The 72089-nt window shown below is 32.9% G+C and overlaps 3 protein-coding genes across 3 annotated transcripts; 2 read left to right on the top strand and 1 right to left on the bottom strand.

The window, feature by feature from the left end:
• Positions 1-24281: 24281 nt before the first annotated feature.
• LOC143232209 (uncharacterized) lies at positions 24282-29070 on the top strand. Its single transcript, XM_076467362.1, has 4 exons — positions 24282-24515; positions 25343-25647; positions 27488-27582; positions 28967-29070. The coding sequence occupies exons 2-4, from the start codon at positions 25365-25367 to the stop codon at positions 29006-29008; spliced, it is 420 nt and encodes a 139-aa protein (XP_076323477.1). The 5' UTR covers positions 24282-24515; positions 25343-25364; the 3' UTR covers positions 29009-29070.
• Positions 29071-31706: 2636 nt separating this feature from the next.
• On the bottom strand, positions 31707-35841 carry LOC143232210 (uncharacterized). Its single transcript, XM_076467363.1, has 3 exons — positions 35589-35841; positions 34514-34623; positions 31707-31930 (listed from the first exon to the last, which is right to left on the bottom strand). The coding sequence occupies exons 1-3, from the start codon at positions 35785-35787 to the stop codon at positions 31910-31912; spliced, it is 330 nt and encodes a 109-aa protein (XP_076323478.1). The 5' UTR covers positions 35788-35841; the 3' UTR covers positions 31707-31909.
• Positions 35842-45856: 10015 nt separating this feature from the next.
• LOC143231499 (uncharacterized) lies at positions 45857-49628 on the top strand. The gene is made up of 4 exons (XM_076466033.1): positions 45857-46058; positions 46432-46749; positions 48707-48798; positions 49322-49628. The coding sequence occupies exons 2-4, from the start codon at positions 46455-46457 to the stop codon at positions 49340-49342; spliced, it is 408 nt and encodes a 135-aa protein (XP_076322148.1). The 5' UTR covers positions 45857-46058; positions 46432-46454; the 3' UTR covers positions 49343-49628.
• The last annotated feature ends 22461 nt before the right edge of the window (positions 49629-72089 follow it).

Raw genomic sequence — 72089 nt, 5'->3', positions numbered from 1 at the left:
TCATTATATTTTATTAATGCAGTCTAATAACCCGTTAAATGTTTATAGCATTATTCATTAATTACGTTACGTTGGTAAGTGAATATATTCACCTGTGACTCAGTGGTAAGTCTGCAGGCTTACGACGCTGAAAAAATCTGGTTTCAATAATGATGGTCGGCAGAGCGCAAACAGTCTGATGTGTAACATAGTAGTTAAACAGCATTTTGGACTCTGAATTGTGACGTCATACGTAATTAATATGCAAGTAATTTAATAATTAGTGGTTAATTAATTAAATGTTAATAATTTTATGAAATATATATATAAATTATATTTAAATAGTAATTAATTTTTAATAAACATCAATGACAGATTAAGTAATAAGATGATCAATGTGCAAATTCAATATTATATTATTAACATACAAACTAAAAGTAATTATTATCTAATTAACTTTTATTAATTTAGGTAAATTAAAAAGATTATTAATATTCACGTAATAATCAAATTTAATATCTATAATTAGTATCCTAGCCTTTGACGTCAGCGGAAAGTTTTCAATAAATAAGGCTGGTTTCTTTCTGCTGCCCCCCCCCAGTGGCTCAGCGTTATGTCTGCGGACTTACAACGCTAAAAACCGGGTTTCGATACCCGTGGTGGGCAAAGCACAGATAGCCCATTGTGTAACTTTGTGCTTAATTCAAAACAAGAACAAAAACGTCCTCCTGCTAATTACGATACCTGATACTGGTATATATCATAAACTACTTTCAGCATATAGCTCTATCTATGTGTACCTGTCAAAGATATTATATTGTTGTTGTTTTATTAGATGTCTCTATTACTATTACGATTTAATCGGTAATGTCTCAACAAACTGTTTTACTAACGGTATCTCAAGACAAAGCTAGAAATTAAGACTTACAAGGACTTACCAATATGAATCTTTGGGGTGCAGTTGAAAAAGATGCATTCATTCAAGGGTTATCAGGTTTTTCTTCTGTAAATCTTCTGCATATAGTATACCATGTGTATACTATATCATCATTCTGAATAAAAGAACTCATTAGAATATCTTGTATGTTATTATTCGTATTACTTCAGAACAATGATCTAGCTATCTGAACTACAATCGATGATAAAACATAACAGGAACATTCACATGAAAATGTTTATAACAACTTTATGAATGGTCATATCATTAATATCAGTGGCGGCGCCAGGATATTTTCGTTGGAGGGAGGGGCTGAGGGGGGGCTGAGGTAAACTGTGGAAGGGCTTCCCAAAATGCCATCAATATGAAGTATAGATGGTAAATTATAATAATGTAAATACCAAGGTACATTTCAGAAAGGTGTGCTATTTTAAACTGCATTTTCAATGTAGTTTTCATTGGAAACTCATACTCTGATTAATAATTCATTATTACAAATTAGAAATAATCTGTTTATGAAAATATGCATATATGTAAAAGAGGAAGTGTTTTCCATATTTTATGAATATATGTAGGTGACAATATTGGGGGGGCTGAGGGGGGCTTGGCTCATGGCTAATTTTATGGGGTACTCAAGTCCCCCCAAGCCCCCTGGCGCCGCCACTGATTAATATTCTTATTCAAACATATCTATAATGGTAATAACCACAAATTATACAACAATATCCACACACAGACGAATAAAGTCCTTGTTGTACTTTCTTAAAATAGGGGATAGTGTTGCTAACTCATTTAATATATAGTAACGTATGATTGAACTCATTTAATATATAGTAACGTATGATTGAACTCATTTAATACATAGTAATGTATGATTGAACTCATTTAATGTATAGTAGCGTATGATTGAACTCATTTAATATATAGTAACGTATGATTATAGTTTTCATTTCTAAATTTAATTTATATGACACACGTTTGCATCTTCTGACATTTCATATGTAAAACGCCTATCTTTATTTCAGTAGGTTTCATTTGTATAATCAATTTATTAATGTGTATCATGTATTCGCCCTGAAAGAAAAAAACTTACCTAATTGACATAGAATAATTTAATTTTTATTTGTTTATGTTTTATATTTCATCTATTTTGCATTTACTGGACTAGTTTACTTTTTTCATTCTGACGGAACCATTCCACAGATGAATCAATTTCCGTATATCTCTTTGTAATAGCAGGTTTATATAACAACACGTCATCCTCTAACTTAATTTCACTAGTTTTTTTTAACTCGTTTGTTTCCACCACTATTAGTTGCTTCAACTAAGTGTTCATTTAATATTTCGAATGTTATTTGCATTCATTGCAACCTTTCTGTCTTTAATCCTGATCTAGGGCTAGCATGGCCTGGGGGTTAAAACATTTGACTCGCAATCTGCAGATCGCAAGCTCATATCCTGTCAACGAACATGCTCTCTCTTTCAGTCAAGAGGAAAAGAAAAAGAGACGACGTTTTGGCTTTTATACTGAAGCCTTTTTCAGCTCAGTGTGGGTATTTGTGTAGTGTCTTATGAAGGTTAGCTCATGCTATGTAGATTAAGCGGGTATAGTAACTGGCAGGTGTTCCCACTGTCTACTGGAATGCTATAGTGAACTTCATTTGACGGTACTAAGCGGGTATAGTAACTGGCAGGTGTTCCCACTGGCTACTGGAATGCTATAGTGAACTTCATTTGACGGTACTAAGCGGGTATAGTAACTGGCAGGTGTTCCCACTGGCTACTGGAATGCTATAGTGAACTTCATTTGACGGTACTAAGCGGGTATAGTAACTGGCAGGTGTTCCCACTGGCTACTGGAATGCTATAGTGAACTTCATTTGACGGTACTAAGCGGGTATAGTAACTGGCAGGTGTTCCCACTGTCTACTGGAATGCTATAGTGAACTTCATTTGACGGTACTAAGCGGGTATAGTAACTGGCAGGTGTTCCCACTGTCTACTGGAATGCTATAGTGAACTTCATTTGACGGTACTAAGCGGGTATAGTAACTGGCAGGTGTTCCCACTGGCTACTGGAATGCTATAGTGAACTTCATTTGACGGTACTAAGCAGGTATAGTAACTGGCAGGTGTTCCCACTGTCTACTGGAATGCTATAGTGAACTTCATTTGACGGTACTAAGCGGGTATAGTAACTGGCAGGTGTTCCCACTGTCTACTGGAATGCTATAGTGAACTTCATTTGACGGTACTAAGCGGGTATAGTAACTGGCAGGTGTTCCCACTGTCTACTGGAATGCTATAGTGAACTTCATTTGACGGTACTAAGCGGGTATAGTAACTGGCAGGTGTTCCCACTGGCTACTGGAATGCTATAGTGAACTTCATTTGACGGTACTAAGCAGGTATAGTAACTGGCAGGTGTTCCCACTGTCTACTGGAATGCTATAGTGAACTTCATTTGACGGTACTAAGCGGGTATAGTAACTGGCAGGTGTTCCCACTGTCTACTGGAATGCTATAGTGAACTTCATTTGACGGTACTAAGCAGGTATAGTAACTGGCAGGTGTTCCCACTGTCTACTGGAATGCTATAGTGAACTTCATTTGACGGTACTAAGCGGGTATAGTAACTGGCAGGTGTTCCCACTGTCTACTGGAATGCTATAGTGAACTTCATTTGACGGTACTTTTTATTTAAGTCTGTTTTATTTCTGAATAGTGGAGCTATTTTCTTCATACCACTAATTGTACCCACCACTACCTTTGTTTTGGTAACACCACATTACATTAATTTATATTTAACACTTTTATAGGCACTGTGTTTGGTTCAGGCACTTTGCTTTACATTCCACAATGTATATATCTGACTCATCTACTTCCATTAATAAATTAATATTTCTTTATTTTTCCTGAGGCTCTTTACTTTAGTATCAATATTAATCTGTCTTATTAATTGTTTAAGTCCGGCATGGCCAAATAATTAGGGTACTTAGCTCGGAATCTGAGGTTCGCAAGTTCGAATCCCCCGTTACACCAAACATGCTCACCATTTCAGCTATTTGTTGGAAAAAACAAAGAGTAGCTCAAGAGTCGGCGATAGGTGGTGATGACTAGCTGCCTTCCCTCTAGTCTTACACTGCTAAATTAGGGACGACTAGCACAGATAGCCCTAGTGTAGCTTTGCAGGAAATTTAAAAACAAATTTATCAATCTCATATTCCATGTTTTAACACAATCTTCTGTTGCAATGCTCTGTAGGCTGTTTTAGGTGTAGAACCATTTATCGCGTAAGACAATCATGCACTTGTTTGTTATGGTTTATTTGTGAATTATCTTACACGTTTTATTAGTATTCACTGCTCTGTATCTAACTAGTTGTTCTGTATCTACTGGAACATATTTGGTATGTGAATTATTTATATTGTTGGAGAACTGAAATTCTACTTTGATTTAAGTCGCACGATGGATAAAATTTATTTAATTCTTACATTTAGCTTATTGTTGGAAGTACTTGTTTATCCTTCTATATCATTACCAGTTGCTGGTATTAGAATAAAAAATAGTACAATTAGGTCAAGTTTTTCTTCAAGTGTCAACATAATACGAGGATGTTGTTTGTACAAATGTTTTAAGAACAAACTCACTTCTTGTTAGTTATACAAACATAACACATGTAAACCTGTGATACCTCTCAGGTTATAACTCTCTGTATAGTTATTCAACCATTGTTTTTCATGATACGTATAATATTAAATAAAAAGTTGCGAGGCTAAGTGCTACATTTGAAGCCATATCAGCACCATCTATTTGGATGTAAATGCTGTTGTCAAAATTGAAATAAAAACAGATTTTTAATTGTTGTACAATTGTGTCATTTTTAACTTCTGTTTTTTTAATTTTTGTGAACATAGAATCAGTGTCAAAACTTGCAGAAAACCTTGTTTGTCAAATCATTAAATATTTTAATTATATGCCAATACTATTATAACCGTTAAAAAAAAAAAGAGTAAGAACTTGCAAGTTTATGGTTGTAAATTCCTATATTCTAAAGTACTGGCGTAACAGTACTTTGTCATTAACGGCGTTATCTTTCTTTAATTAAAGAAAATATATGTTGCTACAGTTAACCTTTTCTTTTCACCTGGAACCAAAACCTAGCTTCCTAAATTTAATATATTCCAATATTATTATAAGAAACTGCAGTCTTGGGTTCGTGAAAAAAAAAAAAAACCCATAACATCACATAATCACGAAAAATTGCTGAGACAATCTAACTAAATGATATACATTTCATCCAGTTTATTCATTCTGTGTAAATTTCTCACCGAACTCAGTTTTGCATAGTGATACAACATAAAATCACATTGACTTATTTGAAATATTTCGAGCTTGCTCAAAACATTTTTATCAGGATATGCTTACTAACATTATCCACTAAACTACACCTTGATGCTCGGAATTTCAGAATTTCAATGTCCTTTACCATTTATGTGGCTAACAGTTGAATAAAACTGGCAGTTTTCACAATATTTTATCTAAAAAAACTTAGATGTCCTAATTGTATATCTAATAAGTTTTATATGGTATACTATACAAAATTTCCACCATAACTCAACAAAATAGATCAAGTGATTACCGTAAGAAATGAGGCAAACATCTCACAAACAAATACTGCTCGATAGTTTAAAAAGTGGTTGGTTGATTTTATTGAAATAACCAACTGTCCTAACTGTGAAATGATCAACAGTTATCTTGTGAAGTCTTGATAATATCCAACTCTGAACCTCCATCCTATAACTAAAGAACTGAGAAACACCATATTGTTTCAGCCATTGACTTTTCTATCAAATGGCCATTCAAACTGTAAAATAATCGAGTGGTTATTACATAATATATTGCATATAAATCCTATCACAAAAACATCACCTAACTTATCGGAAAGTCAGAGTTGTATCTATTTTTCAATTATTTTATCAAGTACCTCCTAGTTGCTAGCCAAGCAGTAAATTCAGAACATAATGATTTGGAGATCATTACTGGCATTACTGATATTCCTTTTTATTTAACAACCAGATGTGCTCTACTAACACATTGATATTGTTACTAGAGCCAATATCATTATTCACACGAAACAAAACATTTGTAAGTGAAGTACAGTTTATGTATTTTAATGTGTTTGACATTTATATACGGGTCACCCGCCAACTGTAATTCATAATTATCTTCAATAAGCTGTTTACAAACAAGATACATATCATTGCAACTAGAAGTAGGCTGTTTTAACTCTTCAGTCGTGTACCACAGCTGTATGGTATCGGCATTTGCATATATGCAATTCTGTGTGACACTTTCTGTATCCTCCAGTCTTTGTATAAAGCCAACTGCATAAAAGATTGACTATCATGTCTCACAGGCCCACAAAAATGGTCCACTACACCACCTTATGATCATAAGTGACGATAAAAGTACCAGATATTGTGCGCATTAGTACTACGTTTAACATTCTTGGTGAGTGTGCACTACCTTGCTGCATGAAAAGTAGCGTCAAAGCTAGGTCTTTCAGTATATATTTCATTTCCAAGTCCTTAAACTGTTGTTCATCCACAAATAAATTTATCGCTGTTACTATAGTTTACTATCAGTGTGACTGCTAGACTTAGCCACTGTGCATGTCCATGATTTAGACATTTGATGAGCACTCTCTATCTCAGTTGTGTTTCTGTGCTGCTGATCTAGGCAGTGCTAGACAACAAAGTTTTAACATTGCGACATCAAAGAAAAAAAATACACATTTGAACAAGTAAATAAAATTGATATTCAGTTTCCAAGAATGTCAGTTGCTAAATTCGAATATTTGCATGAAAAATCTAAATTATCTGTGGAAGAGTGAAATTAACAATTAATTTAACACAAACAATTCAACAGTTCGATAAATAATCTGTATAAATATTCATGCAGAATTTTCAAACACACACTTGAGTGGGACTTTCACAATCTGGGTGTTTTCTACTGTTTATTTCAATAACTTTGCATTTTTTTAGGGGTAGAATTGTTCACATATTTTTCTCTCATACAATTTGAAACACACTATTCAGAAAATTAAATATACAAAATTATAACGGAATTTGGAAGAAATATAAAACCAAATTGAAATTTTGTTTTTACTGTTATTTATGCTTTACGAATGATACATAACATTTTGTGTAAAACTATTAATGAAAACACTGCCTAAGTTTTAAAATATACTAACTGCCAGGAGATGATTTTCGCTTCATAATATCTTTAATTGCGTGTGAGTCAAATGACAGATTTCAAACAGTGGTATGAAATGACCAACGCAAGTAAAGTATATATATATATAATGATTGGAGGCCGTACATTGGAGGCCTGGCATGGCCAAGTGATCAAGTCACTCTACTAGTAATCTGAGACTAGCGGGTTTGAATCTTCGTTACATTATAACGTCCCCACGGCTGAAAGGGCAAGGATGTTTGGTGTGACTAGTCGAGTAATCTTGGACTACTCTTTTACCCGCGAATAGTTGGCGGTACGTGGTAATGACTAGCTGGTTTCTCTCTAGTCTTACACTGCTAAATTAGGGACGCCTAGCGAAGATAGCCTTTGTTTAGCTTTGCGCGTAATTCAAAACAAACCAAACTGGTAAATTGGTATTTTCCATAAAAGCAACATTTCTTACGACATATGGCTACACGGCTAACCAGAGATCAATTAGATTCATGTATAGGTATATTTAGCTTGAGACTGTTGATTTCTTCCATCTTCATTAAAATTCTCACTTCATAGTAAAATTCCTTATGCTGTTTTGTTTACTGCCATTTCTATAAAGGCTATTATCATTGAACATGTTTTTTCTTGCTTTTTTTTTCTGAAAACATTTTTTTCAATATTGTCAATATATTAATCGTCATGAATAAACAACTACTGATAAGTTGAAATTGTAAAAGTAAAGTTTATTTTAATGTAACGTGGTTTGGGATTGTTTAGTAACTTTGATACAGACATTAAACGCTTAAACAAAATGAAACTACAATGAGCATTTACAAGTGTGGATGACCTTCGTCGTAGCTTTCATACGCAGAGTAACAAAGGGTAGTATAATAATATATTTTATTTTATAGTGAATTACGTAATTCTGCACAAGTTCCTTCGCCGTTAACTGCTCCCAAACCTTCAGGCATCGAGAACTTCCCCTGTATTTATTTACGTGTATCAAGTCGTTCTGTTGAATGTAAAGTAGGTCGCTGGTAATAATAGGAACGTTTCTACGAAATTTGTAGGACAAAGATAAAAACCTCCAAATACTTTAATGACTTGTTTAACAGCTTTTGTTGACTGGTTTAAATGAAAACAAATTTTAACAGGTTATGTATATACATATAAATATACTGAATATTCCTGCCTCTGCAGATTCAACTAGGCCTCACAAGTTTTACCACCTTTAGTTACTTAGATAATGTTGCTTTACACAATAAAAGTGTGTGTTTGTGTGTTTTTCTTATAGCAAAGCCACATAGGGATATCTGCTCAGCCCACTGATGGGAATCGAACCCCTGATTTTAGCGTCGTAAATGCGGAGACATACCGCTGTACTAGCGGGGGGCAATAAAAGTGATAATATCCCATCTCGTCATTCATGTGAAACAGCGAATTTTTTTATGTCATAATTTTCTAAGTGTTTGGAAACATTATTTTTAATATGTTTATATCCAAGTGTATGGCCCCGTTCTCTCACAAATCCTTCAGTTTTTACCCGCTTTAGCCTTGTCGTATCGCTAAACACATTTTAATATACTTGGTTTTAGTATAGTGAATCAAAAAAGAGACGCAACCTCTTGTTTTCTTGTTTCCTCGCTGTAATTCATGTCTTAGGGAGGATTGTTCGTTTGAAGTTAAGCACAAAAATCTACATACTGGGCTATTTGTACTCTGTCAACCATGTTATCGAAATTCTCTTTCTAGTGTTGTAAGTCTACAAACATACTGCGAGAGCCAATGAGGGCTTTGGCAATGAAAAGGAATCCATAAATAAATAACCTATATCAATTTCAATCTCAAACATATTTAGCTGCAACATTAGCTCACGAAAATATTAAAATAATTAAACTTAAATTATTTACAAAGCAAATTCTTGTTTTCATTTTGGCCAACTTCAAGGTAACTTCAATAAATAATTATTGTTTGTTCGGTGTTTACTATTAAGTACAAAGCTACACAGAGGGCTATCTGTGCTCTGCCTACCACGGTATCTAAAACAGTTTTCTAGCAGCGTAAGTCTACAGGCTTATCATTGTGCACTGGGGGACACATAATTATTGAAAAACCTGCTTTGGTGAATTGTGTCAAGAGATGGCAGCACGGTATTAGTACGATTATAAATATACTTTTTGAGTGTGCTCATGTGGGTAAAATATGATATAACCTACTTTCCTGTGGCTAATTTCTTTCTATTGCCTTGAAAATGATGTTTATTTTTCTTTAGAAAGGCACTATATGCAATAGTTGTTTAAAGGAAAAGAAAGATAGATTGCACACATTTTCATTTATTTTAAACATCAACGAAAAACAGTCGTTTCAAGGATAATGGTAATAATAATAATATCCTTTAACCATGAACGCTTCCAAGAAAATCCATTTAAACATGACTGATAACAAAAGACAGTGAGATATAAAACATGCACGTGTTGATAACATTGTCCATGATTCGAGTATGGAAAAATGTGAAAAGTCAAACTTTGACTTTTTATCGCTCGATTCTCTGTTTGTGAATGTGCAGTATATTTTTATATCATTGTTCTTTAGTTAACTAGTTATTTTCAATTATCCAGTAAACATAACTCAAAGTTCAGTCTACGTAAACTATAACGAAAGGATTTATTTCCTCCTTTAACGCTTTTACAAGTCTGAACCTTTGAACACTTCTGCAGCTTACTGTATGTCAACGTTACAAAGCAACCGGAAAAATACGGTTGTCAATACAGATTTAAATATGTAAATATTGAGTGGTTCACTCTTCAAGTTTACTTACTTACAGCCTTTTCAACAGAATCTTGAATTAACTTTCAACTTTTTAATTATTAACCTCTCGACAAGGAACGTCATAGTCATATACTACAGTTATTTTAAATATGTCTATGACTTGTTTAATCTTAATGTTATATGTCCTGTAGCTAGCATTTAAATGATACGAATCAAAGCAATATAAATATAACTTATATCAATAACTTGACTAGTCTAATAATACTCAGAAAAGTTAGTACATGATACAAATGGAATAGGAAATATTCAGAATCTTCTAATGTTGGGGATTTGTATGTAGATATTTAAATGATACAATATCTGTAGTTATTCTTACCTTAGGGTTGATTATGGCCCAGCATGGCCAGGTGTTTAAGGTACTTGACTCGTAATCTGAGGGTCAAGGGTTCGAATCCCCGTCACACCAAACATGCTCGCCCCTTCAGTTGTAGGGGTGTTATAATTTGAGTGTCAATCCCACTATTTGTTGGTAAAATAGTGGCCCCACAGTTGGCGGTGGGTGGTGATGACTAGCTGCCATCCATCTAGTCTTGCATTGCTAAATTAAGTACGGCTAGCGTAGATATCTCTCGTGTAGCTTTGGGCGAAATTTAAACAAACAAACCTTATAGATGGTCATTATTATTCATTTTTTTTCGATTATATCATACCAAGAAAAGTAAAATGAGTGGATTTCGTTTGTTATAAGAATAAGTTTCCGTTCATGTTGTTTAAATGAGAATAAACCCCATTTGTATATAAATAGATATCTACCTGAAGAGAATAAAAGAAAAACAAGACAAAATTCAACAAACTTTTATTTGTCATCATATACAATCAGATTTTAAGACAATTTTCATTTAGTTACACTTTAATTTGTATTATCTAGTGCGTGATATTTAAATTACCTTGTCCATTATCTGCGACTATCTCGTTACCACTATAAAAACTTCATCCTAACCTAATACGGTATCTAAATTGTTTAATTAGCTTTATTATTTTCAGTAATCTCCTTCATTTTTACTTCTTTTCTGTGAAACAAACATTAATTAGGTTCACGTTTAAAAATTGTTTCTTTCATTTTTTTAGAACTATCTGCATGAGAGCTACCAGCTAGAAGAACAACATGAACAATCAATAGTTGCAAGTTAGTTTAACGAGTTTATTCAAAATTACTAAGATAACAGATTTCTAAAAAAAAAGTTTACTCTTAATTTGCCAATGTAATTTTTCATGTAATTTAATGTGTACGAAAAGTAAATGATTAATAGAAAATGTGCTCCCTGAGCGGCACAGAGGCATATATGCGGACTTATTCCCCTAGATATCGGGTATAGATACCCATGATTGATAGAGTGCAGATTGTCATGTGTGTAACTTTCTGCGCAATAACAAAAAACAAAAATAATAGAAAATGCGTGATATATCATATGGATGTATAAAAGCGCTACCTGTACTAGAAATTTAGTCAAGTCACAATTCGTGCGCAAAGAAAATATATATTTAATAAACTAAATAAGCATAAGAAAACAGATAGAAGCAGACTTGAAGCTATTACTTCATAAACATTTTAATGGTATTTTAATCAAGAGAGGTCTTTAATTTCAGTTTTCACTTTGGGATGATTCATAAAATAAAAGTTAAAATAAAACTCAATTAGATACTGAGTAAAGAAAATTATACATGTACTGTTATACACGCTCCCAGTGGTGGACAGAGCACAGATAGTCTTTCGTGTACCATTGTTCTTAATTACAAACAAACCGTTATACACAGAGATAAATTGAAGATATATCATCAAGCTAATTTAGCTTAATAAGTGAGAATGCATTGAGTAGCAAATATTTTAGCAAGTAAATAATTAAATGTATTCAGATGTGGATTAGTAAAACAAATAAAAGTAAAATTCAAATAATTATATGAAATGATACTGAAACGAAGGTAAGATATCATAATATAAAGTTCTATGATGATACTATAAAACTAAGTAAAGAAATATTGTTATACAAAATTCGTATTTTGTCAAAGTTACAACATAGAAAGCTGGTGTAAAAAAGTTAAATTCTACGTAACCTAAAACAAAAACAACTTTGTGTACACACTCTATTTTACTCATTTTGAGTCACTTTTTAAATACAAAATATTCTTTATTGTTTATTGATTAGTATTTTAATCAATTAGAAATGTAATGACTTTTTAAACTAAAAGTGCTTCGTTGATTTTAATTAATTATAATTGTTTTCTCTATAAATAACCTTTAATATGAAAAATAGTTAATGATTTTGGGTTTTGAAAATCTACTTTTTATGTTATAGAACATATCTTATTTGTTTCACCAAAATAAGATCTTTCACGATATATTTTATCAATAATTTTACTTATTAGATGATCATTGGTGGGAAGGAGGTATTTGTAACGTTGTGTCCACTAAATGTTTTATCATTAAGAATGGTGCTTTAAATGCTGTATTTTATAGGGAAGAAATACTGATTTTATTTTGACAAACAATAAACGCTTGTCTTCATCATACCTTTGTCGCTGTCACTTTTTATGAACGGAATATTATTATTGAAAAGGCAGTCAACATTTTTTCAGGATCTCAGTTCTATGAAATAAACCTAGGATCAATTTTATGGACAAACGTGAAACCCTCAACATCCACTTATTATAACATTTGGGAAATAATTTGACGACAGAATGGAGACCTTCAACTAAAAAAACTCATAAAGGATTTACAACGTTATGAACCCCTATTAGGCACTTAAAATGAATATACTCGCTAATTAACGGGAACCAAATCTTAATATAGCTTAGCCGTGGTATTACTGAGACCAGTCAGTTGTGTTGTGCTGGAACAAGCCATAGTTTCCAATTGATGACCTAAGCATTGAGTAATGGTTGAGGCCACTGTATGTTATGTCTTACGCTAGGTGGCTGGAGTTTTACACCATCTGATAAAGGGAAAGACTGTTAACATTCCAGAAAATCACAATGGGTATGAAAAGTGGCTACTTTCCTCATTGGTTGTTTTTTTAAACATTCCCACAATGTTACAAGTATAAGCATAGAAATATTCTTCCAGTGTTTTCTGAGAGGGAGGTGGATAAAATGGCCAATATGACTGACCGTTTTGATGTTGACCCAAAACAAAAATGGACTTATGTTTGAGGATGTTAGTTAAATCAGAGCATGCCATAAAGATCCACTGTAGAACAAAGGGTGTTCTATAGAACAGGAACAATATAACAAATCTAGCATTTTATCAACAAAGAAAGGCAAAGTTACTCCATGTAATTTCTCCATTGATGGTGAAATAATTCCAACTGTAGCTGAACAATCTGTTAATAGGTAAAAAAATATAGTGGTTAGAATGTTAACAGTTACGTATCTGATGAGCACCATGAGGAAAATAGGGATAGGATAAGGTGGATTAAGATGGTGAGTCAAAGGAATAGGGTGATATTAATAAGTAAGCTAGTGGTATTCTTAAGACCAAATGTCGGGTTCAATCTAGAAAAGGATGAAACTCCTCCCTAGAGTCCTTTACATCATATACGCAGAGTTAGGTTTGGGGTGGAAGAAATAAAGACATACCCATATTATAAGCACTAAAATAGGTGAAAAGTTGTAAAGGGGAATTAAAAAAAACAGTATATGGATTTTAAGAAAAACATTTAAGTAATTGTACGGTTGATTAGAAAGAGAAAACCTTTGCTTTAATGAATGAGCTGATGGTTACAATCAAGAAAATTAGCAAAAGGTAATTAGTCCATAGGAAGCGGAGGGAAAAATGCAAGAAAACTGAGTTATTTTTAACGAATGCCTATAGTTTTCTTAAGGGGTTCTTTGAGCAATGTAATAGTGGGAAAATAAAGGTTAGTAAAAAAGAGTATAAAGAGAATTTGCAAAAATATATTGTGATGTGAATATGGTTGTTATAATTGAGTGTATGCAAGGATTAAGGTGGCCAACTAGGCCAGAATATGACTTTGGTATGAGTAACATCAGTTTTAAAAAAAGGTTAATCAGGAAAACGTGTCTCTGAGGTTAGTACAATAAGGTATAAAAATAATAATAAATACCCACATATCCTAGTAATGTTGGAAAAGTTACTTGGTAAGGTGTGGAATGAGGGCTGTGATCTGACGAGTCATATGTAGCGAGTGGAGTACGCATTATCAAAGAAAGAAAAGCCGAGGCTTAGGAACAGTTTAGACCAATTGCAGTACTGAATGTTGAAGGTAAGATTTATTTCAAGGATACTTGCTAACAGGCTGACTAGTTTTATGTTATAAAAGACATTTCAGGTTGTCTTAAGCATGTCAGCATGAAATGAGAAACAATCCAGAATACTGAAAAGAAAAAAGACAATTTAGATATGGTATTGTTTGATCCATGGGATGACTGGTTTGGCTTTGAAACGTTTGGGGATACCTGATAAACTTCAAAAACGTGGAGCTACATATTTGCCATTAGGCAATTCACAAATACTTAGCAACCGTTTTGAAGTACGATTTCACCCCTACTTTTTGTTTTGATTATAGAAATGATTATCAAATGTGCATACCAATGCATTTCAGAAATGCCAACATGAGTAAACCGAAAACTATGATAACTGAGGGAATTCATGGGTGATATTACTATAATATCTTCATGTTATACAACAATTGACGCAGTTTTGACTAGACCTTATGAACTGATAAAATTATATTTTTTGGAATTTAAGCTTACAAAAAGTCGAAGCTTGACCATTAGGAAAGGCAAAGTTACCCCATGCAATTTCTCCATTGATGGTGAAATAATTCCAACTGTGGCTGAACAATCTGTTAATAGCTGGTTAGGCAGTATTCTAGGTTTAAAGGGAAATATTTTAAGTTAGCTTTGTGAAGGATTAGAGAATATAAAAAATGTGGCATAGCCGTTGATAGCTATCTGTTCCTAAAGATTTTGTAGTTTCTATAGGTTTTTGGTATACCTAGATTTCCAGATGAGACTTAAAAAAAAAAAAAGATTAATTTGTAGCTTATGAAATGTTTTGGGGTACCGAGGAACTTGAACTAAAACATACAGGTCCCTTTAAGTTGTCACTTCTGATTTCATAGTTAATGTATTAATACAAAGTTGGTAATTGTAGACTTCTCATGATGTTGAGGGGATCAAAAGATAAAGCTTTAGAGAATATTACCCTCAACTCAACACATGCAGAAATTGGAATGAAAGCACAATGGTTTCAGATGTATATAATAGGTTAGCGAGTAAGAAAGTTATAGGAATAATGTGAATTGATAGAAAATTATTAGGCTGGAAAATTCCGATGTCATTTTTGAAAAGCGTTGTGAAACAATATAAAAAATGGTAATAAAGGGGAAAAGTAAGTGTGAAGATAAAGAAAGATGGCACAGACAGTATCTCACGCTCACATGTTGAGAAAATGTCACAGATTGGCAACTGCAATGAGGCACACGTAACACATGGAGTTATCTAGTTTTACTTTCTTATTCAGGAGAGCGTATGACCAACTCATTAGTCCAGATAACTTAGATGAGATGTGAGCAAATTTGAGAAGTGTCCAAAATGTTCTTCTAAAGTAATTTGCAAAATATTCTTATGAAGTGTGGATAGAAACATGGTAAATGTACATGGAGACACGATTAAGCCTAAAAAGTTCCATTTTCAGAGTAGTACACTGATGTGGCTTGTAAGGGTGTAGGGGAATATGTGATTGAGACAGAATATAAAAATATCGAATTTGTAGAACATTTGGTTTGTTTGGAATTTCGTGCAAAGTTACACAGGGGCTATCTGCGTTAACCGTCCCTAACTTAGTAATGAAAAACTAGAGACAAAACAGCCAGTCATCACCACCTACAGCCAACTCTTGGGCTATTCTTTTGCTAAGAAATAATGGGATTGATTGTCATAAGATAGCGCTCTCATGGCTAAAAGTACGAACATGTTTGGTTGGACAGGGAGTCGAACCTACCACTCATAGATTGCGAGTCGAACACCTTAATCAACTGCCTATGCCTGATCTTTTATAAAAATAGAAACAATTTAGAGAAAGGGAAAAACTATCAGTTTATGAAAGAGACTTACATCTGGCGTTAACTTGAAGATACACATTGTTCTTACCATACTGTTAGCGTTTTCTCCTGAGATTGTGTTAACTGAAAGATGACAAGATATGATGATATGGAGCCTATAAGTTAAGAAATTCTTGATAGCAGAACCTAATGTGCTATAAAATAAAGTATATATCATATGGGCCCATGAAAGAAAGTTGCTTAAGTATGAAGAGCTTGTTGAGGAGTGCTGCATTAAAGGCTTGAGTTATGAGATGTTTGCAGTGGAAGTAGGATGTCGAGAGTTTGTAGGCCACTGTACAGTTGATTTCTTGAAAAGAGTTAAAATACTAAAACGATGGCTGAAAAAAACATATAAAAATAGGTCAAGCTGCCGAGAATAGTTCTACATGGATTTGGAACCAGCACTATAAGACCAGTACAAGTACTGGCTGGTGGTGCACAAAGTTTAGTAGTGACATTCATTTGCTGCTTGGACCAGCCATGGATAGGCCCCAAAACAGTGAGACTCACGTTTTCCAAATGTTGACTGAGCATCGAGCAATGGTTGAGGCCATTGTATGTTCTGTAACTTCCAAACACAAATTAGGTTTTTACGTAACGTTGTGATGTTGGAAAGCAATCGTATGTTGCAAGCTAGGTATGTTACATTAGTTTTATCTTGAATATTAATGTTTTGTAAACTGTAATCTAACTAGTTGGAAAATATATGTTATTACTTCGTTAATCTCTAATGTACTTTCTTAAGCACATATATACAGTAAATGTCAATGTGTGTGTGTGCTTACTATGAAACAGAGTAAGTACTCAGAAAGTGATATGTAAAAAATAACAGATGCTTCTTTTAACTTTTAGTTTAGAAAGGTGAATGTTTTCACACTTATATGTTAAAGTATGACTAATCTTGTTCTTGAGTTAGTTATACATTATTGTTGTCAGACTTCCTTGGTATTTCTATTGATGGTGAGTTAATTTAGGCTTGTACCGATGGGTTTTCTAGTGACATAGAAATACTTAAGATTTGTCGTCCTTATTTTTTTAATAGGTTGACCACGTAATAGGAAGTCTAATATATTTTGGGAGTTTGATCATCGTATTTGAAAAAAAACATTAAATGTTTGACCGTTGACCCATTATTGTCCACAGAGATTTTGAACCATATTTTAGACATCTGTGAATACATATCAAAGAGACGTGTGGGAGACTTTCATCTTGAGCAAAGAAACTACTGAGTCAATTTTTGTTTTGTACATACTGTGTTTGTGAACTGTTAAGCTATTTTGCACAGTCTCTTAACTGTTCTGTTTCCTTCATTCAGTCAAGACAAAGTTCAAATATATTATACATTTTTTTGTGGAAGCTCTTTTTACTGTATCTGAAAATACTACGCTGAAAGCTGATATAAATATAAAGTATAGTCTAAACAAAGCTGAAATTACAAGTCTCAACGAGATCGAGATGTTATAAATATGGAAATTTAGACCAAGATAAAAAACACTTATGAGAATAAACGACACTCTTAATATGCATTTTTTGATAGAGCAAATACAGATGAGATATACTGAAAAGCAACTGGAAGAGGAATTGAAATGATACTTATAGGAAGTAGTATAGTCGTTAGTGTGCCGAGCTGCGGATCGATGGGTCAGAAGTTTAAAATGTGATGTCACTTAACACTTCCCATACTTTTAGCCACGGTTATGTTATTCAGTTCAAAGAGCCTTTGATAACAGGTACCACTGAAAGATTGCCTTCTCTATCATCAGTAGCTGACACTTGAATCGTAGTGTTTCTGACCTGACATTTTGGCAAATGTGAGCATAATGTGCCATTCTGGTTGAAAATTCAATTCTAAAATATTTTGAATGAAAAGACTTAAATGAGATGTAAAAGACTTAAATGTGATTTAAAAGACTTAAATAAGGCTTAACTCTTTGTGTCTCTAAGCGCATTAGATTTCATAATGTTGAAGGACGACTCCTTTTTTGTATAAATTTAATGCAATAGATCCATTCTTATTGTTTTTTACCAAAGTTTGAGAATTTAAACTTATAAGCAGTTGAAAATTAATGGAAAAATATACAATGTAGTACTGCGATTTCGTGGTTTAAGCCAGATTGTTTAGACGATGTGATTTTGTTCTTCATACCTGACACAATTTGTAAATGCATAGGATAGACTCACACATGTGTGAAGACAGATAGTTGGTTACTCATCCAATTAGTCACAATCGGAACTAATTTTGAATGCTCTGTGATTAAGTGTTAAATTTCTTAATTAATTTTAGTTGGCCTTCACCTAAATATTATAAACGTTTTCCCTGTTACGTATCAAGCTAGTATCGCACCGTAACAACACGCCTTAGTGACTGTATTGACTGTTGTTTTGAAAATTCTTATTAAAGTCTAGTATTATTTACGTGAGCTATCAGCTGAATGAGTTCGTACGTTTAGTGCTTTTCGTTTCAGTAGTAAGTAGAACGATCTGACGTTAAGTAATCTTAGAATTATTAGCGACTTCAGTTACTGGAGAACTACACTGACCAAATTTATCTAATCAAATGATATTATCGACTACTTATTCATTCTTTAATGTAATCAAGCATGATTTAATATTTTTGTTAAGTTTACAAGAGCTGAAACGTTTAATATGTTAAACATTAGATAAAGACAATTTATTATCCATATTCCTTATACACCTTAACAGATATCTTAATAATATAATACGATTAGTACGCAATAGCCAAGAAAAAATGTATTGTTCTAGTTCATAGCCAGGAGTCAATGTTCTGATCAGAAAGTAAAATATTACAAATCAGACAAGAAAAGATGTATTGCTTTTAGTTTATAGTTAATGTGCAATATTGTGATCAAACAGTAAGAGAGTACACACTAGAATAAAAAATATATTTATTTCAATTAGATAAGATGCGATACTTTGATCAGATGATGAGATAATACACAACAGACTAAAAATGTAAATTTTAAACTTTATATGCAAGACACGTTTTAACAAGATAGTAAGGCAGTGCACAATATTGTAAAAGGGATGCATTGCTTTTAGTTTCGAGACAAAACACGGTGTTTTGATCAGTTAGTAAAACAGTAAACACTAGTCTGTAGAAAATGTGTTTAGTTTATTGACAATATCCGGTGTTTTGATCTTATAATAACATCGTTCACATTAGGTTATGGGGAATCCACTTTTTTAAAAAAATAAAGTTTGGAGACGGCTTGAATAGGTAATTAATGAAACTTTGTTATAAATGTATAACAAGCTTATGTCATCATCATTTACATATAGTTTACACAGACACATATATACAGTATGGAACAAAGAGGTCGCATGACTAAAGATTGCTCAGCACCTTGGTAAAGGTATCCTGGTACCCAGGGGTGTTGATTCAGAATAGAACTGTTTTGTTCAATTAAGATAGTTTCCTTTATTTTGCATTTGTTGATGTTTGATTCTTTGTTTAAATTTACAGTGTTTGTTAAGATACTGTGTTGTTGTTGTTTTGCAATGATGTAATCGTGAGGTTTTTTTAATACGTTTCGTGAACGTGGTCTCAATTTTGTTTCGGTTTCTCGGACATAGACTTCTGGACAGTTACTGTACGTTGTTTTATAAACAATTTTGGTATTGTGTGATTCCATGTGATTTTTATTTAGTAATTATTTCAGTCTAGAGCTTGGTTTTTGAGTGAATTTGAAGTCGACAGAAATTTTATATTTTATGGCAAGTTTTCACCCAGTATGAATTATTTTTGCACTGATTTCAGGAATAAAGTATAAACTGCAGTGTAATATTGTGTCGTTGTTTGGAGTATTAATGAGAATTTAGTTTATGAGTTGAATTTTAGATTTTTAAGTTGGAAGAAATTCGTTGGTGTGAATGAAGGATTGCTTTATGAAGCTGATTTATTTATTTACTTATTCAGTTTAATAAAGTCTTGAAGCTATGTTTATAAAGTTGTTACTATATTTATTTTTTCTTTGGATCCTTATGTGGAATTCCAGGATATGTAGAAACCTATGTGAGTGATTTTTCGGTTTTGAACAGCGTAGCTAGCCCTCGTGTAGCTTTGCGCGTAGTTCAAAACAAATTGGTTTTGAATTGTGTGCTACACATATCATTCTATTATGCTCACTCATTTGTAAATTACCATAAACCAATTGTCCATGCAACTATCTCTGAACTTCCTAGAATGTGAAAAATCACCAAAACGATATTTATTTCTTCAGAAAATGTCACTTTGAATAGTTAATTCCCAACTTAAGTTATCGAAAAACCTGAACCAGTTTGCACGTGTTATCCAAAACACGTGACGAAACCTTATAAAAGCTTCCGTAAATACCAATCAAATATCAAGGATTAAACTACTTAGTTAAATGTAAACGGGAATTAAACTACCAACCGTCATGATTTGTCGAACCAGATGAGCAGGACAACATACAACGGACCACGAACCAAAGTAATTCTGTGTTAAATCAAGAGAAGAAATCAGTGCATAGCAAAAAACTTGACCAACTGAGACAACTACAGTATGAAAGACGATACAACCTCGAAACGCAACCTAATCTTGCTATCACTAGATCAGATCGATCACTAAGCTACAACTTCTGAATAAAGATCTCAACTTCTTTGTCAATTACAAGACAATTTCATGCCTAGAATTAAAGACCAACATAGAAGATTTATCTATGATACTGATGATTCATTAGATAAAAAAAACAAAAGGTCATATCTACCTTAAACAACATCAAGCTAGAAGAAGAAAACCAGACCCCAGTTACGGGACTTTTAGGATAGATAATTACAACAAAATTTGTTTCCCAAAAAATTGTATTTTAAACAACTTTTTTAAAGAACTCTCTAACAAGACCAATAATAGTACACTTTGTTTTCTTCTAAGAATTCACAACACCAAAACGAACTTCATTTTAAATGAAAACATTCTTCCAATAGATGGTTTATGCATGAGAAACCCGTCTGTTCTCGTTGAAATATTTACGACCCAGATGGAAAAACAATCCATACAATCCTCTCTTCATCCTCTTCTGTACTTGCACAGGTATAGTGATGACACCCTTGCTAGTTTCATTTCTACCAAACACATAAACTCCAGTCACTCAAACATTAAGTTCACCATTATACACAAAAATAACAGTCAGTTATCTTTCCTCGATATTATTAGATTCGACTTGAAGTGAAAAAATCATAATTCACTGAAAAGTCATTCACATATACTTCTACACCCCCCTTAGAATTCCGTCCATGAATTCAAACAAAATAAAACACCTTATAACACAGCTTCAGTGACTACCCGGTAAATGAAGAAATCAACTTTATAAAGCAAGCCTTCATTCACACCAACTACTGTCGAAACATTATCACACAATCACCAATACAAAACCTCAAAACTCAATTCACAAATTTGCATTAATACTCCAAACAGCAACACAATATTACACTGAAATTTACCATTCATCTTGAAAATAAAAAATAATTCACACTTGGAAAAAAATTATAATTAAACATATATTTTTTATTGACTTCAATTCGCTCAAGACCCCAGCCATAAACTAAAATCATTACTAAATAAGAATTACATAGAATCACACAATATCAACGTTATTTATAAAACGATGAGCAATAATTGTCCATAATTCTACTTTGGAGGAGCTGGAATAAAATTGAGATCATATTCACGAAACATAATAAAAAAGAACCTTCTCATGGTTATATCATTGCAATAAAATAACCCAGTATCTATAGAAAACACTAAATATCAATTGGAGATCACATTCACCGAAATAGTTTTAAAGAAACTTTCATATTTATCCTCACTGTAAGTTAAACAAAACAACATAGTATACCTATACAAGACACTGTAATTTTAAACAAAGAGCCAAACACCTCTAAACGAAAAATAAAGAAAGCTATATTTATTTAACATACAGTCTTACTGTAAATCAACACATAGGGGTACATGCATATTTATTCAAAATAAACGTTAACAGCTAGGGTTTTGAATTAGGGTTTTAATGTAACTAAAATTCATAGATAAAGTAAACGATAGAAGGAATTATAAATGAACGATGTGATCTCTTTGCCCCATATTGTATATATACATATACTCCTGTGTCTATGCCAACTACCTGTACCTGGCGATGGTATAAGCTTGTCAAAATGTTCTTTTGTAATAGTTTCTTTCACTACCTATTCAAGTTGTCTCCAAACTTTATAGTACACAATCTGTTTTGAATTTCGTGCAAAGCTACACGAGGGCTATATGCACTAGCCGCCCCTAATTTACCAACTCTTGGGCCATTCTTTTACCAACGAACAGTGGGACTGGCCGTGATTTCTAATGCCAAAGGGCGAGAATGTTTTGTGTGACAAAGATTTGAAACTGCGACTCTCAGATTATGGGTCGAGCACCCTACCCATTTGGCCATGCCAGACCCCTTTATAGTACACAATAAACTAAAGAAGATGTATTGTTTTAGTTTATAGAAGAGGGTTAGTGAGATAGAAAGATAGTATTTGGTATTACGTAAATGTTCTCCAGTCTATAAGGGTAAAAAATATATGATCAGATAGTAAGACAGTACATGATAAAGTAAAGAGTAACTATTTTTAATTTATGATTTATATAACTTTCGGCTCACCCATCAGTGTAATACGTAATCTTGTAATACGTCACGTGATTATTAACACACATAGGTGCAGTATGTAGACACTAAATAAAATACATTCTACAATTATACTGTGTGTTTAGACCGTACACATTTTTTAAAAGAATCATTATTTATATAATATATAAGAAAGCTCGCTTAATTTTTTAGTTATTTATTTTGGCAGCAAAATCAAAGATGTAGCTGTTGTTACTAGACTCTAGACTCTTGTTGTTAAATCTAAAGATGTGTGTATGTATTTTCCTATAACAAAGTCATGTCAGGCTATCTGTTGTGTTTACCGAGGGGAATCGAACCTGTTATTTTAGTGTTGTAAGTCCGAAGACTTACCGCTGTCCTATCGCCCGGCATGGCCAGATGGGTTAAGACGTTTGACTCGTAATCTGAGGGTCGCGGGTTCGAATCCAGGTCGCACCAAACATGCTCGCTCTTTCAGCCGTGGGGGCGTTATAATGTGACAGTCAATCCCACTATTCGTTGGTAAAAGAGTAGCCCAAGAGTTGGCGGTGGGTGGTGATGACTAGCTGCCTTCCCTCTAGTCTTACACTACTAAATTAGGGACGGGTAGCACAGATAACCCTTGAGTAGCTTTGTGCGAAATTCAAAATAAATAAACTGCTGTCCTAGCAGGAGACAAGTCTAACCGGCAAGAAGACAAAAGTTCCGTATGTGTGGTATATATTGTTTCCTTCATGTAATTAATTTAATGGAAATTAAGACGTGGGATTTCTCTCGGTAATACACGCATATTCAATTTATTATTAATATAACTAATCTTAAATAATTAGTACTTCCTACATTTTCTTTACTTGAAATGGACTCACTAAAAAGAAATTTAGGTTTTCCGTATTAACTCTTTACCTTGTTTGTGACGTCATATATCTTAAAAAGTTGACAGGGTCTGGCAGTATTATATTTATCGCTACACCTTTGACGTCCCCGCTAGGACAGTGGTATGTCTCCGGATTTACAACGCTAAAATCAGGAGTTCGATTCACCTGGGAGGGCTCAGCAGATAGCCCTAGGTGGCTTTGCTATAAAAAAAAAAAAACCGCATACACGCTACACCTTTTATAAGTTTTGAACTAAATAATTAATATAATACACTGATGTAATTGATTTTATGGAATTCACAGTATTTGCACTTGAGTGCTCAAAATTATCTGCTTTGTTTTTCGTTGCATTCTTATTTTCTGACTTAACTTTGGGTTATCGCTGGTTATTTAAACACCTACTGCAAAAACTGTATGTAATTTTCCATCTTTTTTCCATAAAAAATTATTGTTTCCATATTTAAAAAGTTAAAAGTTAGCATTGTACAATGACAACTTTGAGCCAATAACAACCAAATTGTAGTGATTATGGCTCATCTTATAACAAGAATGCTTACGTCCATGCATGCACTATTTATAAATTTTCTTTCCAATTACATCCAAGTAGTAAAATGCATGAAGTGTCAGATAAACCTGTTAACTTAGATGTGCCCCACTATCCGTTTCTGCATGCTTACACATAGTAAACAAGCATATGAAGTGATGTTGGCATAATGCCACACTGTTACTTCCCCACTGTTACCAACCATCGTTAAATTCTACTAAACAAGCTCATTTCTCCTTGCCAATAAGAATGTTTAAAGGTAGAACAAACGCTTTCTGATTTGATAGAGAACAAAATAGAGAAACATTAATTGAGTTGCTTCATAGCCTATTCTTGTCATTATCCAAGTGACAACCCTGGTACACAGCTACCCGCGCACTTACAGAATATTTGCAGGTAAGTAACATTTACCAAGAAGGAACAGTTTGGGTAATAGTTAACTATTTTAAAACACTCAAGCACAGAGTGTCTAATACTGTTACATTTGGATTTTTCTGCAACATATTTAAGCTTACTCCTCTAAAAAAATCATAAAATGACTTATCAATTGTAGTAATGAACACTTGTCATATTTTAACTATGGTATAAAAATGTTGTGATATATCAACATGGTATAAAACTCAAATATTCTAGGGTACCTAGACATAAGTAGCTGGACTTGTAAAGGTACACAATAGAATATTAGGAGCAGTTTGTTTGTTTTCCTAACAAATTACATTAAGATAAAAGTTTTCAACTATTATTTGTTTTACTTTGTTCATTAACTTTGATTTGTGATATCTGGTAGCTCAGACTAAGAGCTCATACTTAACTGACTCAAGATGCTTCACTTTAGCTGCTTTCTGGTAGAAAAACTTCTCAGTATATTGAACTCTCTTCATACGATATTACGTTACTACTTAAACTTAATATTCACTCGTGTTACGCTATTGATAGAAATAAGGGAACGATGATGGGGTTAGTTCCTCCAAGAAAAGTTTCGTATGCACTTTTTTATCACTGTATGACATTATTATCAAAACATAATCATTTAATTTACAATGTGTAATTTCTCAACACGTGCTATGTCTAATTTAAGTTTTCTTTTATGCTATTAAAGCTTTATACCTTATATTTAATCTATATACGTATCTTTATTTAAGATACTTTATATTTCTTGAAGTTTGTATTGGAAAAGTGAAGAATATGGCATTTGAATATGCATTAAAATTGTTCTTTTTTAGCCATTAGTTTAAGATAACAATTATGAAGCCCATGCATGCAGTTATAGTGCTATGCTTTTCGGGATCATTGTTCCTGCAATCCCATTGTGTTCCCCCTCCTTTATGGGATGTTAAAGATGCAAAAAGTGAGTATAATGTTGAAAAAGCTGCACAACAGAAGACTGATGATGATGAGAAAACTAGGAAAGAAGAAGAAATTCAATTAATGGAAGCTGGTATTTTGGATTCTGTTCAAAAGTTCTTTGATTCTGACGACCCAGAATCAGGAGTCACTAAAATCTCCGATTACGTGGAAAAGTTTGGAGGTAAGTCCATTTTTTGTTTATCGAAGATAAACATTCAGACAAAATTTACTTGAAAATACTTCATAGTTTTAATTTTGCTAAAAATCGAAAACGTTTGTTTGTTTGTAATTAAACAGAAAGCTACACAGAGGAGTATTTGTTACATAATGGGTATTGAAACCCGGTTTCTATCGTTGTATGGCCTAGAGATTATCTTATTGTACTAAGAGGTTTAAAGGTGTCTAGTTCGAGCCATAATGCTACCAGGCACATTTCGCATCTTCATCAATGGGTTCATTGTAAGAGTGACAATCATTCCCGCTGTTCGGTTAACGTAGATAATATAGAATTGTGGAATCTAGTGTTAGAACTTTGGCCTCGCTTGAGAATATGGTATAAAGACAGTGTCACCGTTACATGCAAATGTTTGTTTATCCTACTTGCCCTGAACAACATAGAAGGTTGCCAACATATTTCTCGTAAGAAGTACAGAGATTTATTTATTGTTTTTACAGTTGTGTCTAAGTTTGTCCTTTCTGTCCGTTCTTGATTGATTCTTCCGGGAATACGTTTTTCAAACTTTCCTGCTGTCCAACTAAAACAAATCTCATGAGTTACATTTCTACTTGAGTATACCAAACTTGAAACTACACTTCTCTTCCTCATTTTAAGCTGAAAAGTATTAGATGATTTGTCCTTTACATGTTATTATTTCATCAAATCCTATACATTTGCAAACTTCTTGCACATTTTTTAGTTATGTTCATCTGCTTTGTCAAATAAGGTACTCCACTTCGTCAAATCTTTTCACTATTGCATGAATATCTTTCCTCCTTTTTTTTCTACTTGAATAACACTATCAATACATCATTATGGAACACTAATAATATCATCATTACATCACTCCAAAACACAGACTTTTTACCTTTGTCATATGGTCATAATGCCACTGGATGTCTTCATCTTCTCAAGATAAAAATCATGGACATTTTATGGTATTCTTCAGGTAGTTGATAAAAATTTTGTAAGTATAACGTACAGTTATTATGACTAAAACCCTTTCATGACACAGGCATATTCATATAAATGTTTCGATATTTTAATGCAGATTGCCTGTACTTAGCTAGAAATTCTAAGTAAGCATAACATACTCAGCTTTACGTAGTGCTTATTGTACCCTTAGACTGAGCACTTATTGTCAGGACTAAATCATTTATGTCTGATTCTGTATGTGGAGAGTGCAATAGATAAATCGTTAATTATTTTTTCACGTTAAATCAGACGTTCTGGATATATGTCAAAATAAAGACACACAAAAGATTGATTTAGTTTCCTTTAATAATGAGACTAATCTTCTGACGTAGTGACTTCTGGGAAGTGCTGACACAGCTTGACTAGAATGAATTTTCATGCAAAGTAAGTGCTTCACTAGAGAACTGGCACAACGATCATCACGCGCTGATTGCCCAGATTTTCATATAAGTTTGCTGCATAAAGAAACTAGCCATAGTTAAGAAATAAAATACGTTTCCCGCTGCCGATTTTTATCAAAATAGTAATTTCTTTATGACATGCCAAACATTTATGTCAGCGTCTTTTACATTAGTCTAGACTGACACAGTGAAACTCTTCGTACGTTTTATGCAATTATGGGCTATTAAAACCTGTTCACTAGTGAAAACGTCGGAATCACAGTCGACTCTTACTTTTGTTTTATTTCAACCACAATATAAGATCGATCATCTCATTAGAACAGAAAATATCTGCAGACTTGTCTTTATACAGATGTTTCAAAATAATACTGAAATTGTCGAAATCTCTAACAAAACGATAATTTTCTTATTTAATGTTGTTTTCACAGTGGTTTTGAAGGACCTAGTCAACCGTGCCCTTTCTGGGATTAATGGACTACTTAAAGGACTGTCTAATAAAGGCGATTCAGATGGTGAAAAGGAGGTAGGCCAGTAATTATGTGTTATAGAAATTTAAATAAATTATTTTCTCTTGTTAGAGAGGTTATCTCTTGACTTTTAATTACTGTTTAGTATTTCGATTGTTAAAATGTTTTATTAATCGTTAGATGCAGTCCTGTTATTTCGAGAAAACAGTAGAATGTTCTTAACATTGATTATGCCTACTACCTTAGGTACATAACAAAATTATTTAGTATTATGTGAATACGTATATATATGTATACATATTATTTACTAGATGTACTTCCGTAGGGTTCCCGAAATTTTCTGTTTTCAGTGTAAATTAAACCAAAATTAAAGTTAACAATTTTTTTTTTATTTCTTGCTTTTGTAGTTCGTACGTCATTCTGTGTTGTAGCCTACAGAACGCATAATTCTTCTCGTAATTCATGGAATGTGCAGTTTTACTGACGTCATGACAGTACAAATTATAATGTGACGTCAGTTTAGTGCCTACTAACTGACTGATGGACAACACACTACTGTATAATGTTGCGAGTGCTTAAAACAGGTAGCCCTCCAGACGGCCTTTGGCCCACTTTCGGGAAATAATGCCTATTACTGAAATTGAGTTGTACTCAAATGATGGTAAATGATGGTTACTAGCACTCAGTGGTCTTTATTCATTTTCTGTTTAAATTTATATATATCACGCTTTATTATAAAAAAAAAAGTCTACAATAACGGGAAAAGGTGTTTATAAGTAGTAAACATCTTGAGGATTTCAACTAGTCTTACTGTTATCGATTCAACAGCAAGAAACTGACCTAAGTGGGAGTGAAATATTAGTATTATCTATGAGTATATAAATATATACGACATTATTTACTGACATTTCCGAACGTGGTGAATATTCTGCAGATAGCAAATGGTACTAATGTTTTTATGAACATCTCTATGTTATAGTTTATACTGTTGTTTTTGTTTAACTTATATGTTAATAACCCCTGCGGGTCCCTAGAAATCTTATTTTTTAATTTCAACAAGGCAGAGTTTATTATTTTTTATTAGAGAGATTTTTGGTTGAAATTTTCTTGTATTGGTAACAAGAGGTTTAAGCCTATAAAGATATACAATTTTAAGTAAATTGTAATTATTACTACAAGAAACAATTACACACTATTCCATTACTTTGTTGGTGCTTGAGAACTCAATTTTATATTATCAACAGTTAATGTTTTGTTTTTCATTATGTTTCAGATACTATTAATATTTAGTAATCCGTAAAGAGCAATTTTTAATTGACACATATTTAAATTAAATTTTCATTGTGACCAGAACAGTAATTTAGAGATTTTGTGTAAATTATGATTTAATTACACTTAGTTTTTAGAACTCTTATTACTTTCTCTTTTCTTCTTAACCAGGAGGTGACAACTACAAGAATTGAGGTAGAAGGATCAAAATAAATGTTCAATATTCTGATCATCAGAACAAACGATGGGAACGAATAAAACGTTTTCTTTCTTAACAGTTTCACTTCTTTAATATAGAAAGTAATATCAATGTATGATTACCAAGGATATGTCTTTTAGTCAACATTATTTCTTTGTAAATCTTTTATGTTAAAATATTCATAATGACTCTCGTTACAATTCATGCAACACTGATTTGTTTATTTGTTTTTATTTTTATCTTACCGATTACACACACAAGAATTCATGTTTATCTTACATTGCTTGTTTCGTAATTGGCATATGAGTAAGTTGTGACTGGATTTCAATATCACTTTAGTGCTAAATCTGTACATACATATTTCATAAACTTGTACCTAGATTTTGAGAGAAAGTTACAACAATGGATGTTTATAACACTTAACGTTTATTGTTAAGTTTTTTCGTTATATTACACAGATGAATAACATTTGTTTATAAACTGATCTACCTTTTTCTGAAACATGTTATAGCATCAGACGATTTAACTTGTACTAAAATATCTTCCAAGATTAGAATATCTACCCTTTGTCTCCTTACGTTATGAAATTAGTATAGACTTAATTATGTTTCCTGATACTTATAAACTAGCACAACACTATTTCATTAGGTTAGACACAGTAAAATAAGAAAGTGCACTTGACACTATCAAATGTTAACAAAAATATCATTCATATTCCTGGAAACTTGAAATAGTTAAAGTGGCAGAAGATAAACAAACGAAACTCTTAACTCTTAAACAAGGAGTAAGTGATTCTGTTCGTTATGAAAACAGAGATCAAATGTTTGAAAGGATATTACCTTCTCTGGCATATTTACCGTTTTAAAGCACAGTATTAAGACATATCAATGTGTCTTTAACATTCTTCACCAAAATAAGTATTTAGATCATGTCTATAATACTACGTAGTAGTAATAACATGATACCATGATACCATGATATTAATTCCTGCCTTTCAAGAGTAGTACACGCAGAAAACAGAAATATTGAAATATGTTTTATTTAATTACACAAACAATCCTCCTGTAATATCAGAACTTTAAGTGTCACTGATTTAATAAATATGGTTTCCAAGGACACATTTTTTAATGTTATGTAACACTAAACAATGGTGTACTCGTATGTTGATTTTTAAGGCGGTATTTTTATAATATTTTGTGAATCATTCTACTAAAAGTAGAAGTATTTTCTAAATATAAAGCATTTAATAGAATAGATACGATCAGTTGATACGTGTAGGGTCTATCATGAACAATATGAAGGCCATGACAGTCCAAATCTCTAATAGTTTGTATTAACCTTCCTCTTCATTTGACATTAATCCCATCTAATAATTCAGTCTTTTACCGTCAGATGACAAGAGTAGTTGGGAGATGCTAAAATATTTACATCAAGAGATCTGAGTAGCTGATGTTTTATTATCTTATTCCACTGAAAGAACTAACTGTTTGATAAGCTAATTTATTTAACAAGCAACAGATTTGATCTTCCTGTAATTACTTTACATCAAATTCTTTACCATCAGTTGTCTTGAACAGTTACATTTAGTGTTAAGTGGACATGTTAATACTTTTATTTAGCTTATTTAAATAGCGTGAAGAAAAGTACTAGATTTTTTTGTTATAGTACGTACAGATTGTTGAATAATAATTGTAAGACACAAGCCTAAATGTTAACTTTAAATGCTCTCTTTAAACACTTTGTGAATTCTACAAGTTATTTTACCGTTAAAAATAAAAGTTCATATCATTCAAGAATAACTTTAATAACAAACTAAACTCTGTTAAATCATTATATTAATGATTGTTTACCACTTTATAAAGGTTTGCCAGAGACATAGCTGAGTCTGATACTATTTAGTCGTTATTCTGTTTTTTTGAGTTTTCCTGAGTCTACGGTAAATTTGCGGACCTACAACGCTAAAATCCGGTATTCGATTCCCAGTGGAGGGCAGAATATGCATAATCTATTGTACACATTTGAGTTAAAACAAACAAAGATCTGTTCTTTTATGTTGTAGGAGTTTCGATTAAACCTCTAAAATCGCGTATTTTGTTTATCTCAGCACTGGTATCCTAGATACGCCATCTGTTTATTATCTCGGGAATTTATAATAAGGTTACATTTAATACATTTTGTTCTTTACCCAAAAGTACGCAATAGGCTATCTTCGCAGTGTAAGGCGAGGTGAACAAACTCCGAATCTATGGTTATAAGCCCTGCACTTATGCTGAGCCACTGGGTAATAATTGGTAAACACAAATAATTTTGAGCTGCACCAAAATGTATATTGTATTTTGTAGTTAAGCTTTTGTTTGTGTGTAATTAATCTGTGTTCGGCCCTTAACTGGTACCGAAACCCGGATTGTAGCGTTGTAAGTCCACGGACACGCCGTTGTGCCATTGGGGGGAGCTCTTGCCTAAACGTAGAGTGAAGGCCTACTTTAAAGATGTTAGTCGTTTTGACATAATTATGTGAGGAACAATCCTATATATACATAAGAATTTGGTGATTAATTTGGTTATTCTGATTTACATATATCTGTCTCTAGGGTATTTTGAAAGTTGATTGTGTATTACATGAACCCATTATCATATATAATGGTAAAATTCTGGATTCAATTTACTCAGAAATTGATAAACGTGGACACGAAATAAATTACAACATTTAAGACTAATTTGTAATGATTTATTATTAATACTTTATATGAAGCTGATTTTAAACACTCATTAGATATAGTTACAAATAATGTAATATCAATATTACAAAATGATTAACAGTAATAAATTATTTAAAAAATATGATCAATAGGTACAAAAATGTCAGCGGAAGCTTTGATCTTGGACAAAAAATTCAATGTCGTTTCACTTTGTTACTAGGCTGGATATTCTTCCGTCTAGAAATGAAAATAGAAGTGATTATTGTTGTTTAATGATAATTTACTACACCTCTTTAATAATACGAGTAAGAAAAATTATGAAATTAATAACAGTTCTTTTTCTATTTATGGGTGTATAGTTTAAAACTGTTCGAGATTTCTAATATTAGTGAAATGTTGTAAACTAGGATGTGAATTGAGAAAACGCCATCTATTGCAAGAATCAACATTTAAAGATAGAAAACATAAAGTATGAACTCATGTCAGAAAAAGCAATTCGAGTGGTATTTGTGATCTGTATTTTTGAACAGTAAATCGAATTATAAACTTTAGTAAAAGGGTAAAATATGTCTTATGAAGGTCAAATTTATATTATCAACACAGGTGTCGCTACGTGCTTAAAAAGTAGGGTTGCGTAAATTTTGGGTTACGCTATTTTAGCGAACATGGTTTTCCTTTCTTGTTTTTCAAGACACATAATGGAAATTCCGGGCACAGTCAAATAGAATTGGGTCAAGGATTCCGTATGCCTGTGCCCCTCCTTATTAAATACGTACCATTTCAGTCACCGAAAGGAAAACAAAAAGTGAAACGTGTTATAACACTACTTACTAGCTATTTGAGAACTGCTTGCGTAATGAGACAAGTATATTCAGACTGTGCATGAAGATAATCACTGTTGTATAAATTGAATTTGAAGAACAACAAACAAAATCTGTAATTTTTAGCAATATTATCTAACTCACTCGTTTAGATTTCAGACTACACAGCACGACAAGGGTAGGGAGAATTCAGGACTTTTTGCTTGTTTCTAGCATTCCTGTTAAATTCAGCTTTATTTTCTTTTCGCTCAAAGCATTTATCTTAATGTCAGTTTCCTATTTTTCTATTTGATCCATCTTCTGTGCGTACTCGTTTAATTAATCATATCACAGGTCCTATATCAGAAACAAATCTGTCATTATAGTACTCAGTTTTCTGCAACCTCACTATCTACGCGTGCGCTGCATTTCATTTGAACGCATGTAAGCAAAAGGCGAATGTAAATGTGTTTTAGCAAATACCTTGTTCAACAACATATTGAAAAAGGCTTGCCAAGGTTTTTAAAATGGTCTTACATAAATCGTAAAATAACATTATAAGTTTAACTACTGATTGTATGAAGTAAGGTAAAGTTTTGAACCTTAATTCAACTAAAGCAAAAAAACCAGTAACAAGTAATAGTGTAATGTATCTCTTCACCAAATATACCTCATACTTGATAAAGACTAACTAATGTTAGATATAAGACAAATGGACTTTTAAATTTCATGTCTGCGTTTACAGAACTTTCATATTACTTCAGAACTCCTTTATTTACAGAAGTACTTTTGGGATAAACGTACTGATATGATAGCTGATGTTTTGAAAGTCTAGTTACAATAATAATATGGTTTCGACTTACTGCTCTTTCCTGCCATCTCAGTCTTAACCAATCATTTAATTCAGAATTGTGTTTGTGGTTTAATCAATTTGTTTAGATTGTACTCATTAAAACGGGTACGGTGTGTGCAAGTCGTGTGATGAACTAAAAAGGCCGTAAGGTTTTTGGTTTTTACTTTACTCCTGGGCCCCGTAACAATACTATGACTACCACTGCATTAGTTTTTTTAGCTTTTTTTTCATTGAACAGTGGACCAAGTTTAAGTGTAAACTAGAATATTTATTGAGGATATGTTATCTAATGAAAAGAATTAGCATTAAAGATAAAAATTCTAGTTTAAACATTTCTGCATAGTGTATAGTATATACGCTTAGAGTAAGGCGTTTTGCTGTCAAATTAATAAGTGCCTTGAATTAAATTTCATATTTAACGATACAAAAAAGGCAAGCGAGCAAACTCGAGGTTCTTTTTCAATTGGATTTGCGAAACCAACATTTTGAGTTACGTAGTCGCTTGATACTTTGTGGCAGCCATTGATTTATTTGATGCAATACATACTTTCGACCAGCTGGTGATTTTACGCATCTACAAGTTTGAAGCTTTGAAATAAAGCGTTAAAAGTATTGCAGCGGAGATGTATTAGATTAACAGAATAGATTTGTATTTAATCAAAGTTAAATAAAACATCAAACTAACGTGTGTTTAATTGTTATTCAATTTCATTCCTTTCACTTAACAAGCGAGTGAAATATGGCGATTTTACAACTCTGTTAATAAATTTTATTGTCTTGATTAGGAATGTTTTGTAGTGATATTCTAAAAATGTTTACTGTGTTAACTATATGAATTTTTGAAATCTGCCAGCTGTATTTCAGAAACTAATGAACAAGGATTTGTAATTCATGTTCTATTTTTGATTTTTGTTTAGGAAGCACAGTTGGGACACTATATTATATAGCTGTTAGGGGTTCATCTGCAGAGTTGGTAGTTGCCAAAAATAATGTTGTCAACAAATAAATAAGTGAAGAGATTGTCTAAATTGGAATTGGACACGGATCTTCTCACTGTTACAAAGGTTAAAATAATGGTTAAATATGAGTGTGACAGATTTAATGTATTTGGTAACATTTAACCCATTGATTATGTAACTGACAGGTGCACTGCCATACAACTCTTACCGCTTCCCCTTCTGTTGTTACACTTCCTTCAGTTCCCGTTGTTCCGCTGTCTGCACCCATGAAGATTTGCCAGGCCTTGATAGACCGCTCTACAAGCATTTGCAGTCCATCTATGACAAAATATTATAAAATGATAATTATAACAAGATATATGCATGTTTTTTCATAAAGTCGTCAAGAGTATCAATATTTTGTTGTTGTTTGTTTTTACCATGCACAGTACACTATCTATTTTGTGCTCACCGTGGGTATTGAAACCCAGTTTGTAGTGTTACAAGCCTTCTGTGTGGAGAGGGGCGAAAGGTACAAGAAATAAATATTACATGATCGATTATTTTTACATTATGGAATTCTAAGTGATAATTGTGAGATTATAACTAGTAATTTCTACAACTGTTTGTACTTAGAAAATGATTTATCTGTTTTCATGTTTTCCACATAATGAGAACTTTCACTCACTGTTTGTCTACAGAAATCGAATCACTAATTAGTTTAACCACCAGATTAACTTGCGAATTATAAGTACTACAACTTAGGTTAAACACTAAACAACTCTTAATAAATTTTATATAACCAAATATAAACTTTAAAAATAAAATAAGTACATTTTTATAAAGATATAGTGATTCTTTATACAATGTACTTTACCAAAGGAACTCAACTGAAATGTCTGACAAGAGAAATGTTATTTGACTAATAGTAGCTATACATATAGTAGAATTACCACCTTGTTTATGGTGTTGAATATTTTTATTGCTTCTAATAGGGGGCCCTAGCATGGCCAGGTGATTAGGGCACTAGACTCGTAATTTGAAGGTTGTGGATTCGAATCTCCATCACACCAAACATGTTCGCCCTTTCAACTGTGGGGGCGTTATAATGTAACAGCCAATCCCATTATTCGTTGGTAAAAGAGTAACCCAAGATTTAGCGTTGGGCGGTGATAACTACATGCCTTCCCTCTAGTCTTACACTGCTAAATTAGGGACGATCATCGCAGATAGCCTTCGTGCAAATTTGCGCGGAATTCAAAACAAACAAACAAGCTTCTAATGATTTTACTTTTCTTACTCACCAGTAAGTTTTTTAACTTTCTCCATAATTCTTTTCATTACTGTGTCAAGAGCTGGCATTTCTTCCCAAAACAAAGCGCTTTTCTTTAATTGTAATTCTGTTTCGTAGTCAATGTCTGTTGTTTCTAATGGGGAAGCAATAATAATGGTTGCTATAATGGAAGCAAAGATAAAGGCAATAATTAAAACTGTACACTTCATTGCTATAATTAATTAACGAAATAGCTTTGAAGTAACAATGAAAAAGAACTTTATTCGTTGAAACTTTGTACTAAAGACTGAGAGTTTGACTATATATATAGAGAGAGTAAATCGATTGTAACCGTATTGAAAGCTCGGCTACATTATGACGATTAGGAATTAAACAAATCAGAGAGATTTTCTCTGGGCGTTTCTTGGTAGCAATTAACATTTCACTTGTATTTGTTAATGACACATACATCTGCAACTCGAAATATTTTTGCTGCTTCTATGAATTGTCTCGTATCAATCTGTCACATTTCGTTTGTTTGTAAGGTGACTCGACTGCAACTAAAAAAACAAACAAATGAAACATATCAAATGTGTCATACTTCCTTTGTGAAAATCTAAATATAATTTTGTTTCCATGATGCAGGAAAGCGAAATAAAAAGTGATTCAGACATATGTTGGCAAGATATTGTTGGATTTTTTTCGATTATTCTGAAGAAGGAAAAGTCACACGGGTGAAATAGTTAATATTCTTTATATTTATTGTAGGATACTATTTGCTGTTTACGCAGCTGTTACAATTGTTCACGCGGCTCCTTCGCTTTTTAGTAAGAGAAAAGGCTGAAATGGTTCCTTCGAATCCCCTTGATGAAAATATCAGTGAGTCAAGTTATGCATTTTATTTATGATTGCTCCATAAACAATGATTAAAGGTATTCTTCGGGTTAATCGTAAAATATAAAACAGCATTTCAAGTGAACATAACAGTATCTCAACCGCATACTTTGTACGTTGCATATCACTGTGTCGATGTCTTTCATCTAATACCAACACTTTTCTAGGCTGCAATGAATCCTCAGTCAAAACATTGTTTATATCAGCTACAATACATTATTTATTATGGTATTATGTACGGTGCACAAGGAGTGCGATTGAAGTATTGTGATGTTTACCGAAAACAGTATTAGAGGGCAAGAATAGTGAGACTTGTTAAAAATCATTAAAAATTTTAGTATGGTGTACTATTAAACAAACTACCAATCACAAGCCACACAACGCCAGCAAAAGACGTGATGCACCATAATATTTCAAAAATTTAGCTTTCAGGACGTACCATTTAAAAAAAACTACTTAAAACTAACATTTAGATACCACTAAGTATTCGAAGAAAATGGTTTAGCACGATCAGTGATAAATCATAGCAGTAGGCAATTGAAAATAAACGAGATATTTGATTTGTTTATTAAGAACAAAAAGAAATTGTGTGGTCTATAGAAGTGAAACCTTAGAATTGAATGTGTAAAAGTGGTTCATGATACATTTTATCATCTATCACTTTGAAGTTTGAGTACATGAACTAGCAAGAGAATAATTTTCAGAAATTATCTTCCTAACATTCTGCATTTTCTAATAAATACTTCTACTATTTATGGGCAAACACGAAATATGGGGTGTTTATAAAAAGTTGTCAATACATATTCTAATAACAGGCAGTTCTTTGAAGACAATTAGAATGGACTATTAGATCTGATTATTTCTACTTTGATCTATTGTATGAGCCAACTAATGTCTACATAATAATTTTGTATTTAATTCTCTCGCTTGATAGGATGTTTCATATTAAATAACTCTAGGTTTATTAGTTACAGATATCAGTGAAAAAATATTAAAACGCGTGTATCTTATTTGTTTTACTTCATATCTAAAGATAGACCTGGCACTGAAAGAGTTGTTTATCCACAAACGAGACAGTGAAAGAGTTGTTTATCCACAAACGAGACAGTGAAAGAGTTAAATCTATTATGATACTGTTTATCAGTAAATTGTACTGCTTCAGTAAACATACTTGTCTTTTAAGTTAACAACAAGTTATCATTTAAATTTCTTAGACTGGATTTGTTGAATAAAACACAAACAAAGCTAAATGATCTTTTATTAGTTGATTATATTTCTGCTAGAAATTGGATCAGTTATGTGAATATTTATGAAGTTTTAACTCAGCTGTCTTAACAGTTTGTTTGTTTTTTAATTTCGCGCAAAGCTACACGAGGGCTATCTGCTCTAGCCGTCCCTAATTTAGCAGTGTAAGACTAGAGGGAAGGCAGCTAGTCATCACCACTCACCGCCAACTCTTGGGCTACTCTTTTACAAATGAATAGTGGGAGTGATCGTAACATTATAACACCCCCACGGCTAAAAGGGCGAGCACGTTTGGCGCGACGGGGATTCGAACCCGCGACCTTCAGATTACGAGTCGCATGTCTTAACACGCATGGCCATGTGAGTGGAGGAAATGGATCTTGAGTGGCATGTTGCACTTCATTGTTTTGTATGCTTTGAGAAGTTTGTCTACCAGCTGAATGTAATGTGGGGCTCTGTAATTGCCAAGACAATTGTCAACAACGTTTTTGAAGGCTTTCCAGGCAATCTTTTCCGGCCCAACTAACAGATCTTCGAACCGCTTGCGATTAGGAGTCGAACGCCTTAACACGCTTGGCCATGCCGGGCCCTCGAGTGTCTTAAAAGTAACATTCTTCTTCATCTCTACGTTTAGTTAAACAAAGATATTCATGACTTCTGTAAAGATAGAGCAAATCTCATGTTGAGCATTCGAATTATGTTTAAAGGTAAACAAATATAATAGAAGTTTTTAACTTTGTTTCCATGTGTCACAGTGGTGTGTCTGCGCTACACAATAGGTTTCGATACCTGTGGTGCGTAGAGCACAGATAGCTTATTATCTAGCTTTGTGCTTAACTTCAAACAAATGTTTTTAACTCATTGAAACTTGAACACGAGAAGTTTCTTGTTTGTTTGTTTTATTTCGCGCAAATCTACACAAGGGCTAGTTGCACTCGAGAAGATTTCTTCGAAATATGGAAAATTGTAAATTTTACCATAACAGTTGCAACGTCAGACATAAAAAAGTATTTTTGATACAGATTAGTATTTCATATTATTTGTACAAGGTTCTTGGTTCGTTTCAAACGGCTCGGCATGACCAGATGAATTAAGGCGTTCGACTCCTAATCTGACGTTATAATATGACAGTCAATCCCACTCTTCGTTGGTAAAAGAATAGCCCAACAGATGGCGGTGGATGGTGATGACTACCTGCCTTCTCTCTCGTCTTACACTACTAAATTCCAAAACAAACAATCGTTTCAAGTTTCGCGCAAAGCTACATGAGGGATATCTGCGTTAGCTGTCCTTAATTCAGTAGTGAAAGACAAGAACGCGCAACTCACACATTGCGAGTCAATGCCCTAACCAACCGACCATGCTAGGTGATAGGTGTGGCCATTACTGCAGTAGAATTTTAAGCTTTACTATATTATTAAAACTAATGAGCTGCCAGAAGAGAAAACAGCTTTCAGATCAAATTTGTACTTTTTTTTTCAGACGTCCTGCGGTAGATCAGTGGTATGTCTCAAACCTATAATGCTAAAGTCCAAGGATTCGATTCCATGCTGTGAATAGAGTACTGATAGCCCAATATTTAGCTTTAAGTTATGAATACCCAAGCAGCTTATTCAGATTACGTGAGAAATAAAATAATCGTAAATTTAAAATAAAAATGTAATTTTGATTGATCTGAAAATACTATACTTTATAATATAGATTTTTATGTATGTATATATATTCTATTATTTCTAAATGCTTAAGAACACTGAAATCGATGTCGGTTTAAACTCATATTACCAATTTTATTTATTTACCTTTTATTTTGTCTTGTTACTAAAATATAATTAAACTGTCTATATTTCTTTGCAAACTTAATTGGTTGAAAATAATACGAATACAAGAAGGTGGTAAAAAGTTAAACATTTGCACAAATAGTTTTCTTATTAAAACAGTTACTTTATCTTATAAACTGTTCATATTAGATTTCTTTTGTGAATACCTGAATACGTCTCTATTATCCAGCAAGAAAAGTCGTTTAGCACCCAGAGTGAAAGTAATAAAACTTGAGTACAGGTAACATTTGATTAGGTTTGATTAGTTCAATAAGAAATCACATTGGTTTAATATGTTAATGCAAATTCTAGAAAGGCATCGCTCTCGTTTACAGTTATTTATAAGTGAGATTGCTAAACAGGGATCTAGAACCGCTTTAATCAGAAAACAACCTAATATTGTCTTTAAAGAGCTACTACTACGGATAAAAGAAAAGTCCAGGGATACTTTACATTGGGACAATACTTATCACACCAAACAAAAATATCCAGTTCTAGTCGAGAAAATACTACTTTGTCATTACAGTGATGTAGAGATAAGTCTGAGAGCTTATAACGATAATACATTGGTTTCGATACCCCTAGCAGGCACAGCACAGACAGCCCATCGTGTAGTTTCGTGCTTAACAGCAAAAAAAACAACAACAAACAAATGTTACAGTAGAATGTAAATATATATATACACAAAAGGGCCGAAAATATAATTATAGCAGACATTCCTCAGAAGAGGATATTTAGACAAGATTTAAGATGAAATCATTTTGTTTTTTACTCACTACTGAAGTAAGTTATAGCAATCAACTTTACAATATAAACATTAAATGATTTGTTTGTTTACAACTAGAGTGAAGGCTGATGTTGAAGCAAATAATCAGAACCATTGCATTTCTTGTGATATCTTTCGACATACCTGCATAAGAAAAAGTTTAGACCAAAGAGAGATATTTAGGAAGTTTTTAATGAACTGCATTTTCTAAGAAGATTAGGACATTTCGTAAAGATCTGTGCTCGTTCAAATCTTCCAAGACAAATGAGTTTGTTAACAACGTTTGTCAAATATGTTCTAACGTTGTTAGGATCAGAAAATATGAAGTTACTTTAATCTCACAATTAACTGTATTATGTATATATTATTTTCTTTTTATTGTTGCTTTATTTAAAATTTTATGAGATATCAGATCAATCGATATTTCATAAAATATAATCCCACTGAAACATCATCGTTGCTTAGTGCATTTAAATAGAAGCAGACGGAAAAAAGCTCTCAATGGTTTAAATTCACATAATCATTATTTTAATAATGAATAAATAATTCTCCGAATCATTCTCAAAATCTGAGTCAGTAAGTCAGAGCTCTGAACAACCTTGTCAATTGAGTAAGTTAATGTATGGAGGACATTGGATATTGTGGTTAGGCATATATTGGTTACACAGAATGATTCAACCAACTATTGAAAGAAATTATTGATATAGTTTGACAGGTGTTAGACTGTCTGAGTTTCTGAAAGTAATGTTATTTACACATATAAACACTTTAAAGCTATGCAACCTAATAGAATAATAAATTTGGACCAGCATTTTCTATAAATGATATAAAATAAAATAAAAGTTACATAATATGTTTTCCAGTAGAATACACTCTTATTATATATTTTTGACAGAAACACAGTGGTTGATCTTCCAAATATCCTGTTTTTGCAAGTGGAGCAAAAATAATTGGATTATTTCAAACTAATCAACAAACGAAAATTAAAGTAATACTAGTTTTAGAAACTGCTTATATTGCGTAAAATAAAAGCTACATTTATTACAACAACAATTATAAACTGCTCAAAAAAGTAAAGGAACAAGTAGGTTTTTTTATATAATTTATCTCAGAGTTCCAAATGTGATATTATTTTATTTTAGGTAATTTGCCTTATTTCAGTTCCATCTGTACCCATTTTTAATGTGTAATGAACGGTAAAACATGGAGAATTAATTTTTTTAAAATGACCAGTATCACCAAAACTAATATTCCGTATGAAACAATACTTTAAACAGTTTACATGCGTTTATTCAAGAAATGTTTGAAACATTCAATATCTAGTGTGACCTCCACGGGCTGTGACACACTCCTGGCATCGATTTGACACACTTCGAATCAGTCTATCGATGTTATCTTGGGGTCTGGCAGCCCACTCCTCTACCAGGGCTTGTAGAAGTTCCTGTACATTCTGAGAAGGGTGCTGGCGTTTACTAACACGACAACATATCCTAACAATGTTCAATCGGATTTAAATCTGGAGATCTGGCGGGCCACTCAAAAGTCTCTATTCCTTCCTAGTCGGGTAAGTCCATACACAGTCTGGCGACGTGGGCTCGCGCGTTAACCTGCATGAAAATCAGCCGTTCGCTGACAGCACCGGCAAAAGGCCTCACAATGGGTTCCAGAATTTCGTTTCTATATCGTTGTGCGTTTAGAGCATCTCTGTCGAGTATGAGTAAGTCCGTGCGGCCACCCAAGCATATGTCTGCCCAGACCATTACAGAACCTCCTCCATAAGCGTCGACTTGGACAATGCTACAGGCGAAAAATCGCTCTTCTCAGTGTCTACACACCGGTAGCCCATTGACGAAGTTCCCAGTCGAGGTGCTGATGAACAAACTGCAGCAAAAAGACGGTACAAAAAGCAGGACAATAAATGGAAACAAGCGAGAAACGTTAATACGTACAAATGAAAAAAAAAAAAAACATTAGATAGATACAATATTAATATATAGAAAAAAACATTAGATATATACAACAGGAATATATACAAAAAAACATTAAATATAAACAACAATATAAACAAATGGAAAAGATATGAAATATATACAATATTAATATGTACAAATGGAAAGAACAGTAAATATATACAACATTAATATATACAAAAACATTAAATATAAACAACAGTAACAAGAACAATGGAAAAAATATGAAATATAGACAATATTACGAGTAACAAAAAAAAGAAATAGATACAACAATAAGAGAAAAAAAAAGAAAACATCAAATATAGTCAACAGTAACATATACAAAAAAAAACACATGAAGCGAGAGTGGAAGCAGGGTGGCTCAGAAGCCGATCTACACCCGACCCCCCACCAAAGCACAAAGGGGCGCCAGAGATGGTAAAATGAGTGGCGCAGCTGCTTGGACGGATCCATGTTGGTGTTTGTTTCGAGAATTAATGGGGAATGCATAGTTTCACGTAACAGCCTTATATAGGGTACATTGAGTTATATTCTCCTTGAGTGAGGTGAGTTTCGTTTGAGTCGCTTCAAACCTCACTCGTAAGGTTAAAAAATACACTTGTAGACGAACGAATATATTTTTCATACATAAATTTAGTTATGACAAAAATATACTGAAATATTAACTTGTTCCTTTAATTTTTTTTAGCAGTATAAATAAAAAGTAATATGAAGAAGCTAAGATTTTTCAGTGTATTTCCATAGGGGGACTCCATACCTTATGAAAATAATATATTTGGAAAAACGCGTATAGTAATTAACAACGATTACTGGTAACAGTATTTTTAAAAACTCGTTTCAATCAAAATAATTTTATATCGTGCACGTAGCAAAATATTAATTTTGAATATTTTACTCCAAAATCACTTTTCATTTTTCAGTTTGCTAAACTGAAAATTTTCTTTCGCAGACCCTGCTCAAAAACCGGCGTCATCGAAACACTTAAGTTTAAACACAAAGTGACAGTTATTGTTACTCTCGTCCTCCGCTGGAATAACGGTAAATCTTCGGATTTACAACACTAAAATCAGGGGCTCAATTCCTCTCAGTGGACACAGCAGATAGCCTACTTTTAGAATTCACGAGCTGCTAAAACGTATATGGTTTAGTGTAGGCAAAAATTTCCACTGTATAAAAAATAACTTAATCATCAGTACTTCTAGAAGTTTCTAAAAATACTGCATTGAAACTGTACATTTCTTCTTTTCTTAGAGACGGTAGTGAGACATGTATGATTTTTGCCCTTTCATAACTGTTGGGTGTGTGTGTTTTCTTACAGCAAAGCCACATTCGGCTATCTGCTGAGCCTATCGAGGGGAATCGAACCCCTGATTTTGGCGTTGTAAATCCGTAGACTTACCGCTGTACTAGCGAGGGGCACAACTGTTGGTTTGTCGTACAAGAGTTATCTGACCAGCTCCAAATAAATTTTAAGATCCAGACATTAGTCCTAGTTTATTGTTATTATAATTAAAATAACTAAAATGTTAAATTAGAAAGAAGAAACACAAGAAATAACTACTTACTTCTTTTTTCCTTAGGACATTTTTAAAACATTCAGCCGATAGTGACAAAAATCGAGAGTTTAATACAATTTACGATCACTGTCTTCAACTTGGAACATTAATCAGTAATATGATCTTATACACAGTTTTACGACACAATTCATAAAATCATAGAGGGTAATTATAAAAAAAACCGATATTTAATTTTACCTTAACCTTAAAAACTAATTTCTTCGCAGACACACTGAAAATCGTACGCTTACTTCACAAAACATTGGATATAGAATAAGGCGTCTAAAAACTGTCATAAAAGTTAACGTAAGACTGGAAATGATCCAAGTGGTACCTGGAGATGGCTTTATGTGTGATTGGATTTACTTTGCATCATCCTCAGTCAATATATTAAACGTATTCCCAAATGAAGCAATTACGAACATCATCTGTCCTCGATGCTGTTTCATTAATCCTCGTAAACTTGCTTCTGAAAGCTGTTCCAACTTTCCATATTTTTTCCTGTCTCCCAACCCCCAGAAAGACCCGTAATCCAAAATTTACTAGTGTAATTTCCATAGATCTCCTCTAAACGAATGAGTGTGGAATTTCCATTTGATCGAAGTAAAAACGACATTAATTTGTTATCTTAGCATAACCACATATGCACGTTCCTGAACGCTACTAAAAACAGCTAAATTGCGAGAACGATAGTTTAGGTACACTGTATAATACAGTTTAGAAACATTCTTTACCATGGTATATATGTGGCTATTTGAAGTTTGGGATGAGGTCACATAAGTCGACGGGTTTCCTTTATTCCAGGTTTATGCATTGCCTAGTAGTTAGCGTACCAGGTTGTGGAACCGAGAGTTCATGGTTCACGTTTTGTTACGGCAAAAACAAAAATCGTGCTCTTAGTTTTAGTGCTTTGGGTGTAAAAGTTCGATTACAATAACCTAATAGTTAATAATGGGTGGGGTCAGCTGGCTGCCTTTCATTTAGTCTATAACTTCGTAAAAGCCCGTTTCTTTTTATTTTCAACTCATGGTAAATGTTCTTGTCGTTTCAAAAGCTCACTTATCTATCAAGTCCATGAAATTCTACTTTCTGCATTAGGAAACCACATGTCTGACTGCGTGTCTCGCAGTCACATCGCACTTTTCCACAATCTTGTTTGAATCATCGGCTCTGTGTTCTTAGGAATTACCCCTATCTACGAAACGATATGCATATAAGAAATTTAAAAAAAAAATGAATAGGTATAATAACCAACTCTACAGAGTTAATTAGCTTCATTTTGTGTGAATAACGAGCACATTAATAGTGTATGGGCATAAATCTTAATTAATTTTATCACAGATTTTATATTCATATTTCACACGATTGGCAGACATTGAACATATGGTATTGAGATATCCCAAATAAGTCAAATTAAATTTTCTAATGGGCCTTATATTTATCAAACAGTTATGTTTCATTGCTTGTCCTGTTCCTCTCTTCTTTAATGCACGTGGTACTGTGCATTATTTCCCTATTGTCACAGTTATGATTCTTTATTAGTTGTAACTTACTAGCATGTTTGGTGTGACGGGGATTCAAACCCGCGACCTTCGGGATTACGAATCGAGTGCAAAAGTAAATGATTATTTCTTATTTTGAGGAAAACTGTAAGAACGCGATTTACTTATAAAATGAAAGAGAGGAGTGAATGAAGAACTACTTTTCAAGTTGGTAAGAATATATATGGATTTATCGTTTATCAAAATAAGGAAAAGCTCTTTGTTTCATTATCATTCCTTAACTGAAGTTGACCGGTTTATTCGATTAGTAAAGATGTATAGTAGGTTAGCTCATGCGTTAATGCGCGTCTTGTCTGTCTGTTACTGTTTGTATTCTGCAACTGAACAAACAATGGGAAAATTTTAAATATATTCGCTGTATGAGTTTTTTTTCTTGGTATCAAGAGATTATTCAAACTTAAGGGCAAATAGATAAAAAAAATGTTTTTCAGACTATATAAGTACGTATCTTCCTACATGAATCAATAAATTCTGTCTTCTCTTTGCTGGAGAGCGGTGAAAATATATCTATGCTATTTGTTTAAAATTAACCATTTAATTTTATAAAAATTACTTTCGTTTTTACTTAAAATTGAAACTACTTTAACTTAATTTGATGTGAAAGTAACTTTCACTGAAAAATAAATAATCGATTCTGTGTCATACACAATATAAAATTCACTCGTCTGAAAACTGAGAAATTTAAAAAGTTAGAATTTTCACGTATCTCATGTTTTATATAAATAATTTATATTTCGTAGAAGACAAATAATGATTGTTTGATTTTCTAAACTGTACGTGTGTTTAAACACCAATGTGTTAGTAATTATATCCCGGTGGGACAGTGGTAAATTTACGAACTAAAATTCAGCGTTCGATCTCTCGCTGTGAATATAGCAGATAACTAAATGCGGGTTTTCTCTAGGAAACATAACCAAGTGTTAATAATTAATAAATACTTTAAACAATTTTAATTCTGAGAAAATCATAAATAACTTCTGATTAGTTACTTTTTACGTCATTCAAACTCACGAAATCTAACTAATAGTATACTTATTAAAAATTGTTTTATTTCTCCACAGAAAATTCCACTTTAGTTACAAACATGGTAGGATGGAAACTGAGCTTGAATCTTTCCGTTCTAAATTTTGTTCTCTTGATACATGCGTCATCACTTTCGAATCTTTTTTATGGTATTGAGAAAGAATTGAAATCTCTTCCGCTGGAAGACAAAGTTGAAAAACAGGATCTACGACAAAGGTCCCTTGCAATACAAGGTGATGTTGAAAACCTCAAGCTAATATTAGCATCATCTACGGCAGAAGATGTCAAAAAAATGGCATTATTTTGGGATACTCCAGTAATGAAACAAATTGACGAAACTGTAAAGAATCTTTCCGGTAGGTTTTGATTTTCATTATATGAACATTTCTTTGATAAAATAAACTAACTGTAAATTTAGATAACGAAAGTAAAATATATAGATATGTAAATGATTGGTGTGAAAATTGACGCCTTCAGTTATTTTCTAAATAGAATATTAACTTCTACGTCATATAAATAATATTTATTTTATATTTTTCTTCACGTCATAGTATGTTGAAAATTATGCAGTTCAAAATAAGTTAAGAAAACTGAAGTACAGGGTAATGTGTGAGGGTGGAGGATTCCTACACTACACAAAATAAATAAAGGATAATTGAAATTTTTAATATTAAAACTATGATAATAGAAAAATAGATAATAAAACAATGTAGACCATTCCCCTAGTTTATTTCTACGCAAGTCATGCATCTTATGGTCAACGATATTATCTTAAATACAAATGAATAATCATGCAACCAATGCTATATATATGTACTTGTATCATACTATCATGTCTTACTTCTAAGTGAATTGCATAATAGTCTATACAGTTCATGAACCAAGTCGAGATTTCAAAGACGTTTATTACTTCATTCCTTTAGAGAACTAGTAATCAAGCAAATGGAGGTTAGCTAATTATAGCTGGCTATTTTAAGTGGCTAGAAGGTCTCAAACAGTTACTGGAAAATAAACAATACATTGAAGCTACTGTACAGTTGTTCGGAGATTCATACTAGACAGCTCATCATCCACAGCACAAACAGATATCTGGCTTGCTACAGTTGTGACATACCTGTATGTCCGCAGATACAACTCCTACCTTGTCAGTACACAAATAGTTTGACATAGAATTTAAAACAAAAGCTGGCCTGAACGCTATATGCCCAATGGCATACTCTTTTCTCATAGATAGGCGTGAAAGAGTTCACCTGTACTGGCACCAAGAACACATCTAATGCACCAGTGGCATATGGAATAATAATTTTTTTTAAAGATGAATCGTACTTCACCCTGCAGCAAAATACAAACCAATTTTTATATAAGAACATGGTGCTTAAGAGAGTCGTGGAATAAGCTTTGGTGGACATATTAACTTCCACAAATTACAAAAACCACAACATGCAATTGAGCATGATTTCCGCATAATAGATGATTACGTCTTGAATTAATTCAAAGAAGATGTTAACTTGGCTAATTCCTATAATATCAAACGTATATGATACAACATTTGTGTGTTTAATATGGAGTTACGGGAATATAGCTTAACACCCTACTTAATTTTTCAGCAAAATAAAACCTTTTCACATAATCAGCTTATGAATAACTGAAGCTGTCGAGTTTCGCGGCCTTTCTTTACACTTAGGTTTGGTTTGAATTTCGCGCAAATCTACTCATTGCTATCTGCGCTAGCCTTCCTTGATTTTGAAGTGACAGATTAGAAGGAAGGCAGCTAGTCAACACCACCCATCGTGAATTCTTAATTATTCTTTTATCAAATAATAGTGGGACTGACCGATCATTATAACGCCCCTGCCGGCTAAATGGACAAGCACATTCAGTAAAGAGGAATCGAACCCACGATTCGCAAAGTGTGAATCGTGTACCCTAACTACTAAACCACGTTTCTTAGAACAATCTTTACTGCTGTTTTTATGAACGTTTGAGGATTAATTAAAATGAAAACAATGCTTACGTTTTTCAAGTGTTAAGTATTTTCATCCTTATCACTTACAACTCAATCTGAAATATAAGGTGAATTTCTTTGATATATTTTCTTTGTTAAAATAATTACGGTAATTTAAAACTTAAAAGATAGTTTATATATTCATCTCAAAGTTCTTAATGGAATTCATCGCCAGTAAAAGATCTCACCTAGCAGGACTTAACATTGCTTTAAAATAAGCTTTATGTTAAGTGAATAAAATCTATTATACTTTCAGATAAATTACATTCATCTGGCTAAATGTTCTTGTAAATTTGCATGTTTTACAGCCGGAGCACAAGATTTGATAAAGAAATTTTTAGAGGCCTGGAACATTTTTATGACAGGAGTCAGTGGACCATCAAGTGTTTCCACTACAATGGTCAGTATTTTATGTTTTGAAATTGGGATATAAGGAAATAAAACAACCTCTGTATGTAAAAATGATAATATAAAGACCTACTAAAAATGACAAAAAATGGTAAAAATGGGGAGGGGTAAAATACCTTTTATGGTTTATCACAAGGATAATTAAATTTTGTATTTCTAATATAAATTTGTGGAGGCTTTAACGGCATTAAAAACTTAACGGAAAACAAAGGTTGAATGTGTATTAAGAATTGGATAGGTGTGGATAACTTAGAAGGTCAAAAAGCAAAAGTAATTACAAGTCACTAAAAGTACAGACGATTTATATACTAATTATCACATAAAAGGAAATTGTAAAAAAAGCTATGAATGATCAAAAGGTATGGTTAAACACATCTCTGAAGTAAATCTGTTTTTAGTTATCTCAGAGAAAAAGAACAAAATTTCTTATATGGGTTTTTTGGACTAGCAACAATCATTCAATTTATTAAACATACATATTTTAAAATATAGCAAACACTTTTGTTATTTTGTAGGTGCCTACGGAAGCGACATAAAATGTTAGAAACTGAAGATTGGTGTACTCCAGAACAAAGAGAATCCTTTCTTATAGAATCGCAATTGTATCACCTTCCTTAGAAATTATTAAATATATATACATAAATATTAAGGACACTGAAAACAGTTCTGTAATATCCAATTAATGTTAAACATATTTCTGTCGAATAAATTTAAGAGGACAGGACTTTAATTGTATACATGCATGTACATATATATATATTAAAACAAAAGTGTAATAAAAATGTTTAAGTTACCGAAAAGTACCTCGTATAAAGTAGCCGAGACGAACAGCACAGAATAAAATATTAACAACGTTTTTTTTTTCTTTTGCCTTTCATATGTTATCAGAAAACAAAGAAGTTATAGAAATTTTATGGTCAGTAATAACAACAATGCGTTTACTTACAGAGCAAAAGAATGGATAACTTGGGTATCATTTGACCTCTTTCTCGTCTTGCTCAATCTCTTGATAATGTTTATTTATTGGCATATTTCGTAAGTTAAATTCAAGAGAAATAAAGTATTATTAGCAGTGATGGCAATAACAAGACTTATAACATCTGTTAATCTGAAGTTAATTAGAAAAGTGTAGTTTTGGTTTTGTTTGGTTTGAATTTGGCGCAAAGCTACTCGAGGGCTATCTGCGCTAGCTGTTCCTAATTTAGCAGTGAAAGACTGGAGAGAAGGCAGCTAGTCATCACCACCAATCGCCAACTTTTGGACTACTCTTTTACCAACGAATAGTGGAATTAACCGTCACATTATAACACTCCCATGGCTGAAAGAGCAAGCTTGTTTGGTGTGACAGAGATTCGAACTCACGATCCTCGGATTATGATTCGGGCGTCTTCTTTAAAATGTTGTTTTCTGCTAGCACTTTTGTCCAGAAGATAGTAGATATCTATCAATATATCAGAAACTGGGCAAGGCAGTTTTCTGGAAGCTTTCTGGGCAGCAATATTCATGAGGTGGCAGGCACAGCCCATGAAGTAAATGCTAGGCTGTCGTCTTGAGATGTGTCCCATCACACCTTTACCTATACCAGACATAACTGAGGCATTGTCTGAAGAAAAGCTAAGATATTTTTCCCATAGAATTTTCCTCTTTGTCAGTTCGTGGTCCAAAAGCTTGAAAATATTCTCTCCCGTTGAAGCTTCTTTCCATTCAACCATTGTCAAAAGAGAACAAACACTTTTTCCAAGCAAAGGGTCAAGATATCCTACAACCACTGGATACAGTTTACAGTCATCCATATCTGTGGATCCATCTGTAGCTAAACTGTAAACACTGTTAGTAAGTATGTTTGAAATCATTTTGTCATTTTCACAATCCAACATTTGTACAATGGCTGTAGTTTTGGTTCTAGCACAGCCATATTTTTTCGCTATATCAGTCTGGGAACATTTTTCTGAATAGATGTTCTATATTATCGGCTACAGCTAGGGGTAACTTATGAGCAATGACGAATTGCGTGAACATCACTTCTGCATTTATGGTTTCATATTCTAAATTCTTACTCATAAATGTCGTTATCTGTATCGTTTGTCTTCGTCTCAGCCTTTTGTTGTGAGATGCCGACTTTGTATGTCTGGAACAATCGTTTATCCTGCCATGCGCCACAGAAAATTCGATGTGACAAACTGTACACAACGCATGACTGTCACTGACTTTTGATGCAATGACCGGATATTCTGCACTATACTTTTTTCTAAATTTTTGATTCACAGTTTTAGTCCTTTTAGATTTGCCAGAAACAAGACAATCTAGTAAACGAGGCCTCTTTTTTTCCATCTTGTGAATGATCGCATTGATGTTTCTATGCCGCTTAGAAAACGAGAAATACCCATCTATGCGAGCGCTAATTGCCTGACAAACTATTGGTAGACGTCGGAGATACAAATATTTTTATTATTTCAAGCACAAACATGATTATCGCAAGTAGCCATTTCGACTATGTCTTTTATTTATTATCAAAATTTATTTGTACCTCATTATAAATTTTTTTTACCCCTTTCAAGCCCTGGGGGAACAAGTTATCACTTTATTGTATTGGCCTATATTATAAATATAATAATTTGGGAGTTGCAACAAGTCGTAATATTTGTCTGTATGAGCGTATAGTGATAATGTATACACCAAAATCGTAATGATTAGGCTCAAATTGTAATGGTTGGCATCTCTGGGTACTGTAGAATAGCTTCGTAGTGATAGTCTCCAGAGTCCACGCATCAGATGCGTAATCAAGCACTGCATCTACATCCACGGATTCTACTCAAATTAAAGTGAGGTTCGCCTTAGATTTCGTAGACAATGTCAAAAACTCTAATACGTCTAAGGAAATCAAATATAAATGACTCACCATCAGTTCTTTTTATGCTAAAGCAATGGTTATTTATTATTTTAGTGACAAAGAACACAAGCACAACACTAGGTAAGTTGAAAAGTGACAAAAGTAGAATAATTAAGAATTTGATTTTAAATTATAAAAGTCAAGGTTTAAAATGCAAGTTCAAAAGAATGACAACTGGGCAGAAAACCTCAGCCCACATTGTGGATTAAAGTCATATCATCCCAGCTATAAAAATCCTTTATTCTGAAAGATTCTTAAGGACAGAAGCACAAAAATATGAAAAATTCTCTGGTCAAGCTCTGTGTCTACAGGCTTGTATGTGCCCATGATTAACCTGCTTGTAAAATATGACCCATGTTACCTGCAGACAGATTTTCCAAGACAGACATCCTTAAGTCTTGAACCTAATCTAAACGTCTGCTGTGATTTTCGAAATCGTCATGGTTACGATCATTCTTAGCTAGTCTATAACCCTATCACATTCCCTTCACTACTATGTACTGGATATAAAAATAGAACCCGGGATTGGTAGGAAAGAAATGACGGAGTGAGGCTGCAAAGCATATACCCAAATTTGTGACTAATTTAGAAAGAAAACGAAATTTATAAATAAACAAATTTTAACAACTGAAAACACTATATCATTCTCCTCTCACAAACTAAAAACATCTCCAGATCTAATTCAAAGCCATGGGGTAGCTACTACTTGGATGTCAATGCTGAAATTTATTTTTCAAGATATATATGTTCCTTGGTTCAGGGTTGGAACTGCCAACTATTTTAATATTTTAACCGAGTTAACCAAGTATAAACTGTTTGTAAGTTTCTTTTTAGCCACTCAAACTACTACACGTGTACAGTTAACATTTTCATTCACTATAACTCACTTTTTAGTGCAAAATTCTAAGAAAATATTCAGAAAACTCCGTGATTTGAAAATATGTTATTATACGTGATCAAAAATATTTCACACGGTCAAGTAAAACATTGGGTACACCAAATTTACATTTTTTACGTTTTACCCGAGTTTGAACAATAAACACAGCCTGGCTATCTTACAATGATTATTTGTTCTACAATCTTTATTAATGCTATAAGTGTAGCTATGAATTTAACCACCAATATTGATTTCATTCCTTTAAGTCGCACGCTCAATCTTTCTTTCTGGCAGCACCTTTTTTCACATCTAAAGTGTTTCTGATTAGGTTTAAGTAATGCTTGGCTGGTCATTAACTACAGCTAATCTGAAATACACAACACTCTATGTTAGGTAAGCTAATTTTAAACCACACTTCTTGAACAAAATATTAGCATACAGACTAGGAAACAAGTTTTAACATTTCACATGTCCTTTACAGTCCTACAGAATATTTGTTATAATCACTTTGATATCAGTTTGTTATGATCGTGCTAAACTTGTATTTTACATTCCATTCTTATATCCGCCAAATTCATTTAGGCTGCAGTTTTTCCTATCAGGAATTGATTTATACCAGAGTAAACATAATAAATTTAAGTTCATTGCTATAATCAACAACGTAGATTTAGAAACAGGTTTTGCTTCTTACAACAGCTTATTGATTCTCTATCTCACATGTCCTGATATAGTTTTCTTCATTTAATTCACTACTAAAGGGTTTTGTTGTCTCCATTCTGCTAAAAGTAGAAAAGAATTCGCTCCGCTCACTCAAATATGATTAAAAGTGCTGTAATCTCCTAATTTCTTAGACACTGTCCAAAATCTGGCTCCTTTTTCAAATATCTCAACACCAATTGATATTCCTTACACCTAACTTCTAAATACATTCAACGATGTTTATTTCAAATCTTGATGTTATTACAGGTTCAGAATGTCCAGCGTACAACCAAACTCTTCTTTAGATTGTATCATAACTCATTCTTTTGTATAACTTTTAATTTCACTGTTCTTACGAATACACATTTGAGTAACGTTACGTCAATAATTTACTAAAGCCTAGTACAAAAATCTAACTGTGTACGGTCCGTACAGAGTTATAAAACGAAATTTTTCACAGCTAATAATTTTAAAACAGTTACTTTTAACACCGTCGTTCTGAAAACTAAAATATCGTTATACAGTGTGTCCATAAATTATTCTTTCCATTACAAGCCTTTATAAATTCTCTATTATATGAGCTATCTTAAAACGGTTTGCGGCAATTAATAACACAACTCAAGAAATATTTGTTTTAATTAAGTAAATTACCACAATTCAGTCAATGATTCAGTAAACTTCCATGCGAGCCCCATTGGTAGCATTCAGAACATCGAGTGGGTGAGTAGATGAGTTCGTTCCAAACATTAAGAAGCATGTCTTGCGTGGATGTTCTGTGAAATAAAGAAAACATTTCTTAAGTTGTGTTATTAATTGCCACAAACCGTTTTAAGATAACTCCTATAATAAAGAATTTATAAAGGTACAATGGGGTAAATTATTTATGGACACCCTGTATATTAAGTTATGAAAATAAACTGAATATTAACTTTTAAACTAAACAGTCTTGTATATAAAAAAATGTGAAGTAATGGGTAGAAATGAGCAACAATAACTCCCTTCAGCCTCTTCATATCAGTACATTACACTATCACATTACCTCTAGGTAGAAACATAACAGTCAGTGCATGAAGTTTAAAGGTTTCATGATCTTCTTCTTTTAACAATTTCATCTCTTTTTATAGCTTCCCTCAAACAATATGGCACTTTTCCTTTTGGTTCCCTTACTGCAACATAAGAGATTATTTTTATCACATGATTAATTAACCAAGTCTGACCTGACATATGATCAAATACACTATTATAAGCTCTCACAATTTCACACACTTCTTCCTGTTGCTTAGAAGCTAATTAACCCTTCAGTAATTTTAACATCGTAAGATTCTAAGATGGCTCTCTTTTCACACTTATTACTACTATCCTATAAGCAGGTCATTACACACGTTTCAGATGCAACTTCAGTGTATCATGGCTTGAGCATGTTTATATGATATATTCATCATACAACTTCTCCACCCCTATATCTACTTCATACCATGATGCTTAACTGAGGGGAAAGGATCTGTCCACATTGCTGCTAAACTATTTTTAGTTACTAAGTACATTACCACAACTAACTGTGGAATTCACCAATTAAATCACCTACTGTATTGCAATAGTTTCTCCACCCCTATATCTACTTCATACCATGATGCTTAACTGAGGGGAAAGGATCTGTCCACATTGCTGCTAAACTATTTTTAGTTACTAAGTACATTACCACAACTAACTGTGGTATTCACCAATTAAATCACCTACTGTATTGCAATAGTTTGCGATAGCTGAAATGAATTTTACCTCAACTTTGTGTTCTGTATCAGAACGTTAACCTTAAGTCTTTGTTGTTTAGTATTCTTGTCGTGGTGAAGTTTTTGCTTATCCTTATTTTTCTTGATTAGCTTCAGCCGCTAATTTTTGTCTCAAGCTGGTCACATATGCTAACACATTTAGTAACTCAGTTTTGTCTGTTCTAAATGCGTAAGAGGTTAAAAGTGTTGGCCAATGTGTGTGCTTTAACCCACTTATTGAGATAATTGCTAATGATCAGCACATATTGATTACCTTCCTTAATCTTTGGGAGGGGGATCAGATCAATAATATCCAGAATTATTTTCTGAACATTTTAATTAATTTCTGAATTTTACCCTGTTTAGGCAAGTTTGTCCTCTGAGCTGTCATTTGGTATAGTGTTGGCACTAGTATTGAATGTTATGCTTCAATCTTGACCAGTAGAATCATTATCAGACATTAGTAGTAGTGTAATGCCCTGTTAGCATCCAGTCCTTGTGTGATGAAAATTCTGGAGAATTTGATATTTCAGGGTTCAGAATACCTCTAGTTATAACATAAACTAAGACTCACATTGAGTATATCAATAAAATTACCACAACATTACATGAAGCATATTAACTGCTCACACAAGTTCCATAGATCATGTGTGTGTTAATATTATAAGTCACAACCCTTGCTGCTCATACCTTTACTGCATGGCAAGAAATGTTGCACTAGCTTCAAGAGCTCTTGAGGGATGATTTGGGCATCTATTGACTAATTAAATCATCTTGTGCATATAAGAGTTTGCTTTAACTGAGATGAATTTACTTCAACTTTATGTCCTGGGTCAGAATACTCAGTGAACCAATACGGCCTTATAATCCATCTGAATTTCTATGTTGCATCTCGATAGCGCTGCATGACCACGTCGTACTCTTGTAACATTGTGGCTCAACATATGATCATATCTTCTGGACATTTAAGGCCCATGAACCACTTTAGAGACGCATAATTCACCATGAGAATGAACTTTCTGCCATACAAGTAGTGTTAGTATCAGTAGTTTCACAAATGAACAGCTGTAAGCACATTTCTTCATCATGCACTATACGTATTCAGGAGTAGCTTGCATATACTATCACTCATTCAGTCATTTCCTGAAAGCACTGCTCCAATTCCACTATCACTGTAATCAGTATCCAACATGATATTACAGTTTTTCTGTAGATACGCTAGCACATGCACTTCCACTAAAGTATGCTTTGTGGAAAGGAATGTATGCTCAAACTCCTTAGATAATCGGAAATGTTCATCCAATTTAACGAAAGTAGACACTCATGTGGCAATTTTGGAAAAAAATGGCCACAAAGTGTCAATAATACAAATACAAACCCGAGGAAACTTCAAACTTTTCATTTTTAATACCTTTAATACCAGTAAAATTGTCCAGGGCTAGTTTTAAACTATTGAAATCTTCGCAATGCCAAATGAGACATCTTTTCTGTCCATGATATGATCAGTAACTTCTCCTTGTGTATATCTTAAGACACAATTCGTGGGTTTCGATTTTGATCCTGTCATTTTTATCTATTGCAAAAACAAGTTTGTAAGAGTAAACTTGAAGTAAATAAAAGTGCCATTCTGATGGACTAGCGTTAAATCTAAAAACTGAGTTTTGATATCCAAGTTGGACGCAACACAGATTGCTATTGTGTTGTGTTTTTTAACTAATAAAATTATATAAAATATCAAAATAACATTCACATATATCAAGCACCTATCTCATTGCAGCCCTTTAAGGATATCTTTGATTACCTTCTCAAAAGTAGTATTAAACAGGAAAAATGGTATGTCTCAGAACTCAAATATTTAATCTGCTAAAGGCTGTTTAAGCTCTCATTATTCTATTTAGAAGCCATCTAGAGGGCTAAACTGGTAGGCACCTTCATGCACCTCCAGAAATTTGTCTTATCATGGTAACAGATAGGCAGCATTGTATATCATGCTTTCATTTGGCAGAAATAAATACACAGAACCCTTTACTGTCTTTCTTCTTCCTGGTAATCACCAATGTAAATAACAATTCACTCTTAAATTGTGATATGATTCTGTTCTTTAACATCCGTTTCACCTTTATACTTATTTTATCCCCCTTGCTTCAGGAAAGTCCGCATGGTGGTTATTTTCTAGGACTCACACTATCTGTTTCTGTTTGGTTGATAAGTGATTGTAGTTCTCTACAATCGGCCATATGTTTTTAGAAATACAGAGGATGCTTAGCAAGCAGATCACTAAATCTCTGCCAGTACGTATCTAGAACTAAGTCTATAATTAAGCATCCGATGCACTGATAGCCGTGTATTTATTCTGATGTGGCGTGGCTAAAGCAACGTCAGCATTACGACTAGTATCAGTCATCTCCACTTCGCTTTCTACCTGAATAATTATTCCAGCATCAAGATGGATTGTCAACAGTACATAATTGCAGAACATTATGAGTTCATGCATTGACAGATAAGTCACTATTTTCTCTACTGCTACCAGTTTTTCAGATATATAACAACCAAGTTTTGTGACATTGATGCACACAACGTAATGTAGAGCAAATAACAATACAACATTTGCATATATAGATATTACTATTCCCTTCACAATATATGCAAAAATGATCCACTCTCCATGATTGGTTCTGAGTGACAGTTATTCACTTCCCAAAACTAATCTTCTACAGTAGGGCCATCAAGAGGATGATAATATCAGACCTCAGGACTATAATAATGAACCTTTAGTCTATGGTTTACATGGTCCTGATGTAGTCAAAGATATTACTCTACATTCACATATGTGCTACCATTCATTAGAATAATGTTAGTCATCATTCACTTCACTCAGAGCGCTTAATACATGGTGACATTAATCAAGGCCCTTGTACTTTCTGTGTCAACCACGACGTCCATTTTCCTGCTGTGATATTATTGCAGGCACATTTAAAACACCACCCAGCTCTGAAAGAGCTTGGCTGACCACCAAATTATTTGTTGTGCCTCTTTGAGATGGTTGTCATATTCAAATCGAGCCCCATTAGTTTTCTAATGTCTAAATTACAGTTTAAATAGACTCACTGCTGGCCCTTCTTTATTTGCTGTACAGTTTGTTGACATAGAGGGAGCTACTCTGCTGCATCGTAAAATATGGATAATTTGCTTGAGAATGCTCATACTTCCCACAACCATCCATTCCAAATGTTCTCTCCTTCCACTGAATTGATCCCATAAGCCCAACCAGCTAACCTGCTGATTCTTATATATTAATTTCAGCCCAGAATTTAGCCCAAATGACGCACTCAAAACTTCATCTCCACAATTAATTCTTGGCAGTATCCCTAACACATTTATGCCCTTTATCTTGAAATCCTTTTATCAAACCTTTGTACTTTTTCATTAGCTCCTCTGACTTACTCTTCCCTACGTTGTTAGCTCCTATGTGCACAACAAAAACTTCACTGTTGCCAGTCTCTTTCATTACGTCTCTAGCTCTGTAAGTTATATTTTTCACATGTGCTCCAGGGAGGCATAATCTAACTCGTTTCTCTCTATTTACCCTCAAACTATTTTATTCGCATACTGCGTCAAGAAATCACCTATATATATAATCTCTTTAAGTTCATAATCCAGATCCTTCTCTATTCCTTTTGCTTTTCCTCCCTCCAGCAGTTTCTCATCTACACAAGCCAAAGGCTGAAATCTGTTGTTAAACAGAATAGGGTCTTTACAATTAAGTTCCTTACACTTAACCCCAATACTACTCTTTCTAATTTGCTGAATGTTATTGTTTATCTTAGCCAATGCCTTCTTGCACGTTAAAGTTTAAGCTCCTCTTGAAGTCATTTCTCACAGTTGATACTTCTCTTTATACATTTTCTTAACTTTAATTAAGATAGCGTCCAGCTTGCAAACTGTAGGTATATATTGAGCATCGTCCCTACTAGCTTCCTTCAAAGTGTTCCCAAATAAAACTAATTCATTGCATGTTTGTTTTTAATCTCGCGCAAAGCTCACAAGGGCTATCTGCGCTAACTATCCCAAATTTAGCATTGTAACACGAGGAGGGACGGCAGCTAGTCATCACCACCCGCCGCCAACTCTTGGGCTACTCTTTTATCAACGAATAGTGGAACTGACCGTCACATTATAATGCCCCCACGGCAGAAAGGGCAAGCATGTTTGGTACGACGGAGATTCGAATCCTCGACCATCAGATTACGATTCCAGTGCCTTAACCATCTGACCATGACGGGCCTTTTATTGCACGTATCGCATCCAACAAGCTGAGAAAGCTTAATCTTCAAACTAGTCTTAACCATTGTATTATTTGTAGAATTAAAATAAACACTCAGTACTATAATTAAATGCCAGTAGCATGTTGTTAACACCGTTAAACTTTAGTAGTGAAGCTGTATTATAATTTAACTTTGGGAGTTCATATAAAATAGATAAATTTTCATTAATTAAAATTTCAGTATTTGATGATCCAGATGAGACGACTTTGAAATTTGTGATCAAGTTTAGTGTTTTAACTATACGAGGGAATTGTGTAGTCTGGTGGATTTGATAAAATTTTATCAGTTCTGCTTTTAGAATGAGAGCTGAAGTCGAAATTCAAACATTCTTTGTCCTCTTATTCATAATTAAACTTTGATCCCCGTAAAAAAAAAAATCTGTTGATTTTCTTAATTGACAGTTATCTCTGTAGTTAATACTTAAAATAGCAATTAATACGCGATGTTTATAAATTTGCTAATAGGATTTTCATTGGCAATAATCTTAATAATTATTCTGGATAATACTCTTGATAACATAACAGTGCACTATCATACAATGTATTGTCCACTTGCAGTGAATTTTTATCTTAACAGGCATTTACTAATACCCAATTAATAAATGTAATGTACTGATACTGTTTGCCCTTTACAAAGCATTCAAATATCACTTACATGAAAGCAATGGATAGTAGTCAAGTCCTGAGACTCGACTTAACTTACTGTAGTCCACATAGAACCTAAAATCTTCTCTTTGGCAATAACTACTGGAAAAGCCCAAGAAAAGTGAAGGATTCAAATAACCCATCAAGAAAAATTTTATTCACTTTATCATGTAGCACATGCCCTTTAATGAGAGAATAATGATAAGTTTACTGAACACTTGCTTTTTGTTACTGCTTACAATACTATGTTCAGAAAATCTGAGTCGCTAGGTTTTTTGTTAAAAATATCTGCATATGTCAATACAAGTTGCTTTAACTATTTCCAGTTTTTACTCTATACTTCTTTTATCAGTATTTTTTCAGCCTCAGAGTCATGCCTAATAGGTGGCACACTTAATTAAAAAACATTTGTGAAGAATCTCAGGGCGACTTTGTTTTGCTGAATGATGTCTAATCCAATAAGACAAGACATACACAAATCTTTTACAACAACTAGACACGGTCTACAATACTATTTTTTACCTATTGCTTCAAAATATTCTAATGGTTGACAGTTATAAATTTCACCTGTAAGACACGTGTTACTTTTACTCCAAGTTTCTAATTGAAGTATTGGATCATTTCCCTGACTTATTTTCATATATTAGTACTGAATAATTCGACCCAGTATCAATACGAACTACTTTCTTCACACTATTAATTTTTAGGCTGATGCATTTTAGTCATTGTTAAATAGTTAATGGAGAGATTTTACTTTCACGAGATTTAAATCATCACCCTTTGACCTCTTCTTTCGTTTCCTGATTGTTGTCCTCCATTTCTTTGTTCCTTGTTTACGTATTTTATTTTTTTGGGACAAAGCATCAATTAGTGTTATGTTATTACAAGTGTAGCATCACACATGTCTATTACGACATTCACTTACATTAATCATTTCACTGTTAACAATTTCTCATTTATTATTATCCAAGCAATACACACTCTGTTTTGTAGATTTTGTAACATCAGCGATAAATACAACAAAGCAGCATTTCAAGCATTCTCATGAAAAACTTGTAATTGTGATATTATATACTTCGCAGTTTCTATCTGCAACTTCAAAGTTCCATAATTTCTAAATGTTCATAATTTTTCAAATGAATGTCTCAAATGACTTTCCTGCGTGGTACATTCTACTAAAGAGCTCCTTAGCCTATTCGATATTGTTTTCAAAGAAAATGACAAACAGTTTCAGATAAATGTTTATTTATTCTATTCAATGTTTTACTTATGCCTTTTTCAAGACTGTTGAAAGAAGGTTTAAGCCGAAATGTTGGGTACAGTAACTAAATATTAACTTAAATTTGTTTGTCGTCTTTATTGAAAATGGCTTTCATTCTTCAGTCAGCACTGAAAGTTTCTTTAATGATACAAAATCGATATTATTTAACACCACTGAGTACAAATTAGTCAGAGTTTCTTTAACTTATTTCCAATGTTTCAAAGCCTTTTCTGATCCAAAAGCCTTCCGTCATTTTAGTGGTCCCCCCTCAAACAAGAAGTCACAGTTTCTACGCATTTATTCTCAGGTACTTAATGCGTATAAGAAATGCCTTTCCAATCTTTTAAGAAACACCAATACATTAAACTCTGACTTACTATTGAAATTCTCAATAGGCAGAGGTGATGAGTGGACTGCAGTGATGTAAATCAATGAGTTTTTCACAGAGTTAGAGGTAGAATAAACTCTCGAAGTTAGTGGTTGAAGGGAGGAAGACTATGCTTCTTTCACTGGTAGATCAGTCACCAGGCGTGTTAACATTCCAACTGTTCCGCGTCAGTAACACAGCTATTTTCTAACACAGTTAACTTATATTTAACTAAACTTAAATTATTACTGAACTTAACAGTGAACACTAAAATAAGAAACATAATTCAAAGTTATAAGTCAACTTCTATGAACAAAATGCGCCTGTTTGGGTGCAAATGTAACAGTCTAAAATAGCACGTCATTACAACCACAGTTGAACAAAAAATAAACAATTTATTAAACTGTAACAACACTCGGAATAAAATTTAGCACTTAAATAAAAAAATACAGTTAATAAATGCATGCCTGGTCAAAACTTGGTACTAATGTTAATAAACAATAAAACATAAATATCATTATTGATTATTCAAAAAATGTAGTCAAGGAAAAGAAAGAAAACAAAGAAAAACCTAATCCCCAGTAATATTCCAGGATCACCCTTCTATATTAATAACAATATCAAGTGATAAGCAGCAATAATTTACTAACTATTTTCTGACCTAGCTCATGAAGCTTATAGCAGGATGTTTATTCACACCGTTTGGTCATGAGAGTGCATCTCATTTGATCATAAATTTACGTATCTTTTGCTACATTATAATGTCTGTGCATTACCACTAGAAAAGCTAGTGTCAGTTTCATAATAAGCATGATCAGCGAGAAGGTGAACTAGCACTTACATGTAACTTGACATTCACAGATAAACTAAATAATAGAAGGAATAACACTGGCATGATGAACAAAACCATGACCAAAAACAAATAAAATTCACTGTTTTACAATAGGTACATACCAAGTTTGGTAACAATCAGTTCAGTAGTTTCCTAGTTATAAGTACTCACACACCAACTTCGTTAAATAATGGTTTAGATACATTTGATAGTTACTAAAAATGCTGTTAATGTTGAATTGTATTACTCTTGTTATGGTTAATGTTTATTCAAAAATTGATCCCTTACAAATTTCATACACGAACTAAACTTTATGACGTTAAAGTATGTGACACAACTAAACTAATTAATTATACTGGTGACATATACACGAAAATAGAAAAAAAAAATTTCATGTTTAATTACAAAAGAATTGTTTCGAAATACTTTTAATCTTTGATATACAATACTTGAATACACAAATTATACAATAAATTGTAGCAGTAATCTGTGTGCCATTAATGTGGTAAGAATTTTTGTTGGGTTGAAATTTTAAGTTCTTTAAACGATAAGAGTAAAATCATATAGCAGTGCTGTGACACACTGATATGTTTACCACAACACTAGATTAATTGCACTTTTTGCACAGACAATGGGTGGATATTTCAAGAGTGCATCAATATAAAAATAAATAAAGAGATATATAAAGTACACAAATTCACTTAACATTTGTTAAGTATAATGTAGTTGTAAAGCTAAAATCTTAGTTTTGTAAACGATTTAATTAATCTTAATTTAGATGTAGTAAGTTTGAAAATGTGTTACTTTCATGGACAATAATTTACATCTGTTGATACTCTAGTGATAATGTAATAAATATTTCTTCAGTAATGTTGGTTTCTATATCATTTTAAAATAATATAAAGAAATTTTTATATATCATTTATAATAAATCGTAGAGTAGAAAGTTGTCCGTAATTTCATTTTTCATTCATGTGATAATATGAAAGACTATCAGATATTTGATAATAAATACCACACAGAGGATTTAAAGGACACAGAATGTCTGCTTTTCTTAAGAGCAGTCAAGCAAAGCTCAGTTCCAAACAACTTATTTAGTCACCCACAATTTTATTAGAATGTGTCAGATATTCTACTTTTTTATGTCTGCAAACAGTTGTGAGTTTAAGGTTTTGTGAGCCAAGGGGCTAATAACTTTTGTGGGCCTTACATCTCATGTAATTTTACATAGAATAAAATTATCAATAAGCTCCCATTAAGACAATGGGCCCTGGGGCTGAGCCCCCTCTAGACCCTACCTAAATACACTACTATCTGTATACTTATTTTAGTCCATTTTTAACACTCAGGATGTTTTTTTTCGTATATCTAGCAAAGAAGTAGCTTTTTAGTTAGTGTCTGCTTTTTTGAAATTCGCGCAAAGCCACACAAGAGGGCTATCTGCGCTAGCCGTTCCTAATTTTACAGTGTAAGACTAGAGGGAAGGCAGCTAGTCATCACCACCCACCGCCAACTCTTGGGTTACTCTTTTACCAATGGATAGTGAGATTGACTGTAACATCATAACGCCCCCATGGCTGAAAGAGCGAGCATATCTGGTGTGACGGTGATCCGAACTTGCGACTCTCAGATTACGAATCGAGCGCCCTAACCACAAGGACATGCCGAACCTACAAGTAGTGTGTCGACACAGATAAAGCCGTGACGTCAGGGGTGATATGCTTAGCTCTTGTATATTTGTTTGACGATGAAATATGGCCATTTGATAATACTATGCTGCCGAGTATTAGTTATCAGTATATTGATAGAGTGATACTGTTCAAAATGTAGGATTAAAAGGAAAAAACATTTACAAGAAAAGAACAGCCAATGTTCTCTACGTAAATGGAATAACTTGCATTTATTTTAAATCATAACAGCTAATTTTTTTTATTCTGTGATCTATTTTATGGAATGTAGCAATGTTACTATCACAACAATATGTGAAAAATGTTTCATAGTATTTATGTCAACATAAAAATATCGTGTAGAGCAACTAGTCATTCTCCTATTATTATTCAAAAACCAGAAGAAATTAGTCCATTTTTTTACTACAAACATACCTCACATATAGTAGTGGGGCTTTAGGCTTAACAATAAACAAACAATATCAACATTCTACAATTTTTATCATTTCACTGGAGTTGTTATACTAACAGACTACACCTTATAGTTGCACTTATATTTTCTATATGAGGATTCCTTACACTGTGTCGTTCCATTTAGATTTTCATATGAAGAGTTTCTACGTTCCATCTTGCATTTATTTCTTTATATGAAGAGTCCATGTTCTATCGTTGCAATCACTTCTTTATTATGAAGAGACTCTAGGTTGTATCGTTGCATTTATTCCTTTATTATGTAAAATAAGTTTATAAACCACGTGAGGCCAGCAAAGAACAGAACTAATTAGCTAGTTGTCAAAAGAAGTATACAGGTGTATCAACAAAGAATTAATTTGCTTTCGGTGAACGTTAATAAAATGTTCAGTTCTAGACCAGGTAGAACTCAGTATTGTTTGTAAGTTTGTAAATACTCTTATATATGAATCATTATTTATAATAACTATTCGTTACAAACGTTATTATAACTTGTACTATTGTTTGTATATTAAAATGTATTTATGTTAAGAAAGAAAATTGGGCGTATCAATCGTGTTGGCAAATATCATAAATTTGATTAAAATTGACATTTAATACACTTCTAACCATTTTCCAACCATTAGAAATCATAGTACATAATGTACGTAACATAATAAATCAGACTTGTTCGGGACAAATTATAATACGCAACATAGCCTTCATTGATAATTTTATCTGAACGAGTTTTCAAACATGTTATTACAGTTTTATCCAAATAAATCATAAAGTTGCTGTGTTTTGTCGGTTCCTCTGGCTTTTTTGGCTTTTTTTTTTTTCAACTACAGTTTTCTCCAGTTGGCACCATTATCACTATGACTGCCATGACAGATTGTTGGCTGGACTCCTAACCGTAAATGATCAATATTCCGGGCTCGAGATCTGGGATGACTTGAATTTGTATTCAACAGGTTCTCAGTCGAATTATGGCCTGAGCAAATTTATTTTAAAGGTGAGTAAGAGAGGAATTAAACATTACAGATATAACCATGAAACAACAATGTTTATTAAAAATATGTGATTTAAGGCAATTTCTACATTAGTAACTTATGTTGAATGAAGATTTACGGAGAAAAGTCCTAAAAATGGTCACATATCAAAGAAATAACAAGTACATATTTAATTTCTTAAAAATAAAGAATCAACTTTGAAACCGTTAAAACTCGGTCAGTTATAACAAGATATTAAAATGCTAGAGCAGAATGCGCTTTACATAATTTATAAAAAAAGGTATATTAAAATAAAGATACTATATATACTCTACTATATATTAGTTTGTTGTAACTCAAGAAACAAGCCGCAACAAAAATAAATTAAACAAAAAACGCTACACTAGTTGTAAAGATCCCAGGGTACAAACTATAACGTGGGATTATAAAATGTACACTAGGTTTGGAGGTGATTGCGGAATTAGGACCCACATTTAGGTGGTGATACACCGTCTACCAGTCTTAACCTCCATTCGCCAGTCTCACGTAAGAATTAAAATAGCAGCAATAGGCATAGAAATAGAAATTAGGAGAGCGAGATGTGGGCGCTCAAGCCCACAACGTCCTACATATATTTATCTATCTATATATATATATATTTATTCTTTTTTTGCAGAATTGTATTAAAAAAAAGAACGCATATTACCTGGGGTTAGCGTGCCGGACTGCGGATAGACAAGTCAATTGTTCCAGATGTGATGTTATTAACCACACTGTGCAGTTTATCTATAAGTGTGCATTACAGAAAATTATAATAAAACCTATTATTCAGTTTCCAGAGTCAAACTGAATACTTATGATTGCGAGTTGACTGCCTTCATACTTGTTCAATAGTCCAAAATCAGGGATTGATATACTTTAAACACAGAATTCTGATCAGACCTTTTAGACGTATGTATATAAAATCCTGTCTGTAGTAAGTCTGCTAGAATAGATCGACTTGGATACCCAATTCACTAACGTCATAAGATTCATTTCTATTGAATGACGTCATTTCCAGTTGTCCCAAATATGGTGTTCTCTAGTGGGTAAAGCCATATTGGATAAAACCATAGATAATTATATATATATATATCCATAATCGTTAATTGATGGTTCATCAGACAATGATGAATGATTTTATCTATTATCTATATTCATAATCACTATTAATTACACTGTGGCACAAGAACACGTCCTGATATGTTGGGTGACGCTATCATCATGTTGACAATGAATCACATTGGATCATGTCGCTCATATTAATTACAATATAGATTATTAATGATTACCAGTAGTTGTATAGTCGTAATACTCTCTCGGATAATCAAAGGCGCCCACGCTCTAGATTGTGAATGATAATTTACCAGCCAGAATCACGAGTTTATTACTTACCATTCCTTTGATACAAGAAAAAGTGCAGAGAAATGAACGACATCACTATTACTGGAATCATATAGCACTCGTACTGGCATGGCTCATGATTAGTAAGTACGGTTTAATTAATTAGTACAGTAGCTTACAACCGCATAATAGCATCTTCCTATGGTATGGTCATCCAACTTTGTTTAATGCCATGTCAGAGGTAGAGGTTCTCTCGGTAGAAAATGATCAATCACCGAAGAACAGAAGAAGAATAATTTTATTGAACAGTAGAAGTTGAAAGACTGTAACTTAAAAATTAAAATATGGTTTATTAGCAATACATAAGCACCATATATAATACTATCTAATGATACCTAGCCAATTCATTTGTAAAACACAAACCGGGAAAATTGAGACAAACCAGATACTTAAGATTGGTCGTTCCTTTTATCTATCATGTTTTCCATAAATTAAAAACCCAGATCAGTGTGATCATGTTTAGTTAAGACAACATGACTTTAACTTGAATACTTTATTTCGGTATTGTTGTATTATATCTTATACATGATTTAGTAAGATAACATAACTTCAAGTTGAATAACTTATTTTTGTGTTGCTATATTGCATCACATACAAATGTATTTTTATAATGTCATGGTTTCAACTGGAATAGCTTATTTCTGCATTATATCACACACATGTATTATTATGATATCAATTATTAAGGTATTAGTGTACCTTATCACACATACACATGTATTGTTAAGGTATCATGACTTCAACTGCAATAACTTATTTCTGTATTGGTATCGTATTAAACATACGTATTAAGTTAACATGATACAAAATAGAACAACATTCAAATTGTCTACAACCTTGTATTATTAACATGTATAAGATATGAGTTTTATATTTTAAAATATGTGTATTTATTTCCTAACAGTTTTATAAACGGTCACAACATTAGTTTATAGTCATCAGTTTGTCGAAAGATAATGAAAATAGCATATCCTTCAAATCTAAAAACATTAAACCTGAAAGTTAAGATGACTGTGTAATTTTTGCTTTTTGATAAAGGATATTTAAAAATAAAACGATACAAAATTAAGGCTTGTAAAAAATACTAAAATATATTCCCTTAATAGCTTGATAGCGTTCAAGTTGCTGAACTCCACCGAAGTTTGTCCGATCTACACCATACAGTGGTACACAAGGAGTACGCGGGGAATTCAGTATACCAGGAGAAAAATAAAATGATACAAGCATTAAGGCTTGTAAAAATACTAAAATATATTCCCGTAATAGCTTGATAGCGTTCAAGTTGCTGAACTCCACCGAAGTTGGTCCGATCTACACCATACAGTGGTACACAAGGAGTACGCGGGGAATTCAGTATACCAGGAGAAAAATAAAATGATACAAACATTAAGGCTTGTAAAAATACTAAAATATATTCCCTTAATAGCTTGATAGCGTTCAAGTTGCTGAACTCTACCGAAGTTTGTCCGATCTACACCATACAGTGGTACACAAGGAGTACGCGGGGAATCCAGTATACTAGGAGAAACTTTCGAAACCAGTGACAGTCCATATAGAGGGAAATCTGGTAAGTAACTGGACATTTTAGTTTCTTCGTTACTGGAATTTAACTGGTAATAAATCGTTCTTTCTTCTTCTTCCACTATGTAGTGGAAAGAATTTGTAGATTACGATACAGTAACAACAACAAAAAAAAGAAAGAGTGTAATACTATCTTAATATAATCATAAAATGGATCTAAAATTGTTGTAATGTTCTAAATACTGAAGGAAAGAGAACGGTTTGAGTGAATACAAGAGAACGTTATTATTGTGTGGTAGTCTTTGTTTTTTAGTTTTGCGAGGTTGAGAACTGTTTGCCTGAACTGTTTTCAGATTTTTATTCCGTATACCGTTCTTCAGGCTATGTTTATTAGAAAATTTCTTAAGTTAAATGGTCTCGCCAGATGTCACTAGTAATATACAAATATCACTAAAAGCTAATGCGGTTCTAGACATTGATTAAATAATCTGAGTTAAATTTAGCAGACGTGTTTCTTTGTTTCAACGCTGGTCACATCACATATAATTCATTATGCAGTTTTCTGCTTAACAATAAACTAATTTTCTGTTCAAACTGAATTAACTTGCAAGAATAGTTTAAATAAATCCTCACTAGTGGCGCTAAAAAGTTGCTTGTTTATTGTTAAACACAAAGCTACAAAATGGGCTACTTGTGCTGTGCTTGTAAAATTATAAGCCTTCAAACTTACTATTGAGCCACTGAGGGACGCTAACAATTAAGTATATCTATCAATTTGTGATAGAATGTATTTTTAAAACTATTTAAGTTTCATTCAATGTTGTTTTATTTGTACATTTATCTATTCTTCTGTAGCTAAAGACGTTGAAATAAAGTAAAACAATCTGGAGCTAAGAGTGTTGAAACAAAGTAAAAAAATGTAATATTTAAAGTTTTCGTTATAGATTCGACATCAATGTAGTTAGACAATTGGTTTTTTTGTTCACCCTATTGTTTTATGTGTTTTTTTATATTTTAGTATTTTGGTTATAATATAAAAGCAAGTATGAATAAAGAAGAAGCTGTTTAGATCTTTAAAAGGGGGTAAAATAATATATTGATACTTGAATTAATTTATTACCAAAACTAATAAAATCTGAACACAAAATATAAATATTCAGGTGCGCTTACATTCACGTGCTAATAATAGTTTAATAAGTAGGATCATAGAAAAAAATGTTAATATTGCACTAACATAATTTGTATTTTTATAAAATAGCTATATGATGACTTAATACTGAAAGTTTGAGTTTGATTATCTAAATCTATAACGTAATATAAAAATCATATTTATTTCTCATAGCTCATAATTATATGATTTTGGATTACCCAAAATCTTCAACGTAGCTTAAAATTAAAATGTGAATCATTCATAACTGGTGAATCTGAAATTTATCGAGTTGAGTTCCTTACTCGTTTGTGTTAAGTTCCTTTTCAACCGAATATTTAACAAAGTAACGTATGTTGCAGCTAATTTCTCTGTTAGAATTAGAACTTTTGGAATAACTTATTTAATGTCTTGATTTGTTTTTAAATAAGTATTCAATACAGACTGAAATTATTCTATTGAAACCTCTAGGTTAAATATATTGAAGTCAATAATACGGATCCCACTTGGTCAGTAAATATGAAACGGGCAGTCTTGGGTACAATGCAGATGAAAGTAGTCCCGAAGAATCCAGATGTGTTTTCCCTTGAATGAGATGTCCCGTTGACAGATAACGTTGTTATCAGCTACAAAGTCTACGAAGCAAGCTCTAGCTTTACTGAAGTGTTTATTTTTTAATAAATTCAATCCTGAAGGATTATGAATGTTTGACTGATGTGTTACTTTACTAAGTAAGACTAAACTTTCACGCGTTGTCAAATTGATGCTTTATGTATTAAGTACGACCGTACTTTCAGACATTATCAAGTTGATGTGCTACATATTAAGTACGACCATACTTTCAAACATTATCAAGTTGATGTGCTACGTATTAAGTACGACCATGCTTTCAAACATTATCAAGTTTGTGTGCTACATTAAGTACGACCATACTTTCAGACATTATCACGCACAGTAGATATGCTTGTTCATATCTTGTGCTTGTCTGGTTGTACTTACAGTTGAATCATGTAACCTCAAATACATCAAGATAGCTGTTTTAAAGCCATAAACAGTACAATTTTGTATACTTTTTCACTTTAGCGTTATTTACTACAGTAAAAAATACAACTCTACATCACACATTTAACATATTATCTCAGTATTCCGTCACAAAAACAGCTCTTTACCACAGTTCTACAACAAAGTTCTCTACCACAGCTGTATCTAACACAAATAGTTTATTATCTTAGTTATCTGTGGCACACTCTTATTTAATCCAGTTGCCATATTTGCCCAAATATAATGCGTACTTTTTTTCATACAAATACCTCCCGAAAAACAGCGCATTATATTTGCGCACGTTCAGTTTTAACCAGAAGCCACTAGAGAAAAAAAAATTAGAGGTTTCAAAAAAACTTCCCTATCTAATGCAATGAATGATATACTGTGGAAATCAGAAGAGGTTGAAGCATAAGTTCAAGAAAGTAAATATCGAATGTGATGAACCTGATGGTAGCTCCAATTATAGCGTTGTTGAAGATTTATGTGAAAATGAATGATCAATTTCGTGTATTACCAAGTATAAACCTTCCAATAAATCTTTTAAAATTGACATGCAAAAGAAACATTCTGTGAAAGATTATCAAATGTGTTTAATACATCAATAGTTGTTTATTGTACTAAGAAATGATTCAATACATATTGTACTACGAATGCGTAAACCAAACGCATTTTCTTCAATCTAACCTTTCAAAGTTGGGTGCATAATATATTCGGGTAAATACGGTATATGAAACACAGTTCTTTATCTCACTTATATATTAAAATATTTTATCCCAGTGATATGTAAAATACCAAATGTTTTAATTCTCATTATATGTAGCACACAGTTCTTTGTAAGTGTTTCAGCAAATGTATGCAGAACAGATTCGTTATTGTTCCATTATAAATAACATATTGAAACTATCTTTTACACATGACCTGTTTTACAATACTTCACTCTTTTACATATCATTTCATCTGGTTGGTAATACCTATATTATAATAATTTCAATTAATGTATATCTATACTATAATAATTTACTGTCTCAGTTGTCATTTCTATTAGTGTATATCTGTACTAAGAAAAATTCACTATCTCAGTTATTTGTGTCACAAGGTCTTCAGAGTCAGGTAGCTATTGCAGCGTCTGAGTCAGCTGTCACTCACGACTAGTTTTTACTGTGAATAACACAGTCTCATTTTTTATGAAGTAGGGTTAGTTTTTAGTACGAATAACTCAATGTATAATTTTTGAGTCACGGTTAGTTTTACTAAGAATTACACACTGTCTCACTTTTCTGCACACGATATCAGTTTCTATTTTGAATAACACATTCTTTTTTTCTAGGATGTAAGGTTAGCTTCTACTATAAATAAAACAT

The sequence above is a fragment of the Tachypleus tridentatus genome, chromosome 11 (genome assembly GCF_004210375.1).
Source record: "Tachypleus tridentatus isolate NWPU-2018 chromosome 11, ASM421037v1, whole genome shotgun sequence".
Lineage (NCBI taxonomy): Eukaryota > Metazoa > Arthropoda > Merostomata > Xiphosura > Limulidae > Tachypleus > Tachypleus tridentatus.
Note: the sequence above shows the minus strand (reverse complement) of the source record. Positions and strands in the feature narration are given on the sequence as shown.

Coding starts and splice junctions, on each gene's coding strand:
- LOC143232210 (XM_076467363.1), bottom strand. CDS start 35,787: ATGAAGTGTACAGTTTTAATTATTGCCTTTATCTTTGCTTCCATTATA. Junction 34,624..35,588: donor GAAAGTTAAAAAACTTACTG/GTGAGTAAGAAA, acceptor ATTTTGTCATAG/ATGGACTGCAAATGCTTGTA. Junction 31,931..34,513: donor TAACAACAGAAGGGGAAGCG/GTAAGAGTTGTA, acceptor TTTCATTTCTAG/ACGGAAGAATATCCAGCCTA.
- LOC143232209 (XM_076467362.1), top strand. CDS start 25,365: ATGAAGCCCATGCATGCAGTTATAGTGCTATGCTTTTCGGGATCATTG. Junction 25,648..27,487: donor TTACGTGGAAAAGTTTGGAG/GTAAGTCCATTT, acceptor TTGTTTTCACAG/TGGTTTTGAAGGACCTAGTC. Junction 27,583..28,966: donor ATTCAGATGGTGAAAAGGAG/GTAGGCCAGTAA, acceptor CTTCTTAACCAG/GAGGTGACAACTACAAGAAT.
- LOC143231499 (XM_076466033.1), top strand. CDS start 46,455: ATGGTAGGATGGAAACTGAGCTTGAATCTTTCCGTTCTAAATTTTGTT. Junction 46,750..48,706: donor AACTGTAAAGAATCTTTCCG/GTAGGTTTTGAT, acceptor CATGTTTTACAG/CCGGAGCACAAGATTTGATA. Junction 48,799..49,321: donor CAAGTGTTTCCACTACAATG/GTCAGTATTTTA, acceptor GTTATTTTGTAG/GTGCCTACGGAAGCGACATA.